The sequence below is a fragment of the Helianthus annuus genome, chromosome 2 (assembly GCF_002127325.2).
Source record: "Helianthus annuus cultivar XRQ/B chromosome 2, HanXRQr2.0-SUNRISE, whole genome shotgun sequence".
Lineage (NCBI taxonomy): Eukaryota > Viridiplantae > Streptophyta > Magnoliopsida > Asterales > Asteraceae > Helianthus > Helianthus annuus.
The window spans coordinates 123,428,835-123,500,923 of NC_035434.2; the positions used below are offsets into that span (position 1 = coordinate 123,428,835).

General features: G+C 37.9%; 1 protein-coding gene across 1 annotated transcript; it reads left to right on the top strand.

Moving 5' to 3' along the window:
• Positions 1-20,052: 20,052 nt before the first annotated feature.
• Positions 20,053-38,736, top strand: LOC110921428 (protein ANTI-SILENCING 1). Its single transcript, XM_022165754.2, has 12 exons — positions 20,053-20,197; positions 24,169-24,569; positions 31,800-31,968; positions 32,060-32,781; positions 33,465-33,491; positions 33,591-33,683; positions 33,880-33,976; positions 34,076-34,178; positions 37,958-38,057; positions 38,149-38,265; positions 38,362-38,447; positions 38,520-38,736. The coding sequence occupies exons 2-11, from the start codon at positions 24,228-24,230 to the stop codon at positions 38,425-38,427; spliced, it is 1,836 nt and encodes a 611-aa protein (XP_022021446.1). The 5' UTR covers positions 20,053-20,197; positions 24,169-24,227; the 3' UTR covers positions 38,428-38,447; positions 38,520-38,736.
• The last annotated feature ends 33,353 nt before the right edge of the window (positions 38,737-72,089 follow it).

Below are 72,089 nucleotides of genomic sequence, written 5' to 3' on the forward strand. Positions count from 1 at the left end.
TTTAACTTCATCTTAGAGCCTTGAAATGAGGTTAACGGGGCTTAAACGTGCCAAAAATGGGCCAAAATACGTGTTTCTGAAGTGCAGGGACCAAAATTGAAAATTCTGGTCTGGGAACCTTAGGCGGGGCGCGTAAGGATTTGCCAAATCCTTAGGCGGGCCGCGTGAACATGTCTGACAGAAAGATTTTGCATTTAATGCAGAATCTGGCCTTTCGTTCGATCAAGGGGCGATGCCTTTTCACCCAATGAAGAGCCAAGGGTCAAGTTCACTGAACTTATCCACTGGACACATGTACGCACGAGATCAAGGCACGATATTCGATAAAACGATCCTAACGGTTCCACTTTTCCTATAAATACCCCCCCCCCTTTGTGTAAAAATCACAAAATCAGATCTTAAAGCTCTAAGTTGAAACCATTGTTTCATACCTGAGCTATTTGGTCTTGATTAGCACTCGGGGACCCTCCGTAAGTCTTCTTTCGCTCTTTTATTCGCTTTTCGAGTCCGAAAGTCAACGTTTTGTTGACTTTCTGCATTGACCAGCTTATGGTCGATGCGAAGTTCATGGAACTTCATAACGTGAGCGTGATCACGATGGTTATAGTCCGTAGTGACTATACCTACTGATCACCACGTTAACTAGGCCCAGTGACGAGTCGTAGTTTCGGCCAAAATGCGCATTCTTGCGTATTTTGTAACCAAACTACTCGTGCGCATCAAAGCCGTTTGTTTTGATGCCAAACCTGTTTCTAAACTTAGTTAAGCATGTTCTAACATGCTTAGCTCGTCACTTTTAGTTTAGTGCTTATATAGGGTCGTAAGGTAAGCGATTTAAACCATCGCTTATACTTTCGAACCCGACCCATTTGGTCGGTCATTAGGACCCGACCAAACACATTAGGTGACCATAGCTATAACCTTCCGAGGTTATACCGTGTGGTCGCAATGTTAGGCGTCCCGAACGCGTTCTACGCGAACGATGCGTTAGGGTAGCATAAGCTACCTAAACGAGTCGTGATGGACCGTAAGCACTTAGATTAGGTTTCATTTTAGTATGTAGGCTTTGCTAAGCCATATCACACGAGTCTCCATACTCGTTTGGTTTACGAACCCGCGTACTGTCCGATCCTTCCGATTTGGTCCGGTATATTAACATAGCTACCTATTAGGTGCCGTTTGATATCCCGTGATCTTTAGCATTATCTGGTTGTTATACAAGGAACTCAAAGCAATCTCAGGTGAGTACATAGTACCCCTCTTTTACTGTTTTCTGAACTGTTTTGGGGTGAAGCATGTGTACCTATCTGTTATTTTCATGATTTCAAAGTATAATTGATTATACATGATAGTATTTATCTTTTGACAAACTAAATGACTATCTATGGTTTAAACACTGATTTCTCAAAAATTACAAAAGTAATTGTTGGAATAGTACTTATTTTGTTCACCAGACCGATTGGTAGTATGATATAGCGCTATAGGACTAGACACCCCATTCCTGTTGTCATGGAATGTCTGAAACCAATTCGTTTCTCCATCCAAATAGGGATTTCCTTTGTGGTATCCCTATAGTCTCAAAGGTGTAGTTTGATGCACCAGGTCTGAATGAATTCTTAAATCGCACCTTTAAAGTATATTGTGATATACTCCCAAAAAGTATAGTTTGATATACTCTAATGTGTGGTATTGTACAGAACCAACATATATTTTGTAATCATCCAAAACATATTGTGATATGTTACTTACATAACTAAAACATAGTTTAATATGTTATTTATCACATCCAAAGCATATACTGATATGTTAGTTACAAAACTAAAACATGGTTTAATGTGTTATTTATAAATCCAAGGTATACTTGTAATATACTACTGAAAACTATTATTTTGAACAACGAAAGTATATTTAATATACTATCTATCAAACAATTTGGTTTTGGTTAGTGTTTAGATAACGGAACGAGTGTAATATGATGAAAACATGGTAGATACGCCGCTGGTACTTCTTATATATAAGTGTTTTCATTGCATTACATACCGTGGCGTTATTTAGTACACATGGGTTAACAATATTGGAACTGAAATATATTTTAATATATTACTTATTCAACTTTCTTAAAACCAAGGTATATTTTATATATACCATAAACGTTTTATTAAAACATTGTTTTTCAAACAACTTAACTTATACAAACTCATTTTACATGGTTATTCAGTTAACCCTACATTATTCTCTTATTTATACATATCATCTGATCCTATCGTTTTTCAAATGATTTACAAGACAAAGCAAATTTACAAAGTTCATGACTAAACATTTTCTCAAACATAAGTCATGAACTCCGTTTTCACAAAACCTATGTATCTCACAGGCATTTTTATGCTGACGTACCTATTTTTACACATGTTTCAGGTGCTGTCTTGAGATGATTGTTGATGCATGCTACATTTAGGATGGACTCGTGCCTTAGCAACTTTAAAACTTGGAAGATCATAGTTGTACTTATGTGATTGTAATAGAACAACGAGTTCATTTAATCAATAAAACAATATTTAAATTTCCATGTGTTATGAAACAATGATTCTGTTACAACACTCCCCGACGTTTCCGCCACGTTTTGTTGTACCACGTGGTCGGGGTGTGACAGAAAAGTTGGTATCAGAGCTCATGGTTATAGGGAATTAGGTTATTAGTAATGCTTTGACCTAGTCTATAACCTTCCTAGGACCCTAACGCGAGTTTACTTGCGTTTAGTCATAAAACAACACCGTCACCTATCCTTAGGCGACGACTGCAACAAGAACATAAATTTCAAAACCGCTTTGAAAACTAATCATCTGTTCTAGGATGATTGATTACTAGGTTTTGAACCCTCTGTTATAAGGTTTTGAACCCCTTTGAATTTTCAAAACTCTCGTCAAAGTTGGTCTAAATATTGTGAACACATGCAAACTGGAAGGGTGGGTGCCTGTACCCTGAGTTTTCTGTCTAAGGCTAGAGTGTTCGTACAAATCCTCATAATCGGACCAGTCACTCTTACCTGGGAACTCTTGGGGTGAGTGTCCACTTATAGGCGAGCATGTCTTCGCGATACATTATTTTGACCTATTTGCTTTGATTAATCACCAGGTCGTTTGTTGCTTTGTAGTAACAGACAGACGGCCACTATCCTTGCTTTCATCAGATTTGTTTCATCTCATTCTTTTCGTCTAATTCTCTCACTCGTTTCCTCTCATGTTTCCTCTTTTAGAATGCCTCCTCGACGTGACAATCAGATGGCGAATGCCGAACTGGCGGAAATCATCGCGCAACAAATGGCTGCTGCCTTCCCAATTCTTTATGCTCAAATAACTCAAGCCATCAACAACAACAACAATGCTCCATGCAATTTCAAGATTTTTAACTCAGCTAAACCGCTCAAGTTCAATGGTTCTGAGGGAGCAACTGGGCTTCTTCAATGGTTCGAGAGCATTGAGAATACTTTCCGTCATGTTCAGTGTCCTGAAAATCGCAAGGTCGAGTTTTCTTCGAGTGTGTTTCAGAAGAGGGCTCTTACATGGTGGAACGGGGTTATGAGAGACCGCGGTGCAGAGGTTGCATTAGCACAGACTTGGGCCGAGCTTAGGGCTCTTATGATGAAGGAGTTCTGTCCTCGTCATGAGCGTAGGGCTCTAGAAAGGGAATTTGATGATTTAAAGCAAGACAGTGGGGAACATCGAGCCTATACTGATCGCTATGAGGAATTGAGCTTGTTATGCCCTACTATGGTTACGCCTCTGGATAAGGCGATTGAGAAATACATTGATGGGCTTCCTGACGTAGTTCAGGACATCGTTACTGGCAGCAACCCTACTACTGTCAGACAAGCCATTGAATTGGCTGCCACTCTGACTGAATCCCAAATCAGGAAGCGCAAGCTGTTTCGGAAGGGCGACCTAAGACCATCTGACAAGACTGCTCATGTGGAACCAAAGGAAGAAAGTGCTGAGGTGTCCAAGAAGAAAAAGCGCAAAGCCTCTCAATGCTACGCTGTAACTGCTCAAGACAAACAAGTTGCACCAAACCAGCCAACACAACCTCGTAAAAGACAAAACTATGTTGGTACTGCACCGTTGTGCAACAAATGCAACCGTCATCATCTAGAGCAAGAGCAGTGTCACAAATGTACCCACTGTGGGCGGTTGGGACATTTGATCAATGTTTGTCGTTATGCAAATCAAGCTGCTGCAAACCCTGCTGCTGTTCAAGCACGGTTCCCCCCAGGGTCATGTTATAACTGTGGTGACCTTACCCACTACAGGAACAATTGCCCAAGGCTTGTTAACATACCTCCAGCGCGTGGACGAGTGTTCAACATCAATGAGGCAAACATGAACAATGATGCAGCAGTGAACAATTAGAGTTTTGTATTTCCTTAGTTGCTATCTTTTGACACTTCAAGACAAATCCGTTGCCACATAAATAAAGATTTGTTGTTTTTATTTCTGCAAAATTTATGCGTTTGTGTGAATGCTTGATGCAACTTTATGATGTCAGCCCAACGACAAACTACTCGTATGGTTCTGTCATATTATGATCACTTGTGATCTCCCCAAGAACCTTAAACTCTCGTTTCTTTTAAGAAACAAAGTCAAACACTTATTGAGAATCCCTCTATCTTTATAGATAGATCTTCATAAATCGTTAAAGTGCCAAATGAAATCCATAGGTTGGATTCCTAGTGTGCCTTAATATCCATACCTAAGGATAACAAAATAAAGAATCAAGTTAACTAAATTTGTGCTTATGTATTTTCTTACATGTTTTGTGGTTGTATGTGATCCATCCAAATCCTCATAGAATCTTTCATATCTTCATACGAGAGATTCATAATGGGATATCCAAAGATACTATCTTAAACCCTTAATGGATTTCAACAGTGTAGTTAAGTCCCTCGGGTTATAAAGTATTATTCTATAATTGGACCTCTTGAAAGGTCTGCTTAAACAGATTGATTTTGAAAATCTGATTAGAAATATCATGTGATGATATAAAAATGATCCCTTAAGCGGTCTATTTAAAGAGATCGTACGACGGTCTAGTTAAGAAGATCATGTGTTGATCTAGTTAAAAGATCGTTCGTTGATCGAATTAAAAGGATCCTTTGGTGGTCTAGTCAAATCGCTTCATATTTATTCAAGTAATTTTCCTACGGATTATGAAATGGACTGTGCGGACTGTGCAAGGAATTACGTAATTATGGAGGCCTACATAATTATGGAATTCAGTGCATAGGAACCACAGGAAGTTTCATCATGTGTTAAGACCTAGTGACAAGAATAATGATACGGGAGAAGTCTCGGACCTCGACCAATGTCATTTATTCTCACACTCCCCCAATTCTGATCTCAATCACACACCAAGTTTTCCTATGATAAGCCTTCATAAGAAACGTTCGTCAATCAGTAGTTCAAAATTTCATGTTTTACTATTTCAAGGAATTCACTCTGAGGGTTAACAAATTCGCTAAGAATCCTAACATGGCCCAGAGTTTTACCTAAGGGTTCAATGGATCTATTATAAGGCGAAACCTTCACAGCTGTCCTCACGAGTTTCCTCTAGAATTAAATTTCGGGACGAAATTTCCTAAAGTAGGGGAGACTGTGACACCTGTGTCACTTCAACCATCAAACAAATGCCAAACCAAGGAAATATTGTATTTCATACTTGGGATTTGTATAAATATGTGTATGCTTTGCACATATCAATTCTTGTTCAATTTCATACTCTACAACGCTTTCTGGAGAATTATACGCAAACTGGTGCATAAACGTACTCAGTTTAATGCGACAAATACTCCGGGAGACCATCATACACTTAACATACCTTAAATAACCTTTACATAACTTAGAAATAAGTTTTGAAGGCATTGGTATGGCAAAAACAAGTTAATTCGCTTACAGGGACTAAACTTGACAAACTGCGAAAGTATGCCAATTTGAACTGTAACGAACATTCCGGAACATGTCCATAAGTTAAACATACCATATATATCCTTTACATAGCTTAGAAATAGGCTTTGAGGGGTTTGGTATGCTAAAACAAACTTTTGGATCATTCAGGGGCTAAAAGTGTCAAAAAGTGCACAAGTTTGCACTTTCGCGCATAACCTACGTTCTGAATACATCCGGACATCCGAAAATTTATGTAAGCATTATAATATTATGCCTTAGTGTTTGGCATGAGAAAAATCCATTCGTCGCGTCATTTGGATCATCTTTCGCGCTTATGCGCATTCCGTCGTAATTAAGCGAACATCGCGATCGTACGGCCAAACGAACCGACATCCGGAATATTTTTGAGCATATTTCAAGTCCCCTACACTTTAACTTCATCTTAGAGCCTTGAAATGAGGTTAACGGGGCTTAAACGTGCCAAAAATGGGCCAAAATACGTGTTTCTGAAGTGCAGGGACCAAAATTGAAAATTCTGGTCTGGGAACCTTAGGCGGGGCGCGTAAGGATTTGCCAAATCCTTAGGCGGGCCGCGTGAACATGTCTGACAGAAAGATTTTGCATTTAATGCAGAATCTGGCCTTTCGTTCGATCAAGGGGCGATGCCTTTTCACCCAATGAAGAGCCAAGGGTCAAGTTCACTGAACTTATCCACTGGACACATGTACGCACGAGATCAAGGCACGATATTCGATAAAACGATCCTAACGGTTCCACTTTTCCTATAAATACCCCCCCCCCTTTTGTGTAAAAATCACAAAATCAGATCTTAAAGCTCTAAGTTGAAACCATTGTTTCATACCTGAGCTATTTGGTCTTGATTAGCACTCGGGGACCCTCCGTAAGTCTTCTTTCGCTCTTTTATTCGCTTTTCGAGTCCGAAAGTCAACGTTTTGTTGACTTTCTGCATTGACCAGCTTATGGTCGATGCGAAGTTCATGGAACTTCATAACGTGAGCGTGATCACGATGGTTATAGTCCGTAGTGACTATACCTACTGATCACCACGTTAACTAGGCCCAGTGACGAGTCGTAGTTTCGGCCAAAATGCGCATTCTTGCGTATTTTGTAACCAAACTACTCGTGCGCATCAAAGCCGTTTGTTTTGATGCCAAACCTGTTTCTAAACTTAGTTAAGCATGTTCTAACATGCTTAGCTCGTCACTTTTAGTTTAGTGCTTATATAGGGTCGTAAGGTAAGCGATTTAAACCATCGCTTATACTTTCGAACCCGACCCATTTGGTCGGTCATTAGGACCCGACCAAACACATTAGGTGACCATAGCTATAACCTTCCGAGGTTATACCGTGTGGTCGCAATGTTAGGCGTCCCGAACGCGTTCTACGCGAACGATGCGTTAGGGTAGCATAAGCTACCTAAACGAGTCGTGATGGACCGTAAGCACTTAGATTAGGTTTCATTTTAGTATGTAGGCTTTGCTAAGCCATATCACATGAGTCTCCATACTCGTTTGGTTTACGAACCCGCGTACTGTCCGATCCTTCCGATTTGGTCCGGTATATTAACATAGCTACCTATTAGGTGCCGTTTGATATCCCGTGATCTTTAGCATTATCTGGTTGTTATACAAGGAACTCAAAGCAATCTCAGGTGAGTACATAGTACCCCTCTTTTACTGTTTTCTGAACTGTTTTGGGGTGAAGCATGTGTACCTATCTGTTATTTTCATGATTTCAAAGTATAATTGATTATACATGATAGTATTTATCTTTTGACAAACTAAATGACTATCTATGGTTTAAACACTGATTTCTCAAAAATTACAAAAGTAATTGTTGGAATAGTACTTATTTTGTTCACCAGACCGATTGGTAGTATGATATAGCGCTATAGGACTAGACACCCCATTCCTGTTGTCATGGAATGTCTGAAACCAATTCGTTTCTCCATCCAAATAGGGATTTCCTTTGTGGTATCCCTATAGTCTCAAAGGTGTAGTTTGATGCACCAGGTCTGAATGAATTCTTAAATCGCACCTTTAAAGTATATTGTGATATACTCCCAAAAAGTATAGTTTGATATACTCTAATGTGTGGTATTGTACAGAACCAACATATATTTTGTAATCATCCAAAACATATTGTGATATGTTACTTACATAACTAAAACATAGTTTAATATGTTATTTATCACATCCAAAGCATATACTGATATGTTAGTTACAAAACTAAAACATGGTTTAATGTGTTATTTATAAATCCAAGGTATACTTGTAATATACTACTGAAAACTATTATTTTGAACAACGAAAGTATATTTAATATACTATCTATCAAACAATTTGGTTTTGGTTAGTGTTTAGATAACGGAACGAGTGTAATATGATGAAAACATGGTAGATACGCCGCTGGTACTTCTTATATATAAGTGTTTTCATTGCATTACATACCGTGGCGTTATTTAGTACACATGGGTTAACAATATTGGAACTGAAATATATTTTAATATATTACTTATTCAACTTTCTTAAAACCAAGGTATATTTTATATATACCATAAACGTTTTATTAAAACATTGTTTTTCAAACAACTTAACTTATACAAACTCATTTTACATGGTTATTCAGTTAACCCTACATTATTCTCTTATTTATACATATCATCTGATCCTATCGTTTTTCAAATGATTTACAAGACAAAGCAAATTTACAAAGTTCATGACTAAACATTTTCTCAAACATAAGTCATGAACTCCGTTTTCACAAAACCTATGTATCTCACAGGCATTTTTATGCTGACGTACCTATTTTTACACATGTTTCAGGTGCTGTCTTGAGATGATTGTTGATGCATGCTACATTTAGGATGGACTCGTGCCTTAGCAACTTTAAAACTTGGAAGATCATAGTTGTACTTATGTGATTGTAATAGAACAACGAGTTCATTTAATCAATAAAACAATATTTAAATTTCCATGTGTTATGAAACAATGATTCTGTTACAACACTCCCCGACGTTTCCGCCACGTTTTGTTGTACCACGTGGTCGGGGTGTGACAACGTTATCCAATGGGATTGTGACGTTTGAAAGAGTTAACTACATTGCCGAGCTGGAGAATAATCTACTGAGTATCTCGCAGATTTGTGACAAGATGTATACCACTCACTTCACTGACAAAGAATGTTTGATCTTGAAGCCAGGATTTGTTATCCCTGAAGAATGGATTATCATGAGGGCACCAAGAGTCAATGATCTGTACGTGTTGGATATGAGCGTAGCTACTACAACCACGGGTCAGGCTCATTGTTTTGTGTCTAGAGCAACGGAAAAAGAATCGAGATTGTGCCATAGAAAAGTGGGTCACATTCACTTACGAAAGATGAATCACCTGGTGCATAACGATTTAGTTTTAGGTGTTCATGTGAAAGGTTTTCATCTGGAAGGGGAATGCATTAGATGCATCAAAGGCAAGCAGAAGAAAAAGTCACACCCTAAAAAGCAAGTCAATTCAGTATCAAGACCTCTGGAGAGACTTCACATGGATTTGTTTGGTCCTGTGAATGTCAAAAGTATTACAGGAGATTACTACTGTCTGGTCGTTACTGATGATTATTCCAGATTTTCGTGGGTATCGTTTTTGAAGTCAAAAGATGAAACTTATGACAGTTTGATGGCGTTGTTCAAGAAGATTGAGAATCTGTACCAAAGGCGCATAAAAAGAATTAGAAGTGATAATGGTACTGAATTCAAGAACAGAAAAATGGAAGAATTTTGTGATGAAAGAGGTATATTGCATGAGTTTAGTGCTCCGTACACTCCGCAGCAGAATGGAGTCGCAGAACGCAAAAACCGAACACTAATCGAGACGGCTAGAACAATGCTTGCAGATTCAAAGCTACCGATAAATTTTTGGGCAGAAGTTGTTTCAGCTGCATGCTATACGCTCAACAGAGTTCTCACTGTCAAGAAATTCAACAAAACATGTTTTGAGTTGATCAATAACCGCAAGCCTAATCTGAAGTATCTTGAACTGTTCGGGTCACCCTGTACTGTTCTAGAACCTTTTGGAAAGTTTGGTCCGAAGTGCATTGAGGGTATATTTGTTGGTTATGCAAGTCCTTTACAACGTGTCTTCGTTCCAAGTGAGAAGCGGATTATTGAAGCTCCAAATGTTGAATGTCAAGGTAATACAATGCCGCCGCAGAATCCTGGAGATTCATGGCGTTATCATTACGACAAGTTGTGGGATTCGTTTGACAAGATGGAAGAACCAGAAGAAAAAGAAGATTTCTTTGATGAGTTGGATATTTTGCGAGAGTACGAGTCTTCGCAGGAAAGGTTTCCAGCTGAGTATTCAATGCGACCACGAGAAACTTCTAATGACGATGAAGCAGGTCCTAGTAATGTTGGTGAACACGATGATGTCCAACAAAATGAAGTTGCTCAAGATTTTCAGTCGGGACAAAATGATAATCAAGAATCTGAGAATATGCCGATATTTGATCGTGGTGATTCAGATTCTGAGGGGGAGCAAATTCAGGATTCAAGTCAAACAGATCCAATTAATGAACAAGGTGCAAATCAGAATGTTACTAACCTGGAAGGTGATGTAGATGTTCCAAGCGAAGTAATGCTGAGAACTCTTTCATACCATCCAGAGGAGCTGATCATTGGAGAATTGCAATCAGGCGTTCGCACGAGACGTCAAATTGACCAAGGCCTTACATGCTTTTATTCTACAGTAGCACCTTTACAAACTGAATTTTCATTGAGTTGTTTTATTTCGCAGATCGAACCGCGAACTTACAAAGAGGCGCTTACTGAAGATTCTTGGTACAATGCGATGCAAGAAGAGTTGAGCCAGTTTGAAAAGTTGGGAGTGTGGAAGCTAGTGGATTTTCCGGATGGTCACAGGAAAATCAACACAAAATGGGTATTTAAGTGTAAGAGAGACGACAGAGGAGTTGTTGTACAAAACAAAGCTCGACTTGTTGTTCAGGGCTTTAGTCAACAAGAGGGAATTGATTTTACTGAAGTGTATGCTCCTGTGGCACGACTAGAAGCAATCAGAATTTTCCTGGCATTTGCATCTTGGAAATATTTCAAAGTATATCAGCTAGATGTGAAATCGGCGTTTCTTTACGGGAAGGCTAAAGAGGAGGTTTATGTCGGACAGCCACCGGGCTTTACCGATCCAATCCACAAGAACAAGGTCTACTTGCTTGACAAAGCGCTGTATGGTTTACACCAGGCCCCGAGAGCTTGGTACGAGACTTTGTCTCAACACCTACTAGCCAACAGCTTCATTCGTGGAAAAGTGGATGCCACTCTCTTCACTAAAGAGGTCTACGGACATCTTCTGATAGTTCAAATTTACGTGGACGACATAATATTTGGGTCAACAAATGAGAATCTGTGCAAAGATTTTGAACAAGTGATGAAGCAAAAATTCGAAATGTCATCAATGGGGGAGATGAAATTCTTTTTGGGTCTACAGGTTGAACAACTACCTGAGGGAATTTTCATTCACCAGACGAAATACGTTCATGATATTCTAGAGAAATTTGGAATATCAGGTTCTACTCCAGCTGCAACCCCTTTAGCAACAAATCATAGGATTCACCCAGATCTCACAGGAGACAGGGCAGATGAGACGTTTTATCATTCCATGATCGGTTCTTTGATGTACTTAACTGCTTCATGACCCGATATCATGTACCCAACGTGCCTCGCAACAAGATTTCAATCTAACCCAAGAGCTTCGCACATGATTATTGTGAAGAGGATATTACGCTACCTGAAAGGAACTCCATCATTGGGGTTGTGGTATCCTAGAAAAGGCGACTTTACGCTCGAAGGGTATTCCGACTCGGATTTCGGATGCTACAAAGTCAATGCAAAATCAACAACAGCAGGATGCCAGTTCTTTGAACCTCGTTTGGTTACCTGGCAGTGTAAGAAGCAAATGTCTATGGCGCTATCCACATGTGAAGCAGAGTATGTGTCTGCTAGCAGTTGTTGCTCTCAGATCCTGTGGATACAGCAACAGATGCGCGACTACGGTTTGCAGTTTCTTAACACACGCCGCTATTAATATAACGAAAATCCAGTACATCACGCTAAAACTAAACATATAGAAATTCGACATCACTTCATCCGAGATTGCTTCAAGAAGAAGTTGATTCGAATTGAGAAAATCCACACTGACAAACAGAAATCTGATTTACATACCAAAGCTTTTGACAAAACACGTTTTAAATATCTTTTAAAACTGAATGGTATGATGCTTCTTTCGGTGTCGGATGGCATTATTGGCGTTGATGAAGGTACTGTTGTAGATGACGATGAAAAACAATCTGCAATGGTTTGTCGATTTTTTTCTTGTTTTGGTATTTAGGGGGAGTAAATATTTTTTTAGAAAATACAAAAACATGATAAAATTTTAAAATCCAAATTCAATAGAAAAACTGAAAAAGAGCTTGTGTAAAAAGGGAAAATGATAGTACATCGGTATGACAGTTACAGTACGCTAAAGATTTGTAAAGAACAAAAGCGTTAAACAGTCTCACTAATGATGTGTCGATAGGTTTTTACACATTTAGTAGGTTTGTTCGGGATATAAACATAAAATTCAAACTAGCTTATTTCGTGGGGAACACTACTTGGATATATAGGTAACCCCTGAAATCTCGTTTGAAAGGTCCCTCTTTCTGAAATACTAAGTCTTTATACTCAGTGATATCTGGTGTATTATTCCGGGACTTCTGCTGAATGGAAGTTCTGACCTAGTCCCCGAATAATACTTTCCGCATTGCTTGAAACATAGCATCACCCTCAGCAAATTGATGAAACAATATAATTGATAGTCATTGCTGTTGTAAAAAAGATCCTCTAAAGGGGACATACCGAAAAGACGAAGCCGTCATCTCTCTGCGTATACGGAAGTATCGATCTGAGCTCTCACGGCCCTCGCATCTAACCCCTTACAAATATCATCTGTGGTATACTCACCTGTAAGACTGAATATTGGGATTCTGGATACGGGAGTATATTCAAGAGGTGGGATACATGAATGAGTTATGTTTCTAAAACATCTAATACGTATCCTGAACAGATTGAAAAATTGTGTGAGAATTTAAAGTGGATCAGTATATCGACAACCTACGTGAATTGTTTAATTCTAAATATGAAATTAAAGCTTAACGGTACTAGTAACTTGTCTGATAGCTGATATGATTCCCTAACACGCTCACCAAAAATATGTTTGTAAATAGTTTACTTATTTTACATTCTGCAATTTAAGTTTCTGTATTTCATTTCTAGTTTAGAAACATTATTAAAAATTCAAAAAGATTTTATTTCCGCTTTATTTTCCGACAAACCAAAGTGGAGAGTTGATTGTTGGATTTTCAAAGTTGAAGCAGATGCAGGAAGATTTCTGGACTGGAGAATGAGGAGAGCTTATCTTGATAATCTTGAATTGTTGAAAAGTCAAAAGCAAGTTCATTAATTTGAAACTTGTTATTTTCATAAATTATATGAAAATTTGTTGAACTAGATCAGTTTGATTTGTCTGAAATCAACCAAGGTCATTAAGTTGGACTTGGTAGATTAATTGAGTAATCAGGGTCATTAACTTGGACCTGAATACTTGAGTGGATTTCTAGAACTGATAGGTTATAAGATTTATTGTTAAAAGACAATAGATTGTAATTGTATATGTTGAGTAACAGGTTGTGGATTTCAACATCCCCACGGCAGCAAAATGTTAAAGATTAAACCAGATCAAGATTCTAGATCCCAGCTTATTGATAGGGGGAGTCTGTGAAAGGGAGAGTCTGGATCAACAGTCAAAGGGGAGTTTGAAGATAGAGCTAGATTGATCTTCTGAACTTGTGAAGAGAGAGTTTTTACAATGAGAAGACAAAGTTGGAAAGAGATAAAGACTAAAGACTCGACGCCGAAGACTTCGTCAACATCCAAGGGGGAGTCTGTTGGTGCACTGAATGTCTGTTTACTTCGTCTTAATCGAGTCTTAGGTCTAGATAGGATTGAATAGTGCACGGATATCAAGAATATGTATTTAGCATGTGATTCCGCTTGAAAGTGGACATGTCTACTTCAAGCGAAATCAGATTGTCTTGATATTCCGCTCGAGATTGAACTTAGGGATTCCGCTCGAAACATATCTAGTGATTCCGCTTGAATCACTTGGAGCGAAATCAAGGGTTCCGCTTGAACCATTTCGAGCGGAATCAGAGGCACTATAAATAGGTGATAGGTTCAATTCATTTGTAACGTTGGAGCGGAATTAGGAGTCGAGGTGCTGCCGGATTTTTGTCAGAATTCATTGTATTTGACTCAGAAAAGCAGTAATAGAAAGAGATTAAAAGGATATAAGCTGTTTGACTTTGTTTACTTTGATTCCGCCTCTGTAAACGATGATGAACTGCCTTTACTGACTGTTTAGGGTCACGCATACGGTCCAACACTTCATATGTCGTAGAATCTTCTAGCTCAGAAAACCCATCCACCAAGTCATCATCTTCTTCTCCATTGGTTTTTGTGCCCGCCAGTGAAGAATAGTGACAATTTAAAGTGGGTTGGGAATGTGGCTAGAAACACTATTTTAACCCAACAGTGGTTTCAAACACTGTTTTAGCCCAACAGTGGTTTAAAACTTTGTTTTAACCCAAGAGTGGTTTCAAACCACTACTTTAACAACAGTGTTTTGACTCAACGGTGTTTTCAAACACTGTTTTTAACCCAACAGTGGCTTGAAACACTGTTTTAACCCAACAGTGGCTTGAAACACTGTTTTAAGCCAACAGTGGTACAAAAGTCTGTTTAACCAAAGTCAAACCACTGTTTGGCCAAAGTCAAACAACTATTGTTAAACCACTTTTCGGTTAAAACAGTGTTTGAAACCACTATTGGGTTAAAACAGTGTTGTTAAAACAGTGTTTTGAAACCACTTTTGCCTTGCCAAAAGTGGTTTCAAAACCCTGTTTTAACAACACTGTTTTAACCCAACAGTGGTTTCAAACACTGTTTTAACCGAAAAGTGGTTTTAAAACAGTGTTTTAACCCAAAACAGTGGTTTCACTTTTTTTCGAATTAAAATACTGTTTGAAAAACTATAGGTTTTTTGTAAAATGATATTTGATTCCTCATTCGATTTCGGATCGACTGTAATTTCTTCTGTACTCTCCGGGATTTTCACATTCTCTTTTACAACATCATCCTGTACACACCCAACATCATTACTGCCTAAAGTGGAACAGGAAAGATGCATTACATTCATGTTCCTAATTTTTCACTTGAAGAACAAAGGTGTTTAGGATTGATGTTTATCAGATTATTGTTTTTTGAAAGAAGCTGTTCGGAATCCTTATTCATAATGATTTATTTCACTCGTGAGTAGTTTTAAACCAATCCTGAACATTCTGCAATTAGCTTATTGTAGTATAAAAACTCAATATGGAGATAGTCGAAATCTATTTCGACTCATGATGCTAGTTATTATAAGTTAAGATGAACTCACCAGAGCAATACCATCAGTAGTTTCTTCAATTGCCTTGGATTCTTCCTCTATTATATCCAAGCTCATTTTCTCACCTTCATGATCATCACATTCTTGATCATTTTCCACACTGATCATTTTCCACGATGATCTTTCGATGAAAATCCAGCTCCTGATGTCAAAATACAACTGCTGATGTCAAAATACATAAATAATTATTAATACATAAATCCAGCTCCTCATGTCAAAATACATAAATAATTATTAATAAACTTAGGTTAAAAATTTCATTGAAAGTTGCAACAAATGTATACCAGAGAAGTTATCTAGTCTCATGTTGAAGACATCACCATCAAACGAAAAATGATCAGGAGCCAAGGCTGAAACAGTTGATCAATATGGAGATAGTCGAAATCTATTTCAACTCATGATGCTAGTTATTATGAGTTAAGATGAACTCACCAGAGAAATACCATCAGTAGTTTCTTCAATTGCCTTGGATTCTTCCTCTGTTATATTCGAGCTCATTTTCTCACCTTTTTGATCATCCCCACCCACACGTACTTCTGGTAGACTGTTGCCATTACTACCAGCAACAAGTTCGACATCTGATACTTTCCCACCCTGCTTCAGAAACTTAATTTATAAAAAAACATCTTCGCAGGCCACCCAAATATGTGTATATGCTTTTGTTTATACCAGATCATAAGAAGAAGAAAAAAACAGGCTGGATAACTGATATAGCCTTGTATTTTCTCAATAAAAGCCCCTGCAAGATAGTAAACGTAGTGATTAATTGATTAAATAATATGATTAATGAGGATTAAAAGATCCACAAACATTACAGTATTAACTGAGACTGAAAATATATAATAAATTAAAGAGTAACATGGCATTTTCGTCCATGAGGTTTGGCCAGTTTTGCGACTTTCGTCCAAAGGTTTGTTTTTTCCGCATCTGGATCCAAAAGGTTTGAATTCTTGCCATTTTCATCAGGCTCGTTAACTATTAATTTTTCTTCGTTAATTCAAGGGCATTTCTGTCTTTTTTGCTAACTTAAAGGGCAATTCGGTCTTTTTCAGGGGTATCCAGTCTTTTTCACATAAAGTGAAAAAGACCGAATTGCCCTTTAAGTTAGCAAAAAAGACGGAAATACCCCTGACTTAATGGTAGAAAAATGGATGGAGTTAAGGAGCCGGATGAAAATGGCAAGATTTCAAACCTATTGGATCCAGATGCGGAAAACAAACCTTTGGACAAAATTCGCAAAAAATTAGCAAACCTCAAGAACGAAAATTGCATTTTACTCTAAATTAAAAAAGGATTATGGATAGGCACTTGATCATCTGCAAAAATTCCTCCACAGCAATGAGTGCTTTTTGTCTCTCTTTTTGACATCCATGATAAAGCAATCCGCTGTTACAGTAAAGCTTAAAAATTACCACAAGGAACTAAATGTTAGGTGAAAATCGAAAATCGTGTGCACAGTTACTAACCTGGTGTTTCAAAAGTGGAACTGCCAAGCCATTATCTGGTAGAGATAATTCTGACTTTTGATGGGGAAACTCCTGCAACCACATCAATTGTTAATCAAAAAATTAAAAGAAATTTTCACTCTTCTGATAATAGCAAAAGACTGATGTTTAAAGATTAGTTAAAATCCTTGGAGCATAAAGAAATGTTAGTTTTAATTATCATATACATTTATGGCTCAATAATCATAGAAACCGTCAGAGTATCCACCAAAAAGATTCATCAACGGGCCTCCCATATCGTAAAACATCCCATCACTTATCCTAGTTGTATCCATTAGCTGATGGTTTCCATCACTACCATTAGTAAACCCAAAAGTATCATTGATATTAGGTCTCTCGAAATTAGTTCCAGTTCCATGATTGTAAAATGATGAAAAATCTTGAGCTGGAACCGACATCGAACAATCAGCAGAAGTATCAAATGAAGCATCTGGATAATAAGCCATAGATGTTGAAGCTTCTGAGTGATGCAGAAAGGGTAATGCAAGTGACCCTGAAAAAGGAAGCCATAAAAGAACCAAGTTAAAAACTATCCGTAGCAATTATAAATTTAACATGAAGCACTAAGTCTCATAAGCGATAGGTAAGTTTGTTTGAGAAGCCAAAAGATTACTGTTGTGGGGTTCGCAGTGCTCATTAGCCTCATGAGAATCCGACTCATTACAGGGTGCCATATTTGATGGTGGATCAGCCGACAGATTCTGCACAATGTTAATTACATAGTTAAGTAATTACACTACCTATTACTGAGATATATGTTTAAAATATTATCATGAAACATGAATTTATACAAGTTTATCATATTCATAACAATATTTATTTAACTCGCATCATGGTGCAAGTACTAATATGCAGGCATGTGTTATTTTGCTACATTATCTTGATACATGCTACGAGAACGAACTGAATATGGTAAATTAATGTATCTTCATATCGTACACGAAATATAAAGTACTTTTATATAGGTATGTATCTTCGCAATTGCCAAAATTACAAAACTGACATTTTAAATCAACAATTCAACAAAGAATCAAACTGCGTCAGATTGGTAACCAATCGTGTACATATTGAATTGCAGTATCTTACAGTAATATGGGCCAAGACCTAGACTAATGTAAAACAAAAAAGGTCACTACACATTTAAGATGAAATTAAATAAGATAACCTGATTACGTTATCGTCTTATTGGTTTCTTTCTTAGTAACCATGATCTACCTCATGTGATTAAGTACCAAGAAACACTCTTGTCGTCAGCTCTGTTAGTTAGTTGCACAAGAACGTCATCAGTAATCCTCTCATTCAGTGGCTGGTCTACTTTGATGCATGAAATATCCTTGATGCATGAAATATCCTGAAAAATAAATGCCAAAAACAGTAAGAAAACAAAAAACAGAATTATTTCACATGTTTCGACTCTAAAGGGGTAAACTGGTCTATTCACTTATTCAGCAACTTTATAAAATTGTCTATTTAGTCTAATATTACCTTCCTATGGATAGAAGCAGCCTGCAAATGGGATATTAACCCAAGCCAGTAAGCATTTGATTTGGTTTCCGTTTCGTGTTTCATCAGCAGGGTCCGTTTGGCCTGTCAACATACAAAATAATACCTAAATAATCAGATCAATAATTTATTTTTAATATATAATTAGTGTGTAAAATAACGAACCCGATCAAGTTCATGGTCGGCTATCTTTTTACTATGCAAGCCTCTTAAGACGTTCTTGCAAGCATCAACAGCAATATGTATCTAGATTAGAATTCAACTGGTTAGAAAACAATAATAATAATAATGATAATGGTCTTCAATATGAGATATTACTTTCAAAAACTGAATCAACGCACCTTGCTCGGTGTAGATGTTACAGAAATAAACTAACTGAATTAACGCACCTTGCCAAGGCACCTTCACCTACTTGCATTTTTGCCCTTAGTTCTTGTCATCATTTTCTACATCATTATATTTCAGTACCTCACATAGCTAATCTGTCGGATCTAGATCGAATCGGTCATTTTGTGTTTCAAAATTGATAGAAATTTATATAGATAAACTAACTGATGATGATGATGTTCAATCACAGAGCTGCATAGCCTAATTAACTAAGTAACAAAGGTTGAATGTGAAAGAAAAGTAACCTGTAACTTGTAACTTTATTGATCAACAAACAATGATGAAGTAACCGGTGATGCCCTAATCGCATACACCTGTAGTTTTCTTCTATCTGAACAGGAGGAAGAACAATATTTCCATGTTTTAAAATTGGAATTCACACAAATATAAAAGGATTATTACATGTAACACTAACCATTAACCAACCTTCATGGAAAGCTTAATTCATGTTGTCTAGTTCTTCCATCGTCCTTTATATTGATAGGATTATTACATGTAACACTAACTGATATACTAAAGCTTAAACCTTTCTCTTATCACACATATTCTTGAAAGCTTAATTCATGTTGTCTAGTTCTTCCATCATCCTTTATATTGATAGGATTAATACATGTAACACTAACCGATATACTAGGGCTAGGGATGAGGTTGGTGCCAACCGATACTAAATCGGTACTGGTACCGAAAATACCGGTTACGGTACAGGTATATGAAGGTAAAAACTGGTAGCAAATGGGTACTAGGAACGCCAAAAGTTGGTACCGAATTGACTTAAAATCTTTCGGTTCGGGAAATTCGGTACCGGTATCCAATACCATTTGCTCATCTCTGACCACGGGTTTCATACGAACAACATCGTTACCATAAAACTTTTTTGGTTGATTTTCTTTCAGTTATCTTATACTTTTTTTTCTACATTTTCTTTTTATTCTTGTCAGCGGTTCTATGCGTAACGCGCTTGTAATGATTTCAAAACATACGTAAACACAGATAAATGACAAAAGAATAAATGACAAAAGAAGTTCGTCGCAACGCGGCTGATAAGCCTAGTTATAATTAATTAATTAATTATTAAATTAATAAAGAACGCTTATAACTTCTTTTACGTCCGTGTACATATGACACCTTTTTAATTCACCACCCCCAAAATTGATTGCTTCGTGTAGAGCAATTAGAAGTTTCAAATTAGGGTTTCTCGTCTTCTGCGCATTCGATTCTCTCTTCTCCGATTCACCGGTCCGCCGCTGTCAGCCACTCCGTCCGTCCACCGCGGTCAGTCATTCCGCTTCAGGTAGTCTCTCATTCGTTTACTGGCTTCATCAAACTATATATAATCCCTTTATTCAATAAAGATCAAAGAGTTTTAGGTTTCTGCAAGTATGAAAATCTATTATAAGATTCACTTGCAGGGATGATGTATAAAGGCATAGATTTTGGAATTATATGAAAGTTAATGCTGTTCCATGTGTCATTTTTTCGATAGAATAAATTTATGTTATAAAATTGATTTGGAACCTTCTTATTGTTTTGATTTTAATATGCATTGTTTATCTTATGTGTGCATTGTTGCGTAAGTTGTATGTGGATTTGTAGGAACAGTGACATGTATAAATTGTGGCTAATTTTATAACATGTGTTTTATGTCTTTTTTATCTTTTTTTTCTTTGCAATATTTAATGGTACATTCTCATAGATGGAATAGTGAGCTTGTGGGCCCTCTATGTGGAACCATATAATAAACCTCTGGCTTTTCTTTCTTTTGTACCACAGGTCCACAATGGTCCCTTACACATTTACACTTTGTATTAAACTGACAGTTTCTTCCTTCATGTGATATTTTTTATATATCTTTTACCTTTTCATATCTTTTGTTGTACTTCTATTATTTGTTCTTTTTTATTAGATTTGGACATGACTTAGTCACTCAGACCCATTCAATTCATTTATATATGTTCTTGTTTTGTGCATGCTAATGGCAGTTATTACATCATATGCATGAATTGATTTTTAAGGGTGTATAGTAATATAGTTTGTATTTCGTCTCTATGCTATGTATATTTTCTCTTCATCCATATGTGAACTTATTTGTTGAAATGTGCTATGAAAATTTTCTGCAATCTTCATGCGTGCGATTGTGAACTTATTTGTTTGAATAACGAATCTGATGAATATATGGTATATTGTAGACACATGTGCATACATTCTTTATTATATGAGCATGTAGAAAATTAGTATATGCATATTAGATTGTTTGAGATATCTTATATAGTTATGGCTTAACTTAAATATACTTGCATCTATACAATTGTTACCTTTATGTTAGTGGTCATTGGCAATGTCTAGTTTACCTTCAAAGAATACATCTATGAATGTAATTCTTTCTTAAGTAATTAAGGGGAGTATGATCGTAGGTCCATAATTAATTAGATCAACCTTAATGTTTTCTGTTAAAGGTACATCCACACACTACTAAGGTATCTCACCAACCTTATATGGCTGAATAAAATAACGTGCCTAACAAGACTTGCCTTTTACGAATTACATACTTTAGTTATACGCTCCACACATGTGTACTTGTTTTGTCAACCAACATTAACTTGACATCAGGCGTGTCGAAGACGAAGAGAAAAATGTAAGTGAGAAAACAATAACTAATATTGAATATATAAATAATAGATATATAAGATGATTGTTTAACTTTAGTTAATGCTGAAGCCTTCTTTTCGTATTATGAAAATTGATTGATTTGCGCGTATTTACCTTTTTTTGTAGACAAACGGTCCAGTGCGTCATTGATCATAATAATTGTGATAGCTAACACCAAAAGATAAGTATTTTTGGAAAGCTAGTAATTTTTTCTTGAAGAAATAAAAAAAAAAAAGATTTAGTTGACAAAGTTTATTTAAAAGATTATAAAAATGGGAATGTCAAATTCCGATTTTGGTTCTAAGTTTTTAGAAAGTACATTTTTCGCCCCATTGCCGTTTATACAAATGTGGCACTTTTATACCTTGGAGTGGATGTCTATTACATTTCTTGATAACGATGCCTCTAACATTTCTTGATTACTTTTGATAAATGACTATTATACCCCTTTATTAAACAACAAAAAATAAACAGTAAACTGCTTTTTGCGTCCCTGTGCTTTTCGGGCGGGATCACTCTGAGTCCTCACTTTGAAAATTATGCTTACTGAGTCCTTATGTTTCTAAATCCGTAACATTTTGCGTCCTTCCCTCAAACAGATCTAGTTTTTCTGTTAATAACAAACTGAAAAGACCATAATGCTCTTATGTGCTTTGCTATATCTGTCCCTGTGCTTTTTTTTTTTTTCTTTCCTTCCGTATGCAAATGTGCAGATTATAAACTTAAACCAAAATCTATAATTATCAAAATCAAATCCACATTCAACAATTCAATTATAAACTCAAACAAAAAATAACTGATTATCAAAACCAAATCCAAATTCACCAATTTGTAGATTATGAAAACCAACAAGTTAAAAAAACAAAACCAAGTTCAAGGATTAGTAAAATAGATGACATACGCTTACCACCTACATTGTAATGATACCTAAAACATTAACATGGACCAGTGTAACACCCTAGGCAAATCCCACATCGGTCGTGGACAGGAGAGATTCTTGGTTCATAAGGAATGTCATGCCTTTTAAATTATAAATGCATTTTGGGTGCATTGGCTGCGGAGCACATGAAAACTTCACAATTAAGCGTGCTCAGGTGGGAGTAGTACCAAGGTGGGAGTAGTACCAAGATGGTTGACCTTTTTGGTAGTCTCCACTAGGGCAACCAAAAAACAAATCCATGAGTTTCTGGATGGGCAACTCATCGAGGGCAACACCGACAATATTGGTGGTCGAGAAGCCGGATGTTACATTATATAACGAAATGATCATTCATTACAAGCCTTATCAACGAAAACCATGAAATCGATCATTCATTACAAAAATCTAATCAAGAAAAAACCACTACCAACAAAAAACCCTTAAATTATAAAAAAAATCTTAATCATAAAAAAATATCCTTGATCAACTCAACTGTTAGACATAATTAGGCATCAATATCGTACAAAAGCAACCCTTATCTGTTTATTGCTAAGTGATCCTATCTTCCTTGATTCCTCGTTTAAGCTGGAAATCGAAGTTCAGGTTAGGCCAAAACTTCAAGACCACAGGTGGCTGAGGGTGGCATTCACCCTAATTTCGGCTACCAATGTTCAATTTCATGTTCGATACTTACTAATTAACCAATTAAGATAATGGAGTGATAATTGCCTATCAAACATGGAGTGTCTATGGTCGCCTCCATTGTAATCGTATCAATCATGGCTTCACCGGAGATGGACGGAATGGGATGTCGTAGATCGCTTCACTGTTGGAGGTTTCACCGGAGCTGCAGGTGGCTTCACCTGGAAGGGACGTAATCGGAGGTGGCTTTCTTGGTTTTCTTCACCGTCATTTGGTTAGGTGGGGAAGAAGATAGGGGCACAATCGGATGAAAAAAAGATGGAGGACAACACACTAAGTAAGGTTTATTTTCGTGTGAAAAGACAATTTTGCCCCTTGGGCGTTAAGGACTTAACGGAAAATGTTGACATTGTTAGATGGAAGGACGCAAAATGTTAAGGATTTGGAAAAATAAGGACTCAGGAAGCAAAATTGAAAAATGGAACTCAGAGTGATCTCGCCCAAGAAAACACAGGGACAAAATTTGCGGTTTACTCTAAAAAATAAGAAAAAATCCAATGGACATTCACTAGTCGCCCCTTTTATTGCAAAAGCAAAAACTTACTAACACCAAACTAGCCTTAGTTCAATGCAATCTTATATATCTTTATTTTTTCTCTTCGTCCCGATCTCTCGCCTCTTGTTTTCTCAATGAGGTGGTCCTCATCTTTGCAAACCATCGCCAAGTCGCAACTTCCAACTAATCTCATCGTAACCCTCATTTATCAACATGCCATCTGACAAGATTTCCATGAGTTTTGCGCATTATGGCCATGTTGTTTTTTGCACGCAAAGCGTGCCTTGCGGTGCACTTATGTACTCATGGAGGAGAGGCCTAGGCTTGGTTTTCAGGTTGCTACAAGCTTATTAATTCTTCTCGTTGTCAGTTTCTTCTTTCTTTTTGTGTAGACTTGTTTTCTACACAGGTTCTTCAAGACTTGTTTAGTGCACAACTTTAAGACTATTTTTCCCAATATAGGGTTTTTGCTCAACTATATACATCATGTGTTTTTCAGGTTTAGAGTTAGAGTTTCTTGTATCTACCATTAAGTTCGTGGAGGTTTGCATATTCTACATGGAGAAGGTCGATGAAAATGCCCGTCCCAATTTTGAGTGGCTTAAGGAGAGAGGTGTTAGACAAAATAATGGTGTTCAGGAGTACGAATCTTTCAAGTATTATGGGGTAAAGTACATGTTATATGATTGTGTGTACATGTGTAACGGAGGTCGAGGAGAGCCTTACATAGGGAAGTTGACAAAAATATGGGAATGCCCGGACAAGAAAAAGAAAGTTGAAGTCCATTGGTTTTTCCGTCCAAAACAGATTCCAAGGTGGCTTGGAGAGACCAAGACTCTCGAGAGTGAGATTCTTATTGCAACCGGTGAAGGTCTTGGTTTAGCCAATATCAATCCTCTGGTAATTTAAATTGCAAACCTTGTTTCTGTCATATATCTTCCTCAAGTTTGTTTTGTGGTAACATATGCAAGTTTTAAGCTTTTGGAAACCTCAGTTTTAAAAAGTGCTAAGCGCACAAAAACGATGAGGTCTAAAATCGAGGCGTGAAGTGCAAAGCGCAAAAGTGGTGGGCTTTCCGTACCTGAGGCGCAAGGTGATTATATAAATCTTTTATATATCCCTTAGGTTTTTGGCTTCCTTCGCCCAAAATATAGCTATAAATAAGGTTTTTAAACCATTTTACCTACATGTACAAGCCAAAAAATCCAAGGTACAACATTTTTCTGCATCACACGCCTCAGGCGAGAAACCCCCCTTCCCTAAACCCTAAAATATGCGCCTTTTGGGCGCTTCTTGTATTTACTCTAGGTGCTGAGCAAAAAAGCTCCAACACCTGCGCCTTGGTGCGCCTCGCGCCTCGGCGCGAATATTCTAGTTTTTGTAAGAAGTTATTGCTTAATTATTACTCTTTAATTTAATGCTACACGCATTAAATGCATATGGTGTTAGTATGGGAGTGTATTAAAACATGGACACATCATCGTAGTAAAACTCCCTCTAACAAATTAGATCATGCTTGTTCTTAATTTGCTATATATGTGTGTTCTAGAAAGACCTTTGAATATTCTACTTTTATTAAGTAGTCATTGCCTAATTGTTACCCTTTAATGGTACATACATTAGATGCCTGTGGTGTTAGTATGGAAGTGTATCAAAACATGGACGCGTCTTAGGAAGATGGGAAGGGCTAAGGCAGTCGGTCTAGACAACATACCGATTGAAGTGTGGAAGTGTCTAGGAGAGGAAGGGGTTCAATGGCTAACTACTTTTTTAACCTTATTTTTTAAATCTGGAAAAATGCCAGACCAGTGGAGAAGTAGTGCTGTAGTACCCATATATAAGAACAAAGGAGATGTCCAGTGTTGTGGAAATCACAGAGGGATTAAGTTGCTAGGTCATACTATGAAATCATGGGAGAGGGTCATTGAGACTAGACTTAGAAGGGAAACTCAGGTTACTGTAAACCGATTTGGCTTCATGCAAGGGCGGTCAACTACGGAGGCGATTCACATTTTGAGGATCTCGATGGAAAAATATAGAGAGAAGAAACGGGATCTACATATAGTGTTCATTGACCTTGAAAAGGCATACGACAGTGTGCCACGTACACTGATTTGGGATACTTTGGAGGGTAAAGGGATTCCACAGAAATACATAGACATAATTAGGGATATGTATGAGAGAACCGAAACTAGGGTATGTGCACCTGTAAGGGATACTGTTTCCTTCCCTGTGGAAGTAGGACTCCATCAACGGTCTGCATTGAGTCCGTTTCTAATTGCTATTGTCCTGGATGAGTTATCCAAGTCGATTCAAGAGACAGTCCTGTGGTGCATGCTTTTTGCAGATGATCTTGTGTTACCTGCAGAAACTAGACAAAGCCTTAAATGCAAGGCTAGAGGAGTGGAGAACGGCTTTAGAGAACAGGGGTTTAAGGATTAGTCGCTCTAAAACTGAGTACCTTTACTGTGATTTTAGTGGTGTAGGTGATGAATAGGACACTCCGATTACTATTGAGGGGCAAGTGGTTTCACAAGTAACTAAGTTCAAATATCTAGGATCGTTCGTGCAAAGGGATGGTGAGATCGATAGTGACGTAGCCCATCGTATCCAGGTTGGCTGGTGTAGGTGGAGAGCAGCCTCTGGGGTTTGGTGTGATAGGAGGTTCCCGACTAAATTAAAGGGAAAATTTTATAGGGTTACGAGACAGACTGTTGGGCCATCAAGAAGACACAAGCGCGCAAAATGGAGGTAGCAGAGGTGAGAATGCTAAGGTGGATGTGTGGCCACACAAGGTTAGACCAGATAAGAAGTGAAGTTTTCAGGGTAAAGTTAGAAGTAGCTAGTATAGTGGATAAGATAAAGGAAGGGGGATTGAGATGGTTTGGTCATGTGAAGAGGAGGCAATCGTCGGAGCCAGTTAGAGCAGTAGAAAGCCTAATTGTGGAGGGGAGGAGGAGTAGAGGCAGGCCCAGGTTGACTTGGGATGAGCGGATTAGACATGATTTGCTAGAGTTGCACCACTTGGAGGACATGGTCTAGGATAGGAGTTCATGGAGATGTATGATTAAGGTTAAGGACTTTTAGGTAGTATTGATGTAAATTAATTTTTTTGGAGAATTTACATAGGATGGTCCTCTAGTATTTTATGCACATATGTTCTTTTTTGTTGATATATCTGACTATTTTTATCATGTTGCAACTACACTGCTTCTCCTATTATTGATAACTCTTTATGTATACATCCTTTAGTTATGTTTATTTGCATGCTATTTGTTTTGGAGTCGGGGGTTTCTCTGGAAGCAGTCTCTCTATCCCTAAGGATAGGGCCATAGGGGTAAGGCGTGACTACATCTCACCCTCCCCAGACCCTGCCAATAGCTTTGTTATGTGTGGGATTTCCTGGGTATGATTGATTGTTCTCAAGTTGCTATATATGTGTGTTATAGACTCACATATATGTTATCGGTAGCTACTTTGAAAGCCACATATTTGTATCTATTGTTTGGTGACATAGGCTCGTTAGTGGCAACCGACCCTAATGGTTAACTTTGGCTTGTACACGTAATTCCTTGTTCACATGTTAATAAAATACACAATGGACGTAGCTCACATCGACTAAACCACTTTAAGTCTTGTTAGTTTATTGCTTTCGTGTGCGCGTGTGCGGTTTCATGTGTTTAATCCTAACAAGTGGTATCAAAGATTAAGCTCTTGGTCGTAAAAATTCGATCATATCACACGAAGAACATCGCCTGAACTAGCCCTACCCTCGTAGACCTCTGCCGTGTTAATTTTTCGTCAGAAGAATAGGGTTTTGCTGCAATCATCCTAATCCCTATTAGGGTTCAGTCGCCGACCATTGATATTATGTAAGTTTCTGTCGCTAGAAGAGGGAATTGATTGCCGACTAGGGTTTCTGTCACCTAGTCGTCAACAATGTTTAGAGTATGTTTTCTCGAAAGGTGTCACCGTCATTACCACTACTAGCAGTCTCTAGAGCCAATCTTGAATTAGCCGAAATCATATTCTATTTTGCGGATAACAAGCGTTAAATCAAAAAATACCGACTGCTAAAACCTAGAACCAGAGCAAACCGTGCTCGTTAGGTTTTATCGTTTTGTCTCGTTTTTTTTAGTAATAGAGTTTGTCATTGCGCTGTGCGTTGAGTCGATTGTTGTGTATATCTCTATTTGTTCAAATCCAGTTTCGTTTAGTCAAACATAAGCATTTATGAGGTTTATCTTATTTGAGAACTTGTGAATACTAGGATAAAGGCGGGTGATTCTGTAACAATTCACATCAATAATCTAAACTCGTTCTTGTCTCGCTTAGTGTCTGTAGATATTAAGTTTGTCCAAGCCTTATTGTTATTTTCCTCGTTGCCCAAGAGTTGGTCCGGAACCGTACCTACAGTTACTAGGCAGCTTCGCAGGAACAATTAAGTTTACGTCTGAGAAGATTCGGATCTTAATTTTGGGAGAGGATGTTCGATGTTGCGTTGCGGTTTAGGTGAGTCTCCGAGTTCTTTGCTGAGCATAAAGGGCAGGGAAGAAAGAAGCAGCGAGGAAGTTGTCAGGGTAGAAGGAGTGTGTCTAAGGCTTCGAAGGATGTGATACGTTAGAATTGCAAGGAAGTAGGACATTTTAGGAACCAGTGTTCGAAACAGTGTTCTAAACAGAAGAAATAAATTAACTCTGCAATAAACCACGTAGTAGATGATGATGCGTTAATCTGCAGCGTGGAAAGCAGTGTGGATTCCTAGGTTATGGATTCAGTTGTTTCATTTCACATTACCCAGAACGGCGAAGCATTGCAGACTCTAAAATAAGGTGACTTTGGTAGGGTAAGACGAGCGAATGATGAGGTTCTTGATGTTACGAGTATGGGTGACATTAATCTGAGTTATTTCAGGTCTCAAGAGGTTGTTGATTTATTTGGGCAGTTGGATGATCAGGGCATGAGGTTAACTTTGGGAATTATCAGTGGAAGGTTGTTAAAGGGAATATGGTCATGGCTCATGGAAAGAAAAGAGGCTCATTTTGTATGGCTAGTATACCGTCAGAGAGAACTGACATTCTAGTTCCGAAGAAAACCAAAGTCCGGTTCATAGAATTTAGGGGAAGAAGGTTTGTTTTGCAAATGATAAACTTAGAGCTACAAGTTAGGTTTAGGTTGATCGTGTTGGGAAAGGTTCAAGAAACAAGTCAGGTTATTGTTTTTTGGTAGTGGGACCAGGCATTGAGCCAGTCAAAGCTCTAGTCAGAGTTACCAGACAATGGGTTAAGGTCTCTTTAGAAAATATCTACTTTATTCGGAGAGTGTTTGTTCTCGTGATATCTTAGGATATGGCAATTCATTTAAATGGGAGCCGGTAGGGACAGAGAACGAGTCATGGGTAGTAAATGATGAGTTGAAGCTCGTGGTAGCTTCAACATGCCTCCAAGTGGGAGATTGTTGGTTGAGGTAGACTCGTAGTGGCATCCGACTCTAATGGGTTCTGTGCGGGCCTGGGCTCAGTCTAGGCATTGTACTTGTAATTCATTGAGCACCTGATTAATAAAATACCTAGTTGCAGAACTGTGGACGTTGGTTACATCGACTGAACTACATATATAACAAATTTTAATTACTGAATGGAATTAGTGCGCTTAAGCTATATCTTGTCCTATTAACAAGCTTTATAAGCCTACCTACCACACCACATTACTCTCTGCAACCCATGAAAACGTGTGATTGTTTTCCTAAAATCAACGAAGGAGGACAACGACAGTTTATTTTTCTCAAGCTAGGCAATAGTTCATGAGCAATTTATTCAATTGAATGTCACATAATTATTGTAATGAAAAGGATTAAACATCTTCTATGTTTGGATTAGTAACGATGGACCAATTTTGTAAATGAGGAGGATTTGAGTCAAAGGTAGGTTGAAGAGGTTGGATTATTACAATAATGCTATTGGTGACAACAAGGGTTGCAAGGTGTTCACGATGATGATGAATGCGGGAGTTGGCGATAAAGAAAGGGACTATAATAGCGTAAGAGGCAACGGTGTATTCAAGGCATGGCAAGGTTTGCGGTGATATAAACATGGGTGGAAAGTGTAGATGTGAGAAGAGGACTTAGCATGTGGGGCAAATAGAAAAGTTAGGTAGGGCCTTGACAACGGTTTTCAAAGAGTAGTGATAATGTGTTGGGATGTATGTGTTAAGAAATCAGTATGTTAGTAATGGTAATGGTGCATTTGATATGACATTGTGATTATTGGAAAGTTTTGCTTTTTGGTCTTGGACTGAAATAGAGCGGAACCAAGGAGAGCTCACTTTGGAAACTGCGTTGTGATACTTGGGAGAAGAAAGGAGGGTGACTACAGTAGATAAGTCAAGAGTTTAGAAGAATGTCTATCAAAGACGGGCTCATATCTTTAGGATCATGGTTTAAAAAAACCTCGAGGCGTCCGTTTTGAGGCGCGCCTCGAGGCGAAACGTCAAGAAATCGAATCTGAGGCGGCGCCTCACTGCTTGTTTTTATACGTACGCCTCAAAGGTATGAGGCGGACGTTTCTTGTCGAGGCGGAACGGAAATTAAGAGGTGTACATGCCTTTTTAGGCTAGAGAAATTAGGGTTTTATAGGGTTACTGAAGAAAACAAGGTCGATTCAGAAAGAGGCGGGATGAAATACAGAGGTAGATCAAAGAGGGAGACGTACCTGGCTTGTAGAGACGAGTGACCAAAAAAATTTAGGGTTTTAGGAATGGAGAAGATGATGGAGGCATAACTTTTTAGGGTTTCTTTTAGGGTTACTAAAAAATGGACGCTCTTTTATTCATTCCATTTACAAAAACTTACATTAGAACCCTTAAACATTAAACTGTTATCATATTTAACCCAAAACAATTCTCACAAGTTTATTTAAATTGGGAAAGTTATATGTTTTACCTTTAGTATTTTATTTTTTAAAAAGATATATAATTTTTATATTTATTTTTTAATTCCGCCTCGGTTCGCCTCGAGGCTTACGCCTCGTGAGGCGAAGGGAAAACGCCTCTAAACTCGTTTCCGTTTTTTTAAACCTTGTTTGGGATGGCTATTTTTAGGGTGACATTGCATATCAGCGGCTAGGGGGAACCCTAATATATCTTGAATAGTTAGGTGTTGAGAAAACCTTAAATTAGTTGTAAATAAACGTGAGGAGTGACATAGTTAGATGATATGATTGTATGCCATTCTTTTGCATTGTAGAACTTTGAAACACTTGATGAACAGATGGGTGGAGGAGCATAAAAGTTTTGGTATCTCCATTGCAAATGTATTGCATCCTAGATTAAGTAAAATATCCTACATGGATATAAAATGGAACCCAAACAACAGCAACTGCCGATTGATTGGTTCAGTTGGCCTAATGCAGTTGGTATAGTGATGAACTGTTCTCTTGATCTGATTGGCTTTGTAAGCACCACTCAGTCACTTAGCTGCATCCTGCTAACAAACGAATCGACTACTACTGCTCACTGTTTTACTCGCGGCGTTGACTGGTCATCTTGACCCACGGCTGTTGACTGGCGATGGCCAAAGGGTTAGCAGCAACTGTAAAACAGAACGTAAAACCACACATGAACACAGGACAACGCAACAAACAAAATATAGAAGGGACACGAGATTTTAGTGGTTCGGTCTAAACTAACCTACATCCACTGATCCACAGACAACACCAGCGAGACAACCTTATTACTTTGGTGGTGATGAAGACAAGGATTATAATTACATAGGGGTGCTTTTGTAGGCTATAAAAAGTTGTGGCATCCTAACTACAAACTACCAATCAAAACTAGGGCCGGCTGCACCGCCACACCCAATAATAATCTTCCACTTGGAGACTGATCACGTCAACTGCTCTTCGACTCTATAATCTGTAATCCTTTTGAACCTTAGTATCTGTTTTAGGTGTCTTCTCGGCATGATACCCAAACAAACAAAGCATTGGCTTTGATATCACTTGTTGGGCTGAGTATAACGACTGTTTTAAGCATCTTAATTTACATCCACAAGCTGCATTTAAGCATCTTAATTTGTCTTATAATCTACTGCAGCTATTTTTGGTGCTAACTTTTCGTCAATTTATTTTCTCAGGAAGCAATCGATGGTCCTTGCAAAGTTGTGTGCATATCAAAGGACAACAGAAATCCTCAACCGTCAGATGAACAACTTAAAGCGGCCGACTTTGTTTTTTATCGTACTGCCAATGTACAAACCTCTGCTATATCGGATAACATCGGTGATAAAGTTGGTGGGCTTGAAAGTATATTCTCTTACTTGAACTATTATCTTCTAAACTAGGTGTAGATCTCATTATTATTTTAGTTCATAATTTTATCTGAATTTGATTGCAGTTAAATACGTATTTAACAGAGAAAAGACCCAAAAAACCAGCCATTTTCAAGAAAGTATCTCAGACACGAAGGAAATGTCTACGAAGAAATCGATGGTAGACAGCAAATCAAAACATGAAGACAAGTCACCTGCTGATGTTAAGAATCTTATAGCTTCTGGAACATCTGACACAACGGAAGATCGAAAGAAATGTAAGATATCAGCAAAAGACACATCCGAGGATTTGGATGGCCAAATATTAAAGAAAAGAAGGGATCACAACATGAAGACAACAGTTGACAGCAAATCAAAGCACGAAGACAAGTCAACTGCTGATGTTAATAATCTTAACGCTTCCGGAACATTTGGCACCATGGAAGATCGAAAAAAACGTAAGATACTAGAAAAAGAGACGTCAGATGATCGTGAAGGCAATAAAATAAAGAGAACAAGGGATGGTGGTTCTTTTAAGGTACCGGATAGCAAGATGGGTAATAACGTTAATGTGAGAGATTCGGTAGCAATATCGAAAGGAAAATCAACATCTGGAATTGCTTCGGATATCATTAGGAATAATAAGAATAATACCTATAACAAGGAAGGTAAAGAGGGGCAATCTGGTGAGAATAATAGGGAGCTTTCTATGACCAAATCGCTAAAGGTGTCTACTTTGTCAACTAATAAAGTCAATAAAAACGCGTATCGCTATTGGGAATTTGTTGTCAACCCAAAGCCAAAAGCTGTAAGTTGATTTGCTTATTTATTCTAATCCTATAAACTTCCGTTTTATTGTAGTATCTATCTGTTTCTTCTCATTAGTAGTTAGATTTATATTTCTAAATAGAGTAAAGTACATGGATGGTCCCTGTGGTTGACCGAAATTTTTGATTTGGTCCCTAATTTTTCCAAAGTACACTGATGGTCCTTGTGGTTTGCACTTTGTAACGCATTTAGTCCCTGACTTGGACCTGCTGAAATCCTTAGATTTGTTAGCTGGGGACTAAATGCGTTACAAAATGCAAACCACAGGGACCATCCGTGTACTTATGAAAGGCTAGGACCAAATCCAGAATTTTGTTTAACCACAAGGGCCATCTGTGTACTTTACTCTTCTTAATACACTTGTTTACAGATTTTGTATCTTAAAAAGGAAGAAATAAGCCCGGCTTGCTACCAAACCATTAATCAGATTCATGCTATGTATCTGTTACTTGGCATCGATAATTAGAAATAAATTCAACATTAATGCAATATATGCATCTACATCTCACGGAGAATCTATCATTTTAGGAACATAGTTTTCATGAATAATCACTCGGCACGACTTTTTGGCATATTTGTCATCATTGATGTTGCTTCTGTCTATCATGTTATTAAACACTTGTTCTGGTTACCAATAACATACTTTTTCTAAAATTGTTTCAGGAAAAACATTGTTGGTTTACACGAGCTGTAAGTATCATTCTTGCTTTTTTATTCAATTTTCTTCATCTTGTTAATATTATACTTATTTATTTAATCTCCCTTTTGACTTTTTTTTTTTGTATCTAGCATTGGGAGGATAGGCTGAAGAGCGCGTATAATCAAGGAACAGCTATCCTGCTCCATAATGTGAATCCAGATTATAATTCTGGAGACATTGAGGTAATTTAATTTTTTTGTAGATTATTTCCAAAGTTTCATATTTTTTTAAGCTAAACTATGCCATAATGAAATGTAATAATCTTTTATATGCAACATTTACGTTACGTATCGCGGTAGGGGTCTGACGACAGATGTTATTGCTTTTTTTTATGGCAAAAGGCAGATATATATTTGACTGTTAAAATATAAATTTCAGGACATAATTTGGCATGCTTTTAAAGTAAACTGTGATGCAGAGATTCACTGTGATGCAAAGATTCTACAACGTACTTCAGTATCTAGCCCACATCATGGTATGTTTCTAAGAATGACATGAGTGGAAATATTTATTAAATTTATTACTTTTTACCCTTTTTTGTGAAAAAAAAAAATTCTAAACTTCCATTTTGTAGCTCAAGCTCTGATTGTACTCAAAACGAAGGAAGACGCTCAGAGGGTCCTTAAAAAACTGGATGAAGAATGCTTGATGTTATCCGACGGGAAGAATGGCTTCATGTAAGTCATTTTTCTAAACCGAATAGTGTTATATACATATCGAGTTATTTCATCATCTTTAATTGAATTAGGTTATTTGAGATCTTAGTGTTAGTTATTGTTTTGTTACACTTGATAACGTACTAGGTTTCAGTTTGATCACGATTTGAACATCTTTTTAGTTTTTTTTTCTAAAGGTTAATATCATACAAACCAACATATTTTCTTATTTTGCACAAAAGAAGTCCCTCAACACAGGTTTAGTACATTAAAATGTCCCTCTACACAGGTTCGAGTAAAATACATAGATGGTCCCTGTGGTTTACCAAAATTTTGGATTTGGTCCCTAGCTTTTCAAAAGTACACGGATGGTCCTTGTTGGGTTCGTAGGCCCTGGTTATTAGGCTCACTTAGTTAACTTGTTGACCAAGCCCTAATCTTGGTCTATAAATACATCTGATGTAATTGTAGTCTGTGTCTTTTTGTAAACAGTTGTGAGCATCTAATAAAAGTGAAACCCTAGTTGCAACCCGTGGACGTAGGTCACCTTGACCGAACCAAGTAAATTCTCATGTTCTTTTTCTGCTAGTGTGTGTGTGTGTGTGTTTGTTCCGCTTACGCTCGAGCCTCCTCCAACCTGATACTCTAACAAGTGGTATCAGAGCCATAGATTCAGTTAAACACACGGTTCACACGGTTATCGTAGGAGAGGGATAGAACTGGACGAGAGATCTTGATCTGCTGTTGCTACTGTCGTCGCTGACTTGTTTACTAACATACCTATTCTCTGGTTACAGCTCGTAAGGTCTAGGGTTTGCGCCGTAGGGTTTGCTGTTGCAGATCTGGTGGTTTTGGGGTGTTTGGCGATTAGGGTTTCGTTTTCTTTTTGAACCTTGGTTATTCGCTGTTTTACGCTCGGGTTTGCAGGAGAAGTTGCCGGTTCGGGTGCTTTGGGTTTCTGGTTTATTGAAGGTTGCTTGGGTTTCGGGTGCTTGGTTCCTTGTGGTTTTTTTCTTCTGTTTTTTTTTTCGTTTGCTATGACTGAAGACGAGAAGTTCCAAATCGAGAAGTTCAACGGTACTGATTTTGCATGGTGGAGAATACAAATAGAGGCGTTGCTTGGTGAATGCGATTTGGATGTGGTTCTGGAAGAAAAACCTGCTGGAATGGATAAAGTTGCCGAAGCAATTTGGAACTTGAAGAAACACCAAACTAATCTGGTGATTGTTTGTGGTTTGTACCTCGACAAATAAGGTTAATCTTTTTTTATCTCGTCCAAGCTGTGATGTGATGATCCTGCAAAACACTAAAAACACCGTTAAGCTCGTTACAAGGAGGGGAATAGGGGGTTCTCCTCGTAACCACCTTCCGGCGTGAGAATAAGTATATGCTTTGAGGATAAAAGTGTGATTAAGAGAGAAAACAAGGAAGCGATCCTTAAACCTGTAGGTAAGGTTCACCATTTATAGCCGATGGCACCTGTAGTCTACAACAAGGAATATTGTCTGTCATCAGCGGCTAAGTGGAGATCGTGGAGTAGTGGTCGGCGCACGCTGATTGGTGCCACGTATGCATCCTTGTGTACCTTTTTGTCTCATGTACGATTGTTAATCGTGGAGCATGAGCGGATACAGCCTGTTGGACGCTCATTGGTCCACTGCTCCGTTACTTGTACCTTTGATACTTGTCCTAGGATTACCTGCGCTTCTTTTCGCCGTACAACCATCAGGGATATCGCATGTAGTCGGCGCAAGGTAAATAAGGGTTTTCATCCAAAGAGCCAAGTGTCAAATTTGGTCCTGTGTTGGCCCTAACCTCGTGTGCGACCTAGGTTGCACCTGATTAGCCGGCGCGAGGTTGGAAAGCTACCAAATTAGTTTGATAAGAGTATGGTCCCGCGCACGACCTGATTGGTCGGCGCAGGATTTGGGACCATACCTCTTCAGAACTCAAAAGACAAAAAAGCACGAGGTAAAATTACACTGGCTTTGTCGAGGAGCGTTGCATTTAATATCATGAAAGAAACAACTGCTCGTGGTATGTTAATAACTCTGTCAAATATGTATGACAAGTTGTCTGCCGGTAATAGGGTGTTCTTGATGAGGGAACTGTTTAATTATAGAATGAACGAGGGCAGTTCAGTTGCTGATCACATTAACGAAGTCAATTCAATTTGTCCAGGTTAGCAACTGTGGGCATGAAGTTGAATGATGACACTCAGGCTGTGGTTTTGTTATCTTCCTTACCTGATAGTTGGTCAGGATTTGTGACAATGGTCACTGAAACTGCTGGAACTGAAAATTTGAAGTTTGACCTGGTCCGAGATAGTGTTTTGGGTGAAGATGTTCACCGGAGGAACTCTAGTGGAGGATCTACTTCTGGTATGTTTAGTGTTAGCAAGGGAAGAGGTAAAAAACAGAAGAAGTGCGACTTGTGGGAAAAGCTTTTCTAAAGCTGGGAAGAATGTGAGGTGCTGGAACTGTGGTGAAAAGGGGCTTGTTAAAAACGAGTGTCCAGATCCTAAGAAAGAGGATAGTAAACATGTAAACAGTGTTGTGTCAGATGAATCCGACGGTGACGTACTGGTTTGCTGTGAAGAGTCTAGATTCTTGGGCTATGGATTCTGGTTCGTTTCACGCCATGCACAACGGGGAGACGATGGTGAATCTAAAAAAAGATCATGTTCTTAATGTTACAGGTATGGGAGATGTCCATCTGAAGACTCCATCGGGCACTACATGCAACTTACAGAATGTCAGGGTAATTCCAGGTTTAACGAAGAAACTTATTTCTGTTAGTCAACTGGATAAACAAGGATTTGATGTTAAGTTTGGTGGTGGGAAGTGTAAGGTGATTGATGGAAATCTTATTGTTGCCTGTCGGAGAAGACGAGGATCGTTGTATCTAGTTGAAGTACCTATTGAGGGACTACCCGTCCCTATACAACATAAAGTCTATAAAGTCTGGTTCATTGAATCTAGTAAGCGGAAAAGGGTTCAAATTGCAAACTTGAATCCTGGTGCTTTGGGGATGTCAGTTGAATGTGGTCGGGGGTCGTGTTCCGGGTACAATCACAAAGAACCATTGGGTTTTGAAAACGAAGGTTCCGTCTGAAGAAAAAAGCTCTCCTAGAAATAGTTTGCAAAATGGGAGAGTGGTATTAATTCTCGGTGTATCTCTGGAGCTGGTGGATCGTGCAAGTCTGTTGAGATAGAGAATGAGTGTGATAAGACTGTTGGGTTGGAGCTTGTGGGAGCTTCAACTAGTCTCTCAGGTTACTTGATGAGAGGCGTGGTTGCAACTAGGTGGCTTGGACGAAATGAATTAAAACATCGTTTACGGTTGTCGATGGCAGAAGTTACGAATGGGGTAAAAAATTACCCCCATCCCCGTACCGGATTTTAGAAATCCATGAACCGTGTGCCGGAGCGTTCCGCGATCCATGTGACCATGGTTTGCACTTTGTAACGCACACATTTAGTCTCCCAGCCAACAAATATAAAGGTTTTAGCAAGTTCAAGTAAGGGGCTAAATGCGTTACAAAGTCCAAACCATAGGGACCATCCATGTACTTTTGGAAAAAGCAGGGGACTAAATGCGTTACAAAATGCAAAACTGCAAATCATAGGGATTATCCGTGTAGTTTTGGAAAGCTAGGGACCAAATCCAAAATTTTGGTAAACAATAGGGACCACCCGTGTACTTTACTCTATTTATTTTCTTTATTTTTCACTTATTTGCTTTTATTGTTATATTTAGCATTATTTCTGGCTACATTTCTTTATCCTTTTTTTCCACAGGCCTCTTGTTGGTACCCTTTGTCCTACAATATCAACGGGAAAGAATTCCAGTTTTTATGGCAACTTGGCTGGCAAGGCTAGATTTCGAAATCAACGCGAGGTATATTATATTATATTATATTGTATTATCTTATGTTAATGTTTTTATTATATTAATTATATTGTGGACTCATGATGTGTTTGTTTTGTAGGATGAAGCTGTATCCACGTCACATTTTTCACAGCCAAATACTATTGAATATGACATGGCAATGGAGTGGCGTTTACTACAATTACAGTCCGTGAAATGTTGGGAAAAATTGCATGAGGTTAGATAGAACAACTTATTCATTTACACACACCAAATAATGTTATCGGGTGTAAATCTTTCTTCATTGAATTCTTTTTGTTTGTTATGTTTTTAGCAACAAGGGCTTGAGTTGGAAAACCTTAAGAACGGCCTCAAAGAAAACGTGCATGAAGATTCATAGACTTGTCGTAAAGAAAGCATGTGAGTATATTTAGCCTTCATTTTGTTCATTTCATCTAAAATATAAGTTGAAGCAAATTGTTTAATGTGCAGAAAAAAGGTATACATTGTACAACAGCACCTTGAAGGAACTGACAGATCATCGATTTTGATTTCGTATGATAGCTAGTAATCTGTCTTTTGATGGATCTTTATAGAATCAGCTAGTATTTTTCTGTCTTTTGATAATTAATGCTTTTGTTCTATGACTTTTAGTTTTATTTCACCTGACCATTTGGGACATGTTATGTGGCAACTAATTTTGATGTTGTGTGGTGTTTGTCTTTTTTCCTTTAATATTTTGCATATAAAATAAAACAATAATGATTAAATAGATATTGTTAAGGTTATCATTGTCATTGTTATTGTTACTGTGTAATGGCCAATTTTCGTCCGGATCGATTTTGTTGAAAACCCTTGTGACCAATGAAACTCCTTAGGAACACTACATTCGAACGTGATCATTCATGCGTTTCCTTTGAAGTGCGTCACTAATTAGTTAAAGGTGTATGCGGAAGTGGTTATGGACTCGCGGTTGTGTTTCAGCTCGTTTAGTACTTCGGAAAACAAAAGTCTAATGCCCATTAGCTTGAGTGGTTATGGACCTATTTATAGTTATCCAAATTAAAAAAAAAAACAAAATCTGATTCTAGCCGAGCAGAGCTGTCTTGTATCAGTTTTAAGCCGGGGCGAGCTCGCCCAAAACACATAAGAAATAAATCTTCTACTAACGTATATTTTAACTGAAAAAAACTCTGGTTCTACCTAGAACTTCATCATCATTCTCTACGCCTCATCACCGCACACACCCCACACGGTCTTATGATAGTTGATTACCAGTCTTATCTTGTCATCAACTCATGAGGTAAATGGTCCCAACTCCCGCACAATGGGTCACCAAGAATCATAACCACTTCCGCAAACACTTTTAATTAATTTAGTGACGCGCTTCAAAGGATATGCCTGAATGATAAGGAGCATGCGTGTTGAAGTGCCTTTGGGTAAAATAACTATCTTTAAACATTTGTCGTCATATCAGTCCTTTAATAAGTTCAACCGTCACAAAATAAGTACTTGTGATGGTTTTGTGTCACAAATAGTCGTTTCAATAGTAGCAACGTTCTTGGTTAGTTCAACAAGAAATTCACTGAACAGATATGCGACACCCTACTATCCTCTCGAGTGGGTTAAATGGGCGCGGAAAAAGTTGATATATTTGCATGGCGTGGAGTACAAGATCGTCTAGCTACAATGAAAGGATTAAAAAAAGAGGTATGTTAACAGAAACGCCAACTTGCAAGCTATGTGGAGAACAAGTTGAAGATGCGGATCATTTATTTACGGGGTGTTACGTCTCGGCGGTACTATGGCATAAAGTAAGCACGTGGTGTAAAACTCAACAAACCTTTGCTTTTACAATGAAAGAACTTTTGGAATTTCACAAAAAAACGAATTTAGAAGAATTGAAACGGCGGTACATACAACTTATCGTTTTGGCAACATGTTGGGGGATTTGGAAAGCAAGGAATGAGTGTATTTTCAATGGGAAAAGAGTTAACATAGATGCAACTTTCGGAGAGATGCAAGCTACAACTTTTCTATGAATTAAAGGGAGAGCAAAACGGAGTCAAATGGAGTGGAATAAATGGGTGCGATTTAATGTAACACTTTGATTGTAACGGGTTTCGTTTTTTTGTTTGCTGTGTTTGGTGATATTTAAACATTGTAAGTTGGGTGGTTGGCTTAGTAGCTTACTAACCATGTAGACTGTTGTAAACTTTTGGTGACGAATGAGATTGTCTTTTGCCATTCAAAAAATAAAAAAATAGTAGCGATTTAATGCTGAAATTTTGTAGCACGATCACTTTTGATGTTTCTTAAAGAGAGAAAATACGTGAAGTGATAAAGTAGTAAATATAACCGAGATATGAACCCTCAACAAACTCGTCAAATCAAAGTATTTGTTATTTACATTAGGTTCATATCTTCTTTCATTTTCATCTTCAATACTTAGGTGGCGTTTGCTTCGCAGAATGTTTTGTAACTGGAATTGGAATTTGCATAGGAATTAGAATTTGAGGGAATTGAATTTGGAATTTAAACATTCCAATTGGAATTGGAAATTGTTGGAATCGGAATCTTAATTCCATTTTTGTTGTGTTTGGTTGTCAAATGAATGGAATCCATCACCCCGTCACCCAGTCGAAACAGTACGGGTCGAAACCGTTCGCAATGAAACGGTACCACGAAACGGTTCGATTCAAAATGGTTCGCGCCGAATCGGTTTGTGTCGAAACGGTTCGATTTGAATCGGTACAGGTCGAAACGGTTCGGTTCAAAACCGGTACGGGTCGAAACGGTTCGGTTCGAAACCGGTACGGGTCGAAATGGTGAGGGTCGAAACGGTACGGGTCGAAAGGGTGCGTGTCGTAACCATTCGGGTCGAAGATTCCAATGAATTTACTTTAATTCCTTCACATATAGGAAGGATTTTGAATTCCTTTAGTTAAAGGAATTTATGTCTAATTCCAATTCCAATTTCATTGTCAACCAAACACATGAAGATTGGAATTGAGATTAAAGGAATTTATGTCTAATTCTAATTCCAATTTCATTGTCAACCAAACACATGAAGATTAGAATTGAGATTCCAATTTCATCAAATTCTGTGAACCAAACAAATTAAGAGATGAAATTCAGATTCCAATTCCTTTAAATTCCATTGAATTCCTGCAAACCAAACGCCCCTTAGTTTTCTTTGTTTCCCTCACGTTTTAACAAAAACATTTGGTGTCCATATACAAACAAACAATGAATGCTAAGAGTCGAGTCGTATCGATACAAAATGTTTGGTGTTTCGATAGAAGCTTCCATTTTGTTGACTTTATATATATATATATATATATATATATATATATATATATATATATATATATATATATATATATATATATATATATATATATATATCTGAGTAAACTGTCAAATGGTCTTTGAGGTTTAGTCACTTTTACCACTTTAGTTTAAAACTCAAACTTTTTGAATCTAGGTCCTTGTGATTTCAATTTTGTTGCTATTTTCATCCAAAAGCAAAATCTAGTCAGATTTTTCAGTTAATATTCAGTTTTTTTGTCTTTTTCCTCCTTTTTATTGAGGGCAAAATCAGGGCCGGCCCAAGGGTAAGCCAAATGAGCCTTGGGCCTTAGGGCACCAAAACTATAGGGCCTCCACAATTTGATGAAATCACAGTCCATTTATAAAAGATTTAAGGTGTGGGTTATCAACAAATTGATGGTTGGTAGTGTAGTGGTTTTGTGTATGTATGGATGTTGGTGAGACCCGGGTTCGAATCCCTGGTTCATCATTTTTTTTCGTGTTTTTAAATTTTAACACAATCTTTCAAATAATTACACTTGGGCTCTTCAAGTTTAACTTTCAATCATATACATTTTTTTGGGAAAAAGGCCACAAGATTTTAGTTCGCCTTAGGCCACCAAAATGGTTGAGCCGGCCCTGGGCAAAATGGTCAGATTTTTTTAATTTGTTATAATAAAAAGTTAAAAGATCATTTTGCCCTTCATTAAAAGGAAGGAAAAAGATTAAAAAAAAAAACTGGATGTTAACTGAAAAATCTGACCAAATTTTGATTTTAGATGAAAATGACAAGAAAATTGAAACCACGGGAACCTATATTTAAAAGTTTTGAATTTTGAACTAAAGTGACTAAACCTCACGGACCATTTTAGCAGTTTACTCTATATTTTTTTTTATTCCAACAACTTAAACTTAACGTTTGTTCTTAAATCACCCATATTATTCATTTAAAGTTTCTAAAATATAAGAGCTTTAATCTACTTCGTATAATACTATATGCATAAATGCATGTAAATGACGCACATGGGAATCACGAAAATACAATAAGAGATAATACTACTTATAACACGGAAAAGTGAAAATATCACAGCGTGGTCCCTTTTTTTTTTATAAAAGGTATTTTCAAAATTTTGAATTTACACATTGGTAACTAAATATTGAAATTAAATGCATTAATAAATGCGTAACTAAGTTTTACGCGTGTTACACTAAAAAAATAAAGAATACTAAAATGATAAATTTGGGAAAAATATTGTGTGACGAAATCATGTTTTTAAATAGATGGAATTCAGGTCTTGATAGCGCCAAACCAATATTTGGCCCGTTGAGACCTTTACGTCCGCTATTGGGTCTTGTGGTTACACTTGTAGTAGTAGCGGAGCTACTCCATTAATTTAGAGGTATCCTGATTTTTTTTTTACCGTACAATCATACAATAATAAAAAACTGATAATAAATAAAGTAAAACAAATACCTATCAAGTATCAAGGGCCAAGAAAACTGAAAACTCACAACAAAACGTAGAGGGACGGTGATCAACGATTTCAACATCAACAAAACGCAGGTTCAGCATAGGCGATTTCAGCGGGGACGATGTTTTGGTATTTTGTTCAGATCGACGTTTTGTTCCCATTGTTGCCCATAATCACAAATCAAAATGGGCCTCTTTTAAGTATAATATTGATTATGGATCAGCAAGATCAATTGCTAGATGGTCAAAGCTAAATATAGAGGAGACCTACAGAAAACTGGAAGCACTTAGAGCCAAAGATCCAACTGTTCCTCCAAAGCTAATATATCCTACAGCCACTGCTGGCAGGCCTCAACAGACTCAAACCTTCAAAAAGCTTCTCTCAACATTTGCTTTACCCACAAATGCCTTGAATCAATTAAAAAGACAAAAGTAGACAGATGAGGAAGATGAGCAAAGGTTTGAAGAATATAGAAAAGGGGCAATCAAATGTCAGATTGAGTACCACAGGGATAATGCTGCTGACCAACTCACAGCTCAATTAACTGAAACAATTAAAAGGTTAGCAAGCAGACCTCAATCACCAAACTCATCACAAATAAGTCTTATCCCAAGAAAACCATATGATCCAAAAATACTAAAGTGGAAGTCATCCTTAGACACCCATGTATTGACTTTGCTCAGATTAAATGGTGATGTTGAAAGGATAAAAATGGAGGATGCATATGGTCTGAGTGCATGTGACCTTCAAGATCTTTTGAACCTTCAACTTGAAAGGGATGATGAAGAAGACATGATTTCCTTGGACTTTGAATTATAGTTCAAAGGGCAAATCCGGGAAAAGCTGATGAGAAATAAAGATCAAGAATAAAGAAGTGTTTTGGCATCATCTGTTCTAGGGGGAGATTGTTGGCTCATGTGGATCCCACCATGAGAACAAATGATAGAAAGCCAAAATAGTTATGCAATCAACTGATCCAGGATAATAGTGTTTTGGATTCATTCTCCTCCCAATGATAAAGGCATTAAACGACTGCTGCTTTCTAAGGTCTACTACAAAGCTAAGGTCTGTTGGTTTACAAAGTCTGCTAAAGCTAAACAGCTGATGAAGTCAAAGGTCTGCTGGAAGCAAAAGTCTGATCACCCTTTGAAGAAGGTCTACTGAAGCTTCATCAGAGGATAGAGCTTCATCATAGGATAGAGCTCATCAGAGGATAAAGTCATCAGAGTTTGTAATCAGTGCTTTGTAATGTAACAATGTTTAGCTTAGCAGAGGTTAGAGTTTGTTAGTGTTGTTAGATATCATTGTCTAGGTGACATCAGCTAAGATTCCACAGTGGTTTGGTTTGTACTATAAATAGAAAAATGCATTTACTGTTCTATAAGGATCACTTCACACACTTGCATTTTGTACGAACAAACAAAGTGATCTAAGGCTGGGGGGAGAATTGTATTCATGCATACGTAAATCAATCATTCAATTGAAAGTATTCATGATGAAAGCAAATCTCTCGTTGTTTGTGTTATAAAGTTTACATTCATTCCGCTGCAATTTATTTCATCTTTTTTATCTTCTATTTGTTCATCTTAAACAAATATAAACAATTCAAACTCAGATCCTAACATGGTCGTTAAAATAAGATTATCGGGGTGTGTGTATAGAAAGGACCCTTTTCTTTCCTTTTCTTTTTATGATGGGATGATGCTATTATTGAAAGTTTCAGAGACTGTTGCCAACATTTCATATATTTCATTTAACAGATCCCATTTATTCAAAGAGAAAGAACACTCAGACTCTTGATAATCATTGTGAACTTGAGAACAGGAAGCTCAACACTCAGACTCTTGATAGTCATTGAGATTTTTTAGCAAGCACGACTGATGATAGATGACTTGCACTATCAGAAGAAAACTTAAACAAACCACCAAACTAGGACATCAACATCAATTGATGTCCAATTGACGAACACGACTGTGTGAAATGAGATTTATTTAAAAGTAAAAAGAAAATACATAGACTGCCAGATCGAATGGTCGTTTATCTGAGTTTTCTTTCTCTTTAATGAAATGAGATTTGTTTCAAAGTAAAAATAAAACAAAAACCCGTTTTCCTTGATAGCAGAAGCCGTTTGATTTGATGGTTCTGAACACTATATAGACTGCCAGATCGAAATCCTAATGTGTGAATATTAACTAAAAAAAAGGAAATCTTATCTATACGGTCGTATACCATTATACGGCCCGTATAAAGCTATATACGATCATGATTGTTTTAACATTGTGTATACAGGCCGTATAAGGTTATACAGCCTGTATAGAATAATATAAACTGACAAAGGTTGCACCCACAGACTTTGTCAGTTCATTTTATTCTATACCGGCCGTATAACCTTATACGGCTCGAATACACCATGTTAAAACAAGATTTTACCATTTGTTAATATTAACACCCATTTTTTTTTAAAATGGTTGTAATTGGTTGTGAGTGGAGGAGAGAGAAAAAAAAGAAAAAGTTGTTCACCGGTAAATTTGAAGGAGATACTGTTCACCTCTATAATTTATTATTATTTTTTAAAAGTGATTATGAGTGGAGCAGATAGAAAAAATAATATAAAAGTATAAAAAATATTATTTAATTAAAAAAGAGAGAAAATATACTGCTTTTAGTATAATTATAGAGATGGAGTAAGATGACTCATTGTGAATCTCATAGCTCATCCCACCTCATCTCTACTCTTTTTTTTCGATGAACACTTTTTTTACCTTTTTTTTATTTGTTTCACATCATGAGGGGTCAAAGTTTAAAGGGTGGGATTCCAAATTTTTAGGAAGAGCCATCGGAATTTTTAGCTTAAAAGTTACACTACTTTTCTCAAGAGGGTGCCCGCCCCCCTCACGCGTAACTCTATCCGCCCCTAAGACTGTCAGGAATAATCTAGAGCAGAAGTAAACAAAAAAAACCAACATAACTGTTGTCTTTTCATAGGCATTACAAATCTGAAAAACTAGCAAAGTCAAAATTACACCTATAATACTAATTAAGTGAATTTATGACTAGCACGTTCTCGCTATTTGTGTTCAATAACTTTTTCCTTAGGTTCATTTACTTAAATTCACTTTATTCATTATACAAATGGACATAAAATACTTCTAACTTATATCCGGATAAAGAGGATACATATAGGGAAAACACATATCTATATTTTAAAATAAGTTTCGACTATTATGCCGGCTTGTATGCAAGTATGTGTATGCTCGTTAAGTCTTCCATTAATGTTTGTTACCATAACAAAGGGTATTATAGTGGTTTTACACAAACTAGACTGAAAAACTTAACGTCCATTCATACTAGGGAGCATTTGTGTTACCCGTTTAGAAACCACAAGAAACATACATGTAATTTAAAAAAAAAGTTGAAAAGTAAAGGTGAGGAGCATTTGGGCAATTTACTCTTTAAAAACCTACCAAAATCAAAACTACGCCATGCTTTCTAAATTAAGGGGGTGTTTGAGAGTGCTTTTCAAACTTTTTATTGACTTTTTGAAAAAGTTAATATGGAGTGACATTTTAGAACTTATGACTTTTCCCCTCGTATAGACCCTCAATCCCAAAAATCATTTTACTTTTAAAAAAAGCAAATAAGTTAAGTTGTTTCAAAAAGCTTAGTCAAACATGCCCTAAGTGAAATGCGACTAACACCCCCAAAGGCAGAATAATTTTGCCATGTTCAATTAAATGAATGTATGACTAACACGGTCTCGCTATTTATGTTAAATAATTTTGTCATTAAGTTCATTTACTTTCATTCACTTTTATTCATTATACATACGGACATAAAATACTTTTAACTTATATCTAGACGTACAAGATACATATCGGGAAAACATGTATATTCTAAAATAAGTTTGGACTCTATTATATATATATAGAGGCCGGTTATTATACAAGGGTCTTTATTGTACAATATGTACGCAATGGCCACAGACGTACGATCTTCCATCATTTAAACGCGGGCGGAACTAATTTATACAATTAAATTAATCAAATTAATATATATAAATCATATCGCGAAGATTAAAATCGCCATTGCGAAATCATAATCCCTGTATATCAGCGAAGATACTTCAAAATCATGCCCTAAATCAAAATCAAAAACCTTACATTCTTCTTCCCCAACCTCCGTTCGACTCTTCAGGTGCGATTTCAATGAACGTTAATAGGGACTACTGATTTGGGAGTTGTAAAGGAGAAACGGAGCAAGACTAAAAACAATTGACCACAATCGAAGAAAATCAATCCAGGTTATTGATTATACATGCGGTTTGATAATGTGTTTTGATAAGGGTTTTGTAGGATACATACGTTTTTGTATTATTCGTTGTGTTTGGTAAGGGTTTTGTCTGATACATGCAACTTTATATGATTAGGGTGTGTTTTAATAATGGTTTAGTGTGATACATGCGATTTGGTATGATTAAGGGGTTTTGAGTGGGTTATGTGTTGGTTATAATTCTTATAATATGCGAAATAGATGTAAAAATTAGTTGTGTTTGGTAAGGGTTTTGCCTGAATATGCGAATTCTGAAAATAGAGTTTTACACTATATGCGAAATACATGTGAACTATTAGGTTATGTCTCGGTTATGATTGATTTAATATGCGAAATAGATGTAAGAATTATGTTTGGATTATTCTAATATGCGAACTCTGATTATACATTGTGTATATCTGTGTTATGAAAACAGGGTTTTACACTATATGCGAAATACATGTGAAACTATTAGGTTATGTCTTGGTTATGATTCTTATAATATGCGAAACAGATGTAAGAATTATGTTTGGATTATTCTAATATGCGGATTCTGATTATACGTTGCATATATATGTGCTTTGAAAACATGGTTTTACAAAACATGCGAAATACATGTGAAACTATTAGTGTGGTTTCTTATAACATGTGAAATACATGTGTACATATTAGTGTGCTTCTTATAATATGCGAAGTCTTTTTTAGTAACATGCGATTTTGTAGAAATTGATGATGATGATGACTTTGAGATGCCTATATCCACATTGAGGAAAGTAAACAACAACAAGAAGAAAGGGTTGTAGAAGAAAACATTGATGATGATGACTTCGTTGAGCTTATACCAAAAAAGAAGAAACTGAAAGAGGGTGAGAAACTGAAACAGGCTGAACCACCTAGAACACAACCTAGGCCTTTCTTTGAATATCACAACGAAGCATTGCTGTTGAGATGTCAACCTACACCGTACATGGAAACTGTAAGAAACTTTTCAAAAGAACAAGTTGCTGACGTGAAAAGTATGGGCTTTGGGTCTATTCTAGATATGAATCTTAACCATATTTCGACACGTTTAGGATTTTGGCTAGTTAGAAACTTTGATGAGGAGTTCGATGAGCTTAACATAGGTAATCATCAAATCAAAATTACTTCAGGTTCAGTTTATGAGGTCTTTGGAATACCAAAAGGATCTAAGCCAGTTGTTACGGTTGTTGATAAAAGAAGAGTTAAAAAAGTTGAAAAAAATGAAAAGAGTAAGGAACCCAAAGGCGGGGATAGTATTATAGATCAGTTCATCGGTCAATGGGCAGACAATGAGAGGATTACTCATGGCTTGGTTGCATCGGCAATTAACAATCAAAGAGAGGGAGGAAGCTTGTTTAAAATCAATTTCCTAGTATACTGGATGACATTTTTTTGTGGAGATTACAAAAGCTACAACTGCAAATGATAGATGTTTGCTGGGAGTAGACGTTGTTGAAGATATACCGCATCTAGATTGGTGCTCATATCTACTGGAGACGTTAGGCCGGACTAGAAAGGGGTGGAAAAACACAAAAATATAGTACGTGGGACCTGTGGCCTTTCTTACGGTATGTTTTACTATATCTGCTAACAAAATAAGCAAAAATAAATAAATATGTATTCTAAGTAAAAATTACCTCTTTTTATCTTTAAACAACTTTTATACACACATGAGTACAACAAGAGGCATCGGCTATTCGAGCAAGTCGTCGAGATGCCGGTTATTCGTTATATCACATCTGAGCTGATTGATAAAGTTGAAGAACGTATTTCAAATAACAGACCTCTGACGGATAATGAAAATGAAAATGATTTCAAACCAGAGCAAAAGCAGGGTCGTACAACGAAGGAGTATACAATACCACCCGTTGACACCACAAAAAGCTACAGAAAAAGAACTGTGTCTGCAATAGAAGACGAAGAGGACCCTTGCGGGCACACAGATGATATGCTTGATTTCGACATTGACATGCCAGAAACTTCGCAGTTGAACCTTGTGACGGGAGTTGGAACACAGACACAGAAAATGATGGACTATTGCAACACTCCTGTTCAACTTTCTCCTACTATAATATATGGTTTCGAGCAACAACAACAATGAGAGGCTTCGAACATCAATAAACGGGTATGCCCATCAATATTAATTTCATTCATTTTTACATACAAACATTGATGATATTCTCATCGGATTATTGTACCAAAAAATATTACAGAATCTGTTGAAACGAATGGCCAGCAATATCAAAAAATACAATGCACTTGTTCAAATTGTTCAAGAAATGAACAAGTTGGTTTCGGATGCAAAAACAAAGTGTTTTTGGGTTCCGGAAATTATGCAAATGTGTAAGCAGTGGGAAGACACGCTTCGGAATACACTAGTTTGTGTGCAGCTTGATTTGGTTCGAGAGCCTGAATCTGTAGCTTGTGATGTTGATCAAGAAGATAACACAAATGAAGAATGTAGAGGGAATGCAAAGGTTCAAGAAGTCATAGCCGATGTTATGGACAGTGTGAGACACATGGAATCAGAAGGTAAACATGCGATTTCATATACAAATGCGATTTCATATACACATGCGATTTCATATACACATGCGATTTCATGTATACATTTGATTTCATATACAAATGCGATGTCATATATAACATGCGATTTTGATTCTGGCTTATTATAATTCAAAAATTTGTGTGTAGGACTACTGCAGGCAGCCAAATGATGGAGGAGTAACATAGACATATGATGGGGGAGTAACAGACACCTGTATTGCAAAACTGAAAACTGTGAACCGGGTGTATACGTTTACAACTCACTAGTGCAGGGTAAACACTTATATTACAATATAAAAAAAGAACAAAAGCTTATATGTTTTAACTTAAACTCGCATGCAGCTCGCATGCAGAGAGTGGTGAAACTGCGATGGAAGCAATGAATTTAGCTAAATCTACAAAACACCTTCCAGAAAAACATACTTCCATAGGTACAAAAATTTATTACAATAAAAAGAGTAAACTTTTAACATTTTTTACTAAAACAATTCGAAACACACTTGAAGATTCTAGGCCCAACAATAAGCATAAATCTGAAACCGAAGTGGAAGCAGTTAATTTAGCAAAGACTACACAACAGGAACCACAAGAAAAGGATTTGGGTATCGAAAGTGAAAAAGAAAGAGACGTGGAATACCCTTCGGTGACGGCTGAAGAATTGCAATCGGTTGAATCACTTTTGAGCCTAGCACCCAACCTAGTAGTACACAAAGGAAGGACCCAGGTATGGGGAAACAAAACACAAATCCAGCTGAAAAACAACCACCTACAAAACAAAAAGCGGGAAAAAGGGGACGTGGAGAACAAAAAAAGGTGGAACCAAAGGGGTTAAATGATCTCCTTTATAAAACAATAAGACTCGCAAAAATTCGAAATGAGAAAAGGTATGCAGACCTTGGAGATGCGTTTTATTCCCCTTTCTGCAACAGAGTGGTTAATATGCATGAAGCCCTCCTAGATCGTGAGTTGAGTGTGATTAGATACACATTTGCTACGCTTAAGGGAATAGAGTAAGTAAACAATTACATCAACTAAAAACATGCTTATATATATATGCTCAAAAAAGTTAATTGTATAATGTTTGCCTGGTAGCTCATTGTTTCACCATCAAAAACTGGGGTTCAAACATACAAAACTGTCTTCAAAAGCTTCTATAGAAATCAATATGTAGCATCAAACGGAATCGATGCATTTGTAGATGTGCTCAACCAAGAAGAGAAGAAGAGGGATAGAAAATCACCACCGGACAGACTCCTCCTGTATGGTACAATGCTGGTATGTTTCTGGTTTTCGCCCAATATAATTTAGCATTTACATGTTTATGTAAACATTTTTGCATGGCATATCCAACAAATTCACATGTTTCAAGATTTTCGCATGCACATGTAAGCATTTCGCATGTAAACATTTTAACATGTTCAACGTTTTCGTATGTTCAACATTTCGCATATAAACATTTTTGCATATAAACATTTTGCACATAAACATTTTCGCATATAAACAGTTTTACATGTTGAATACATTTCGCATGTAATAATTTCGCATGTATACTCACATGGTAATACATTAATAATCCTTACATGTAATACTTAAAATACAACTAGATATCATGTACAAGGATAACTACACCGACAACCAACGGCTAAACGTATTTACCTCAAATCTTGAAGACATCTTACAGAAATACGAGGTAAAAAAACTTGGATTGGTTGACCTTTTGTTTATTTCGGTACTTCAAGGTGACCATTTCTATTGCATGTGCTTCCACATGAAAACCGGCCAAGTTAATTTGATTGACAATTCAGCAATTGAACAAGAGTTTAAAGATAGATACAAAGGGCTTCCAGACACCCTGGTAATACCAAATTTGTTCATGTCCATGTTATAATGATGTAAAACTACTGACACATTGTTGCTTTATTACAGAGAAGGGTACTAGTTTTATACCTAAAAAAGGCCTTAAAAATCACAACTAGCAAACAAGTTAAAGAATCACCTATAGAAAGAAAAGAGATGGAGTGGAGAACTGTTACTAACGGTGTAGGTTGAGGAGTCTTTACAATGCGATATATGGAAACATATAAGGGGAAAACACTGTGGATATCTGGGTTTGTGAAAGAAGATGAGGTTAACAATAGACAAAATTCGCAACTCCATCTTCTGAGACACATATATCTTAGTAAGATTATTCTATCTGAGTACAATCTGGAGCGTCAAAGAATAATTAAAGAGACAAATGCATTCGATAAAAGGCCGGACAGAGACATATTTATGAAAGATTTGGATAAAATATCACAGAGAGGTTGAATGAATACTTTCGAAGGCCAATATAAACTTGTCTATGTTTGATGTTGGATTACTGTACGTATTACATTACTTTTTGTTTTGAAATTGCATGTTTGAAGTATTAGAAACATGACATGGGAAAATATATACTACGTGAAATATGGGAAACATAACATGCGAAATTAATTTCTAAACCATAACATAACATGCGAAATAAGGGAAAGATACAAAGATACAAAAATACACATCATTTTATTAGATGTTTGATAAATCAACAAAGTCATTCGAAAGATGAAAGAAACTTCATTTTCATGTCCATCGAGCATCTTAAAATAGTTATTGCATCCGCTAGCTCTTTCAACTGCTTCTCTATCCCTCTCACCCAGATCAACCATGAACATCACAATGATTTCTCTAAGACTACTCACTTGCATCTGAGAAAGCAAGTTCACGATTTCTTGTCTTCTGTTCATGTTTTCTGTTACACAAGAAATATTAGTTTCCAACATCTCTTGACATGAGCGATCATCTTGATTTTGTTCTTGAATCCTTTTTCTCAAAGCCTGTTTGATACTTGAATCCCAACACAAAGCAGAAGAGGATGTTGGGAAGTCTGCCACTTTTTTAGAAGATAAGAAATAAGTGGTTTGAGATTGGGATATAAAGAGAAAACTCTATATGAAAACAAAAAACACTATGAACTAAATTATTGAACTGAATTGTTAATATGAATTATTGATGTAAAGCCCCTTCATCTACACATGTTTTATATAAAGCTACATGCGATTTATGTAACTTCAGTATGTTTTATATATATTGAAAACTACATGCGACTTATGGTACATTCTATGCGAAACCAGCATGTTGTAACTTTTATCACGTGCGAACTGTTAAACTCAAAACATGCGAAGTTAACATTTTGATTCCATGTTTTATACATGCGATTTATGATGTAATAACATGCGAAACCAGCGTGTTATGCCTTTCAACACATGCGATTTGTTAGACTCATCACATTCTGATCCCATGTTTTATACATTCGATTTATGATGTAATAACTAGGGGTGAGCAAATGGGTCTGACCCACAGGAACCGGACCGATCCGACCTGGAACTGGGAACCGTTTTGTATCAATACCAAGAACCTTAACCGACCCATTTTATGTGGGTGCGGGTCGGTTCCGTGAACGGGTCTGATGGTTCCCCGAACCGAATTTAAGGCCCAGAACCGTATAAAGGCCCCATATATAATTTTGAGATTATTTTTTCCGTATAGTTGTGTTAATTCAGTGAGAAAATATTATTGCATACTAAACCTACTCTTGACTTTATGTGTTATTGAACTTAATTCCAAATGAATAACCGATGAGAAATGATTTTTGCAAACTAGATAGTAGGTAACATTATTGAATGTTTATACAGTTTGTGTGGTTTTCCTAAGCCTCTACTTGTACAACAACCATAGAATTCATTGTGTCCTGATATAATATAATTTCGTATCATTACAATTCGTTAAATTTAGTTGCTATATTGCCTTTATAAGTGTTAATAAATTAATTTAGTTTTTTTAACTCATAGTTGTCTCTAGCGGTTGCTATGATCGCTATAGCGAATAGAGTAGCCCAAAATACCCCTTCTTCAAAACTTTCCAACTAACCATATAACCAATAAACAGCAGATCATCAAAATTATAGGAGCTCAACGAAACAGTACACATCAATCCAACTGATCGGTTGAAAAAGAACACCGATGTGAAGGTAAAAAGCATATATTACAAAGTTCAAACCATATCAATCCAACAGTAGCATTAATTAAACAAAGCTTCCAAATTCAAAACATAATTAAAAACAAATTAAACCATAAATAAAAATTTCAAATACGTGTTCAAACAAAAGATTTGTTTGATCTTTCTTCAATCTTCTCTATTGCTATTATACACTTTTGCCGTTAACCTTCATTCGATCTTCATCTTTTCAATATTCTCATAAACATCTAAATAAAAGTAACAGTTAGAAAAAAAACAAACGAATATGGTTAACAAAATAATAACACATACCTTTTGTGAACTCATTGAATTTCTCGTATTCTTCCTCTTCATTTATTTCTTTTCTCCCGGGTCGAATCCAGTCCTGTGTGCAAATTAACGCCTCAACAATGGTGGGTGATAACGAACTTCTGTAGCATTCTACTACTCGCCGCCAGTGCTAAAAGCAGACTCAGTAGCTACGGTTGAGACCGGAATAGCCAATATATCTGAAAAAAACAAAACATTTTAGTTGGATATACATTAACAAAATATATAAATTTATAAAATAAATAATTATTACCTTTTGCTATCCGTGCCAAGGTAGGATATCTAGTGGAATTTACCTTCCACCAAAGCAATATATCAAACTCGTCGTTCATTAATTCAAGATCTTCTAAGAGATGTTTTTCTAATTCTGTCTTCTTACTAGAAGACTGTCCAGCAACACCCCGAAATTGTTCAAGCTTACCCATCTATTGTTTCTTACCCCGACCTTGTTCAACTGTATTAATTGGAACGCGTGAACCGACTGGTTCCAAATCCTCATATTCTCGTAGCAGTTTGTGCATCTCAAATTCCACCCCATCAACCATTTCTTTGACATTTTCTTTAAATTCTTTATCTGTCTTTAACTCACCGTCTATTTTCATCAACTCACAATTTTTTACACAACTGTACTCTATTATTGTAAGTTTCACACGGGGATCCAAGATAGCCGCAAACCCAAACAACTTATTACTCTTACTATTATCATAATCTTCATAATATTTATCAAATTTGAGTTTCATCGTTGATAGCATATTCAAAAAATCATAATGTAGTCCCGATTCATTAAACATTTGATAAGGTTATCACCAATATCTATACCCTCAACATATACCTCATGTGCTATCACGTAATTTGTACAAGACAACTCTATTGTTTTTCGTTTGAAAAGTTCTAGTATTGCGGTTATTTTTTTTTTGCAAACATCCGGTCACTACAACATGGTATATCTTTACTAAAACTACTATCCCTGCGGCCATACAAATCAATTGCCTTTTCTAGTTCAATAGCTCTCTCCAACAATGTCACACCCCAACTGATGGCGGAATCATCGGGGCATGGCACTGAGCGAAACAGATTGTTCAAAGAAATTCCATAACAACTATTATTACTGAATAGTTTAAATATCATGTCCCATACCGTGACCCATAAGATAAATCTAGTTATTACAGACATAGATATTCTTCAAACAAAACAGGTTCCGACAACTCAGATTTAAGTACATAAATATAAATTGTTCTTGGTTTCTAGACTCTTTCCTAGCCTTGATTTCACAGCAGATAGAGCAAATAAGCATCCTAAACACCTGTCACATACGTTAAAATAAAGTCAATACATAAAATGTAAAGGTGGGCATACAAGTTTGATAATATATAGAGTTTGAATAGTTTACGCATAACCAACACGTACACAGAGGAAAACGAAGCATGTTAATTATCGACATGGACCTATCGATACCAATGACTGCGGGTTGACCGTCCGAGACGGTTCGCAATACATGATTACCACCGTAATCCATGCAAGTAATTGTCCTTAACAACCCCCGTGTAAACGGGTGCTGAGTCCAAACTATAGTACTACGTCGTTAAGGCAGGTAGACAGCATTCCACGTGTAAACACAATCAACAGGCATTCATTAAGTCACGTAATACATGCATATTGGTTAGCGTTCAAATAGTTTGAGTAGTGTGGTCGTTTGTGTTTTGATATAAGCAACGTATGTAACACCCAAAAGTGCTAAAAGCAAGAAGGGATCGAGTATACTCACAGTGATTGATTATGGATTGAAGGGAGCGCTGAGAGTAGGGTTAGCCTGAATAGTTCGATAGCACAACAATGAGTAACGTGGAAAAACAGACAAGTGTGAATGGATCGAATGGGCTGGTCGATCGAACGGCAGGTTCGATCGGACGGGCTGTTCGATCGGCCGGTAGGCTCGATCGGCTGGGCCATTCGAGTGGATTGTTTCTTCCTCTGGTGTGTTTGTGTTTGAGGATTTGAACTTTTGAAGTTTTCGTTGTAGTATATGAGAGCACTAAGGTGTTCTTACCTTTCAGGTCGATCGATCGAACGGTCTGTTCGATCGGCCGGATTAACCGATCGGCTGGGAACTTTTGAAGTGGTTCTCAACACGATGCCGCTCGATCGGACAGACTGTTCGATCGGCTGGCATTCTTTACTACGAACGAGTTGTAAAATCAATCAAGTGTTGAAGCATAGTATCTCATGATCCGAAGAGTAATGTTTACCAATCGAGTAGCATACTCGATCGAACATCACTTCGTCAATACCATACCTCAGGGAGTTTGAAAAGTGAGACGCCATGTGCTAGCCGATCGGCTGGCCCGGTCGATCGGCTGGCATGTCCGATCGGCTAGGCTGTTCAAACAGCCTAGCCGTTCTGCCAGCAAGTCTGACCTGGTCGGCCTTTCGTCTAATTCTTGGCTGTTTAATTACTTGTTGTCATATCGAGGTAGTTTGATAACGAGTTGAACTATGATATCCTCCGTTCCTATTCGTTTCTTCGGCTCGGGCAGGAATCACCCAAGTCCGGCCGGTGAACGGTTCGGAACGTCGGTTTAGAGTTTAACCCATCGTCGGCGAACCTTGTATATAGAATTCGAATCTTGAACCTCTTAACTGTTAGAACAATTAGTTAGCCGGTTCAAGCTCCGTTTCTACCGGTTTAAGGTTTCGAGTGTAAATGGTTGAAGAAAGTTGGAAAATTATTCGTAAAAATGTTAAGATTCTTACAAATCTTAGTTTGTTTATGTGGAAACCGGTCAGATCTAAGCTATTCATGGTTGAATGAGGCCAAAGTTTGGTGTTCTTCAAGAACACCATGATGACATCACCCAAGAACACTTAGATCTTGGTGATTCCATGGTTAGAAATCAAGTTTTGAAAGATAGAAAGGTGTAGAATCATGAAATGATAAAAAATGTACAAGAATTAGAGTGAAAACTTACCGGAGTTGAGAGAAATCTGAGAAAAGGTGAAGAAGAAGGCTGGTTCGGTCAGAGCTTTCCAAAAATAGAAAGTGTGACAATGACAACCCTATTTATAGGCTCCAAAAGAGGAAAGTGGCAGCCGATCGGCCAGGAGCTCAGATCGAATGGGCTGCTCGATCGGCTAGGAAGATGCTAGCAGATCTGTCACACCCCGAAATTTCCATATATTACCGGTGGGCCCGGTGGGGAGTATCGTGACGTAATTGATATCATCATAGTCAAAAAACACAATTTAAATGCACAGCGGAAGCAAAAGATAATTTTATTACAACCGAATGAGAATATCAAAGTATTACAAACGGTATGCAAAGGGATCCACTGGCGGATCAAAATAAAAGAAATCTGTTCAACAGACTTTAGGCATCTAAAACTTGCAAGATTCCCTATTGACGCCCTGAGCTCCCAGCTAATTACGTACAGTACCTTTCACTTAACCTTTTTGGAAAATACGTCAGTTTTCACTGGTAAATACAATTTAACTGACTCATTTTGAAAACGTTTAGAAAATTGATTTGAATGCACAAGGCACAAAATATTTTTATAACTTGGGATAATTTTATTAATAAAAATCTTGTATCCGATTTACATGTTTGTCCAACATATAGGGCCGGTGATAATACAAGCCGGTCAAAATTAATAGACACACCACAAATATAATCTCACAAGAAGACACCCTTACGAGTGAGTATATGCTTTACATAAGCAACAGGTGGTGTTATGCCTACACCTTGTGCTTACGTTGTGGCCATTCACTTTTTAAATGAGCCAAGGATATCCAGGACACGGTCATTAACCCCAAATGTTATTTGTTATCAAGCAATACAGATTAAAACGAGATTATGCAATTTAATCATCTCCGATTAAAAGGTTTCTACACCCGACCAAGCGGTATTTTATATACCGTATCCCAAGCCCGTATAAGGGAAAATAAGTTAAAAGTATTTACCTGAGCTAAATATAAATTCAATCCCAGCCGTATATCAAATCAGCAAGCACAAGTACTTCTACTGGGGCTCTTAATCTGGAACGAAGGTATTAATAACCTATTAGATTCCTAACGGGTCTTATTTAAGCCTATGCTTAGACCGGTTAGTTTTAAAGGAGGATACGGTTCAAAACGCATGATTAAGCGCAGACCGGATTAGAATGTGATTTAGACCCGACAAGTTTGGAGACTTGTATAATATGGGTAAACTAAACACATTCTGGATTTTGAAGTGAAAATGATAAGGTTTGACCCGTTTCGGTTATTTTATGCAAACTAGTTACATAAACCGATCCGAACGCGAAACATGCGTAATGAGTAACCATAAGAGTCATGAACAAGTTTCCTAAGTTAATATGCCTTAAACATGTTGTGATATCAGAATGATACCTTCCATTATGCCCCAAATGGTTTTAGACCCAATTTATGCCTCATAAGGGCATTTTGGTCATTTTAAAGGGTGAAAAAGGGTTTAAATAATAACCTGAGTTACAGGTCTGATTAAATCAGTAAATATACTTAATTTACTAAGTTATAACAGTAGGGTATTAATCCTATGTGAAATTTATCGATCTTAATCATTCTAGACACCGCAGGGGCGTTTTGGTAATTTCACATATGCTTAAAAGGTCAAAACTGGAATTCTGATCTTAAGATATTCTCCTACTGTTTAAAATATAAAATTTTACTGAATACATCAGTAGGTTTCAACCTCATATGCTTAGATAGGTTCTAGCACATACTTATGCGTTAAAAACGCTTAAAAAGGCGATTTGGAGCCATTTTCGGGTTTTATATAGAAAGCTGATATTTTTAAAATTCCAGAAGGCTCAAAATAATTTATTTAACATATTAGATCAGTAGAAAAAGGTTTGGGGTCAATCGGATTTATAAAACTCATTTTATAGCCCAAAAGGGCAAAACCGACATTAGCCGAATTAAGCTTAGAACACTAAGTTATGCTCAGCCTAAAAATAAATAAAAATCTCCAAAAATCCCAAAATATTATATTACATCAGTAGGTATAAAGTTTGGTATCGAAAATCGGGTTTAGATAGGCTATATGCTAATTACGCCGATTAATTCATAAAAACTTTCTAATTATGCTAATGAGTATAACTCCTATTTTAGACCTCAAACTGATATCAAATTTTGGGTACAAGTTTATAAATCAGTAACTAAGGTTTCTACTCTTTTACATTTCCAAAAATCACATTTTAAGGGCATTTGGGCATAATGGTCAACTTTTAAGCATTTTACGGAAACATGCATGAACTAGGATTTCTATGGAACCAAGTTGTATAACCTTGGAGGGTTATACTAACTTATAATATGGTCATAATGGAATCCTAAGGCATATCTAAATTAATCTAAATCGGGTCAGAACTGAAAGTCAAAGCAAAAGTCAACTTTTTGCGACTTTCGGTTTCGAACCGAGCCTATACTTAGAATTGTCGGGTTGAACATGCTTAGACATGACCAACTAATATCTACCAAGTTATTTAAGTGAGAAAACTGATTTTATGGTTTTTATATTAATAGTTATGAATTTATTTAAAACTAACCCGTTTGACTTTCATTTGACCCGACAATTTAACTAAGTAAACGTGGTAATTAGGAGGTGCCCTTTTAAGGGTTAAACACCTTCCTAATTACGGTCACGTAGCCATGTTCGTCGCGAACAATGGCTTAACCGTTTAAAAGTCAAAGCGTTTATCGAAAACGCTTGACTTTCGGTTAAAACGCTAAAAATTAAACTAAGTATGAAGGGATTACTTACAAGAGTCCAAAGGACTGAGGGAGGTTCTCAAAAAGGTTCAAGATCCTCTCCAATTCAGAGAATAAGCAGATTAGAAGGAAAGGTGCAAAAGAAGTGAAGTGGGGAATGGGTATTTATAGGTTTTTGAAGACCGTTAGGATCGTTCCTCGTAAACCGTGATTGAATCTGAACCCTACACATATTACCCATGGTTTTATAAACAATGGGCAGCCCCTAGTTTCCAAAAAAAATCCATTTACAATTGATAGAAACTGCTGGAACAGGCTGTTTACAGCTGTTTAGCAGCAAACAACACTTTCATATATGGCAGAAATGGCCCCTGTGAGCTTTTATGGTCACTTTAGGCACGTTCAAGGCCCGTTAACCTCATTTTAAGGCCCCACTATGATGTTTAAACATAGGGAACATGAAACATGTTCAAAAACATGTCGGATGTCGGTTCCTTTGGCCGTACGGTCACGTAGTGCGTCGAATTACGACGAAACACGGACGAACACTAAAAACGGTCCAAATTACGCGATGAGTGGAATTTTATCATGCCACACACTAAAATAAAATATTTTAGTGCTTACATAAATTTTTGGGTGTCCGGGGATATTCAGAATGCGAGATATGCGCAAAAGTGCAAACTTGTGCACTTTTTGACACTTTTAGTCCCTGCATGACATAAAAGTTTATTTTTGCGTACCAAACACCTCTAAACCTATATCTAAGCTATATAAAGGATAAATAGGGTATTTTTAACTTATGGACATATTCCGGAAGGTCCGTTACCATACGATTCGACCTCCTTTTGCAGTTTGACGCAATTAGTCCCTTAATTGCGCAAAGTAGCGCAAAATGCCGTTTAATGATATCTAAGCCTTCCATGGCCCATAATAATCATTCCCAAGCATATATTTAAATATTAGTACGCTCCCGTTTGCTTAAATGGTCACCGAATGGCGTAGATTCAAAAGTTGACGCTTTAGGCCCCTCTATTGCGCAAACTTGCGCATTTCATCACTTATTAGCATTGAAGCCTCATCTAATCCATATTAGGCATCCTTGAAAGTATTATTAAACATTGCGATGCTTCGGGTTCTCTAAAAGGTCATTCAAAGGTATAATTAAACATATTGACACTTTTAGTCCCTTATACTTACAAAGTTGCACGTAACGTCACTTAAAGGCACAAAAGCCTTGGACGGCCAATGATTGGCATTCTCGAGAGCATAATCAAATATCATGAAGCTCTCGGTTTGTTAAAAGGTCACTCAGAGGTAAGAATTAACATGTTGACGCTTTTAACCCTTTATTGCGCAAACTTTCAATTAAATACACAAACGGCTACACTTGATCAACAAGTGGCTTATTTGTGAATATAAAACCATAAAAGGTTATTTAAAAACTTATTTTAGGTATGCTAACACTTCCAGTCCTTTCATAATCAAAGTTTTTGATTTTTCGAAAAACTTTCCCTAAATCCCAAGGTTTGACTTTATTAGGGTTTATTACACGTGTCAATACATCATTGGACGTGATTTTACGAGGTGTTACACGATCGGCTGGCCTGTTCGATCAGGATGCCTCCTGTTCGATCCGCGACCCACTTTGAGTATTTCGCGACGATTTTTGATGTTTTGATTTCGATGGACGATGATACGAATACGTTAGAGTTCCTAGTCAAATTACTTTCAGTTCCAATCACTATATCTACATACAAGCATCTACATTTCACGTTTCGATGTCGGTTTCAATTGAGTTTGATTGCTTTTCGAGTTTCGATTTGATTTTCGGTTGATGCACTTGAATACCAGACCAAACATATAAGTAAACACACACAAGTAACACATAAGGCACACACACACGTATAACAATACCAGAGCTCACATAATTCGAGTCTCGAGCTTGATTGATGAATCGATTAGCTTGATTATTGGTTGATTAACTTTATCGCATTGTTACTTCCTACTATTCACAGTCGTAAATCGGTCGCATTGATAAAACATTCGATCACTTCGACTTTTTTCTGATTACAACACTTACTCCACATAATACAAAAGTAAAAAGAAACATTAACAGTCAAAGAAGTCAAAGTTGACTTGGACTTTGACTTTGACTTTGACATTCGAAAACACGGGGTGTTACAGCCTCCCCTTGTTTAGGGAATTTCGTCCCGAAATTAGGCTCGAAGCTGCACATCACCGTGAGTCGTTTCCCAATTTGACGCTTCAGATCTATTTAAACAACTGCGGGTACTTGGCCTTCATGTCGCTTTCGAGTTCCCAAGTGAATTCCGCGCCTCGTTTCCCTTCCCATCGGACCTTCACGATAGGGATGCGTGAGCGCCTGAGCTGCTTGGTTTGGCGTCCATGATTTCGACAGGCTTTTCCACGAAGTGTAAGGTTTTGTTGACCTGAAGATCGTCGAGTGGTATGATTAGATCATGATCAGCAAGGCATTTTCGGAGGTTAGAGACGTGGAAAGTCGGGTGGACGTTACTGAGTTCCTCCGGTAGTTCGAGTCTGTAGGCGACTTTTCCGATCCTTTCCAGAATCCTAAAAGGTCCAACATATCGAGGCGCTAGTTTCCCTTTCTTGCCGAATCTGACTACACCCTTCCAAGGGGATACCTTTAGGAGTACGTAGTCGCCAACGTCAAATTCAAGGGGCTTGCGTCTTCTATCGGCGTAACTTTTCTGTCTGTTCCGAGCTTTCACCAAGTTGTCTCGAATCTGGTGGGTTTTGTCAGTCGTTTCTTGTAGAATCTCGGGACCGGTTAGTTGCGAGTGACCGATCTCGTGCCACACAATAGGCGATCGACATCTTCTACCATATAAAGCCTCGAAAGGTGCCATTTGGATGCTGGCATGATAGTTGTTATTGTACGAGAATTCCACCAATGGCAGGTGTTTGTTCCAACTACCACCAAAATCTATGACACACGCTCGGAGCATGTCTTCAAGGGTACGGATCGTTCTTTCAGTCTGTCCGTCGGTTTGAGGATGGAATGCAGTGCTCAGATTAAGCGACGTACCAAGGGCCGCTTGAAACGTTTCCCACAATCGCGAAGTGAACCGAGCGTCACGGTCTGAAATGATGTCACGAGGCGTACCATGATTACAAATGATCTCGTCGGTGTAGATTTGGGCTAGTCGCTCCACCTTGTAGTCTTCTCGTATCGGCAAAAAGTGGACTGATTTCGTTAGACGATCGACTATGACCCAAATACTGTCGTGACCTGATGGCGTGGGAGGGAGTTTTGTTATGAAATCCATAGCTATACTCTCCCACTTCCATATAGGTATCGGCGGTTGATCGAGTAAGCCAGAAGGTCTTTGATGTTCAGCCTTGACTCTTGCGTAAGTTAGACAACTTCCAACGTAGAGGGCGATATCTCGTTTCATGCCCGGCCACCAGTACTTATAACGAAGGTCCTGGTACATCTTATCTGCACCGGGATGAATAGAATACCGGGATTTGTGGGCTTCATTCATGATAATCTTTCGCAATTCGGTCCGCTTAGGGATCCAAATTCGGTCCAGATAATAGAATATCCCATCGGGTTTGCTTACTAACTGAGCTCCGTCGTGATAGATCCTTTCTTTCTTCAATGTACGCTCGTTAAAGCAAGCATGTTGGGCTTCGCGGATAAGGGTTTCGAGATTGAGCTGGGCTTGGATGTTTCGGGTACTGAGCACGTAACTCTTTCTGCTGAGCGCGTCGGCAACCACATTCGCCTTGCCTGGGTGATAACGAATCTCACAGTCGTAATCGTTGAGAAGTTCTACCCACGGCGTTGATGCATATTAAGTTCCCTCTGATTAAAGATGTGTTGTAGACTCCTGTGATCAGTGTAGATTGTACACTTAGTACCATACAGGTAGTGTCGCCAAATCTTCAATGCAAAGACAACCGCGCCTAGCTCGAGGTCATGGGTTGTATAGTTCTTCTCGTGGATCTTGAGCTGACGAGATGCGTAGGCTATAACCTTGTCTCGCTGCATGAGGACACAGCCGAGACCAAGGTTAGAGGCATCACAGTAGACAATGAAGTTGTCGCTTCTGTCGGGCAGCGTAAGAATCGGAGCGTTGCACAGCATATGCTTGAGGGTTTGGAAGGCAGTCTCTTGTGCGTTTCCCCACACAAAAGGCTTGTCCTTATGAGTGAGAGCGGTAAGCGGCACAACGATCTTGGAGAATCCTTCAATGAATCATCGATAATAGCCCGCTAGTCCGAGAAAAGAACGAACTTCCGACGGGTTCTTAGGCGTAATCCAGCTTTTGACAGCTTCAATCTTCGCGGGATCGACATGGATACCCTGACTATTCATGATGTGACCCAGAAACTGAACCTCCTCCAACCAGAATTCGCACTTGGAGAACTTGGCATAGAGTTGGTTCCCCTGGAGTAACTCGAGAACCAAACGTAGATGTTGCGCGTGTTCGGCTTTCGTTGTGGAATAAATCAAGACATCGTCGATGAACACGATGACGAAACGGTCAAGATAAGGCTTACACACGCGATTCATTAGGTCCATAAAGACCGCGGGTGCGTTGGTTAGACCAAAGGGCATAACAACAAACTCGTAATGACCATAACGGGTTCGAAAAGCGGTTTTGGGGATGTCTTCCTCTTGAATCCGCAATTGGTGGTAGCCTGAGCGTAAGTCGATCTTCGAGAAACATGATGCGCCTTGTAGCTAATCAAACAAATCGTCGATTCGGGGCAAGGGGTATCGGTTCTTGATGGTTAGCTTATTCAATTCCCGATAGTCGATGCACATCCGGAATGATCCGTCCTTCTTTTTGACGAAAAGGACTGGCGCGCCCCAAGGAGAGGTGCTTGGGCGAATAATGCCTTTTTCGAGTAATTCCTGGAGTTGATGTGCGAGTCGGTAAGGGGCTTTGTGTAACACCTTTAAAATTTATGTCCAATAATGTATAAACACGTGTCATAAGCTCTGAACGTGAGAAAGAATACTTTGGAGGGACTAAAGTTGACAAACGGGGAAACTATGTGAATATAAGGGTCCAAAGTGTCAACAATGGATAAATATATTCTAAAATATCCCTACATAATGTTTATACCTTCCAACGAATGAATCATGGATCATACGAAGCTAAATATGAAAGAAAGTGAGGAATTACAAACTACAGGGGCTAAAAGTGTCAACATGTGCAAAGTATACCTCTGAGTGACCTTTTGGCAGACTCGAAGCTTTGTAATGATAAAATATACTCACTAGAATATATGGTTAAAATTTCATAAAGTTTCGTTATCATATGAGAAAGTTATGATCAAATTCGTGTTCGAGGGGTTAAAAGCGTCAACATTGAATTCTATGGCCTTATGAGTGGTTACAAGGTTGGTCAAGGACTTAACCAAGTTAGTAAAAGTCCCAAGGCCCTTAAAAATAAGGTTAAGAGGTCAAAAGTGCAAAAACAAAGCTTAAAACCACGTTACAAAGGACCAGGGACCAAAAGTGCAAAAGATGAAACTTGTTTGGCAGGTTATGCAGGTCAGGCGGCCCGCATTAGAACCCCCTATAACCTCAGGCAGGCCGCATCAGACTGCCAGCATCAGAATTCGTGGACAACTACCATTTCAGGCCTGTTAACCGACTTTAAAAGCTTGTTTTGCATACCAGGGGCTGCCCCAATGGTATTTCATGCATAGGGGGCACCTGTAATGATCTTGTATCATGTGTAGACTTGTTTGGCACCATCTTATGAGATCAAAACTAGTATATAAGGAGCTTGAAGTTGTGAACATCTCTTGCATTCATTTACAACTTTGCATAAGTTCACTCCTCGAGCTCTCTGGACAGCAAGTACCCATCCTTAGCATCCCTAATCCTAATTAGGACTCTTGTAAGTGTCCTTAACCTTTCCTAATTCGTTTTAGCTTAGTTAATTAGCTAAAAGTCAAACCATCGTAATTAAGGTTTGACTTCGTGATTAATTAAAATGCGCTCTGTCAAATCACGAATTAAAAGTACCTTTAAGTAGGTAATTATGTGGGTAACAAACCCTTAAAAGGGTATTTCCAGATTCCCACTCTAACTATGTTAATTGTCGAGTCAAAGCTTATTATAAAAAGTCAACAGAAAGGTTATTTGCGAATTAATGCATAATTAGCGATGTAGGGTACATGCAACCTGTTTGATCATTAAAATAACTTGGTAATTAATGTAAGAACCTGTTCCAACATGTTCAACTCGACAATTTTCAGTTTAGGCTCGGTTTGGAACCGAAAGTCGCAAAGTTTGACTATTGCTTTGACTATCAGTTCTGACCCGTTTAAGCCAAGTTTAGGATTGCCTTAGAGCTTCTTTTGGACCTATTTGCATGTTAGTATAACTCTCTGAGATTATACTACTTGGTTCATTAGATATCCTATTCACATGCATGTTTCCGTTAATCGCTTATATGTTGACCATTATGCCCATTTGACCTTAAAACGTGATTTTTGAAAATGTAAAAGGGTAGGCACCTTAGCTACTAATTTATAAACTTGCACCCAAAATTTTAAGTTAGTTTGAGGTCTAGATTAAGAGTTATGCTCAATAGCGTAATTAGGAGCTTCCTTACTAATTAAATGGCGTAAACTACGTATAGCCTATCAAAACCCAAATTTTTATACCAAACTTTTTACCCACTGTTATAAAATAATATTTCGGGATTTTTGGTGATTTTTATTTATTTTTAGGCTGAGCATAACTTAGTGTTCTAAGATTAATTCGGTTTATGCCGGTTTTGCCCTTTTTAGCCATAAAATGAGTTTTACAAATCCATTTGACCTCAAACCAATTTCTACTGATTTGTTATGATAAATAAATTATTTTGAGCCTTTTGGAATATTAAAAATATCAGCTTTTTACAGAAAACCCGGAAATGGCTCCAAATCGCCTTTTTAAGCATTTTTAACGCACAAGTATGCACTAGAACCTTATTAAGCTTAAAGGATTGAACCTACTGATGTAATCAGTGAATTTTTATATTTTAAACAGTAGGCAAATGTTTTGAACTCAGAATTCCAGAATTGACCTTTTAGGCACATGTGAAATTACCAAAATGCCCCTACGGTGCATAGTAAGGTTAAAGATAATAAATTTCACATAAATATGATACCCTACTGATATAACTTAGTAAATTAAGTATATTTACTAATTTATTCAGACTTGTAACTCAGGTTATAATTTTAACCCTTTTACACCTTATAAAATGACCAAAACGCCCTTATGAGGCATAATTTTGGTTTAAAATCATTTAGGGCATAATGGAAGGTATCATTCTGATATCACAACATATTTTAAGCATATTGACTTCAGAAACTTGTATTTGACTCTTATGGTTACTCGTTACGCACTATACGCGTTCGGATCGGCTTATGTGACTAGTTTGGCCATTTTAGCCGAAACGGGTCAAACCATATCTTTTCGGTCTCAAAATCCAGAATGTGATTATATTACCCATATTAAACAAGTATGCAAGCTTGTTGGGTCAAAACCACATTCTAAAACGGTCTTCGCCTTATTGTGCGTTTAAAATCGTAATCTTCCTTTTTAACTAACCGGTCTAAGCTTAAGACCCGTTAGAATTCTAATAGGTTATTAAAACCTTAATTTCCAGATCTAGGAGCCCAGTAAAAGCTACGTGCACTTGCTATATTTGGTTTATACTTGCTCAGGTAAATACGTTTAACTTATTTTCCCTATACGGGCTTGGGGTACGGTATATAAAATACCGCTTGGTCGGGGAATTGACCTTAACCAGTTGATGGCTAAGTGTTGTCAAATTAACCCGTTTGAAAATGCTGTTTTGTTTGTTTAACGCCTTTGGGGGTTTAATGACCATGTCCCGGATATCCTTGGCATCATTCAAAGAATGGCCACGACCTTAGCACACGGGTGTAGGCGTACACCCGTTGTGTGTTTTATTAAATGTATAATCACCGGCCGAGAGAAGTCTTGCGGTGGAATTATATTAAGTGGTGTGTCTATTGAACTTTAACCCGGCACGACCCGGGCCACTGAACGCATAACGAACATGTAATTCTTTTACAAGATTATTAAGCAAATAATTATCCCAAGTTATAAAAAGTTTTATGCCACGGGCATTTAAATCAATTTTAAACATTTTCAAAATGAGTCAGTTAAATTGTATTTACTAGTGTAAACTGACGTATTTTCCAAAAAGGTTAAGTGCAGGTACTACGCGTAATAGGCTGGTCACTCCTTAAGCATCCATAGAAGTCTCGCAAGCTTAGGATGCATGAAGTCTGTTGAAATGAAGTTTCCTTTTTGTTTGAAATCTGCCTGTGGATCTATTTCGACATTTTGTGATACTTGAATATTACAATAATTAAAGTTGAAACAAATCTTTCTTTGCTTCCGCTGTGCATTTATATTATTGTATGTTTGACTATGACGATATCAACTACGTCACGGAACCCCCACCGGGCCCACCGGTGACACGTGGAAAATAGGGGTGTGACAGGTTGGTATCAGAGCCAACGCTGAGTGAATTAAACACTAGTCTTCTGTGTTTAATCTCAGTTAAATAAATGCACATTCCTCGAGTTCCGAGTCTAGACAAAGAACATAGGACAGACTCTGTTTTGCTTTTTTTTTTGGGTCTTTATTTTATTATATATTGTTGTTGTTATCTAAAAACATGTATGCAGGTCAAAATGCCACCAAGATTTCTTCACGGTCGAGGCAAGGGCTTAGTCACGGGTCACGATCATGAAGCCGGGCCCTCACACCGGCGAACACCATCCATTACTATGAGCACGAGCCCACAAGAGCCGTGGAGGCTCTATGTTGAACCCGGGAGGCGGTCAGTCTCCCTCAGCTCTTCACCTTCTTACCAACATTCCTTTGGGCCTCAATCAGAAAATGAGCCCAACGAGCAACCACCCTCTTTCATACCTTTGCAGAGATCCAACTCTCACCACTCCTTTGGTGACCCAACCCCAGTCTTCCAAAGCCGGTTCAAACCGGCCAACATTTTTCCAGAACCCGTGGGTTTTAACCCACTCGGACCAGAAGACCACTTCTCTGGGGAAAACGACATGGACGAAGATACTGACCCCATGGAGCTTGCTACAGGAACGCCGAACCACCCCATCGAGATCTCAGATGGGTCATCATTCCACGGATCGCCGTACCGCGGTCCGGACAGTTACCAAGAGAGGTTCAAGTAGTGGGACTGGTATTTCACGCCCTCTGAACACTCGTCCCCATATCAGCAGCAGCAGCAGCAACAGCATCAGGATCCTTCTGAGGATCAACGATTCATGGCAGTTACTCCGCCACCACCACCGCCAGTGGAGCAACAACCGCCTCCGGAGCCACCGAGGCGGAGGAGGTCAAACGCACGGATGTCCGTGCGAGGGGTGTCCGCATCAGCACTCCCCAACCATCGAGTGGTAGTCATTATCCGCCACTCCAAGAGGAAAAGGAAGAACCACAAATGGGGGGTCCATCAAACCCCATTCCAGAGGTCAACTCAGTGCCTGTGGCACCTCCGTTGGGTTTTGACAACCCAATCCCTGCTTATGCCAGTTCCGCGGCATACAACCCGTTTGAAATGCCGGGCCATAACAGCTTTAACTATGCTAACGTGGACCCATATCAGGAGGCGTGGGATTACAACGCTCGACACCCTGAAGGGCCCTATGGTGGTCCTTGGACTACCGGGTACCCTCCATATGTGTACCAGCAGCCACCACCTCCTCAACCATTGTACCAACCGCCGCAGCCGCAGCTTATCCCACCAGAGCGCCAGCAGGAGGTCCTTGAGAGATTGGACCGTTGTGAATGGGAAATCCAAACTGAGCGCAGACACAACAGATGTTTCTTCAAAGGACTATCAGATTTGATCAAAGGAAAGTCCAAAAGAATGGATTATTGAAGATCTTTATTATTTTAGTTGTAATCAGTCCCTGCGTGGACTTGTTGTTTCTGTATTCAGCTCCTGCGCGAGCTTGTCTTTTTGTATTCTGCCCCTGCGTGGGCATGTCTTTCAGTTGACCCCTGCGTGGGTTTGTTTGTTTGTTGTTTATTGTATTTCGCCCCTGCGTGGGCATGTTATTTATAGAAGTCTCGTTTAGGGCAAGTATTGTACTGTTAAATATTTATTAGTGAAATGTTGCATTTAAATTTTCATGATTGTTGTTATAAATAAGTATATGAATAAACTTAAAATAAAAAGGTAAAAATGAAAATAACATTTCCTAAAATAAAGAAGACCTACCATTAATATTGAATGGCAAAATCTAAAAAGGGACAAGACCTAGCCACATGTCATTATAAGACAAGGCCAAGATGGTATCTCCATAATTAGATTCAGGTCCATAATTAACGTCTCAACTTAGGATTGATCCGCGTTATGATAAAAAGAGAATCTTAGGGGTAAAACCTAGCCACGTGTCGTTGCAGACATGGCCAAGATGGTAGAACCTGTCTAAAAGATTCCAAAACTTTGTTAACATCTGTACGTATGTTACCATGTCAGGCAAATTGTGATGCAATATAAATCACATGAGCCATCTTTAAATTGGGTTAATTTAAAATTCCCTGTATTTAAATAACCATCCCTTGGGGATGAAGTGCCTACGGGTAATATATATATATATATATATATATATATATATATATATATATATATATATATATATATATATAAATGCCCTAGGGACTAAGAGACAGTTGGAGTCTGCAACTCACTGTCTAGAATAGGGTAATGAACTGTGATTCAAACCCTAATACCTTGATCCTGTAAGAATCCGGGTTAGAGATTAACACTGTCTTCGTGACTAAGTTATATGTTAATTCCTAATTGTAATATAGGATTATAATAAAGATCCTGAATAATTACTTGATTAACAAATTAACCAGCAATGGCTATATATAAAACCATGGTTAATAAAATATAAAATGCTGTAATAGCTTCTAAATAAAACCTTGCCTATTATTGTCTATATGTAGCAATTGAAGCTACATGGAGGGGTCGGACGAAGTGAACAGTCGTCCGGTAGAGAATCACGATAATGCGAAAATACAGTTAACTGGCGCAGAGCTAAAAGCGCTTGTTGATGATGCGGTTACAAAGGCATTAGAAAGACAGTACAGTGAGTACAGTGGGACCCATAGTAGGACCTTGTCTACACCGCATATCAGATCCAAGACTCATTCGGAGTCTCACAGCAAGCCACCTTCTGTCCAACCCAAGTCTAAAAAGGAAGAAACTAAGAAGGATGATGATAGACATTCTTCGAATGAGAATGGTGATCATTCCAAGAAGATTGTGTTTGATGATGCCCCACGTGCCAAAGGTTGCACGTATAAATACTTTGTGTCTTGTAAACCCCGGGATTTTACTGGGGAGAAGGGGGCAGTGGACTGTATGACTTGGCTTGATGAAATGGAAACAGTGGTAGATATAAGTGGCTGTGCTGAAAAAGATATTGTGAAGTTTGTGTCACAATCTTTCAAGGGTGACGCCCTATCATGGTGGAAGTCGTTGATTCAAGCCACCGGAAAGGTACCTCTATACAACATGTCTTGGGAACAATTTGTTGCCCTGATCAAGGAGAATTACTGCCCTCAGCACGAGGTCGAAAGAATAGAGTCCGATTTCCTGTCTCTGGTGATGAAGAACCTGGACTGCCAGGCTTACCTCACAACCTTCAATACCTTGTCAAGGCTAGTTCCCTATATTGTAACACCTGAACCAAAGAGGATAGCCCGTTTCATTGGGGGTCTGGCCCCAGAAATTAAAGCAAGTGTCAAGGCCTCTCGGCCCACTACATTTCGATCGGTGGCTGACATTTCTCTGTCCCTTACACTAGATGCAGTTAGACAGAGATCCCTGAGAGCTGCAGATGCCGAAAAACGAAAACGCGAAGATGATGGTTCGCGACGCTCAGATAAGAAGCGTAAGGGAAACAACGACCAGAAGAAAGGGTCGGAATCTGAAAAGGGTGATCATCAGTCAAGTGATAAACCCCGGTGCAAGGTTTGTAAGAAGCCCCACTTTGGGAAATGCAGGCAAGAGTCAAGATCGCAGTCCCAACCAAAAGCATGTGGAATCTGTAAGTCCCCGGATCACAAGGCAATAGATTGTAAGAAACTCAAGGATGCCACATGTTTCCATTGTAATGAGAAGGGGCATATTAGACCCAACTGCCCGAAACTTGCCAAGAAAGCAGAGGAGGGAAAGAAGACTAATGCAAGGGTCTTCCGCATGGATGCAAAGGAAGCTATTCAGGATGATAATGT

What these genes read in the sequence shown, in the direction of transcription:
- LOC110921428 (XM_022165754.2), top strand. Translation starts at nt 24,228, where the DNA reads ATGGAGAAGGTCGATGAAAATGCCCGTCCCAATTTTGAGTGGCTTAAG. An exon ending in TAGCCAATATCAATCCTCTG is followed by an intron (nt 24,570 to 31,799) that starts GTAATTTAAATT and finishes TTATTTTCTCAG; the next exon opens with GAAGCAATCGATGGTCCTTG. An exon ending in GACGGGAAGAATGGCTTCAT is followed by an intron (nt 34,179 to 37,957) that starts GTAAGTCATTTT and finishes TTTTTTCCACAG; the next exon opens with GCCTCTTGTTGGTACCCTTT.